Source organism: Hydra vulgaris, chromosome 13 (genome assembly GCF_038396675.1).
Source record: "Hydra vulgaris chromosome 13, alternate assembly HydraT2T_AEP".
Lineage (NCBI taxonomy): Eukaryota > Metazoa > Cnidaria > Hydrozoa > Anthoathecata > Hydridae > Hydra > Hydra vulgaris.
In genome coordinates, this window is record NC_088932.1 from 38,291,888 (window position 1) to 38,363,976 (window position 72,089).

At 28.5% G+C, this 72,089-nt stretch overlaps 2 protein-coding genes across 8 annotated transcripts in view; both read right to left on the reverse strand.

Annotated features, from left to right (window-relative positions):
• Positions 1–10,561: 10,561 nt before the first annotated feature.
• Positions 10,562–50,328, reverse strand: LOC100199421 (ATP-dependent Clp protease ATP-binding subunit clpX-like, mitochondrial). 6 transcript variants are annotated; one of them, XM_065816298.1, is made up of 12 exons: positions 50,095–50,328; positions 39,893–40,073; positions 39,588–39,806; positions 39,212–39,381; positions 37,758–37,935; positions 25,330–25,467; positions 18,134–18,298; positions 16,805–16,893; positions 12,365–12,529; positions 11,977–12,258; positions 11,747–11,839; positions 10,562–10,874 (listed from the first exon to the last, which is right to left on the reverse strand). In XM_065816298.1, the coding sequence occupies exons 2-12, from the start codon at positions 40,008–40,010 to the stop codon at positions 10,692–10,694; spliced, it is 1,800 nt and encodes a 599-aa protein (XP_065672370.1). In that variant the 5' UTR covers positions 40,011–40,073; positions 50,095–50,328; the 3' UTR covers positions 10,562–10,691. The 6 variants fall into 6 exon arrangements, with proteins under 6 accessions (XP_065672370.1, XP_065672366.1, XP_065672365.1 ...); XM_065816294.1 differs by having other exon boundaries at positions 25,330–25,512; positions 50,095–50,290; XM_065816293.1 differs by having other exon boundaries at positions 25,330–25,512; positions 50,013–50,194.
• Positions 50,329–66,343: 16,015 nt separating this feature from the next.
• The window catches only part of LOC100210144 (G kinase-anchoring protein 1), a 54,858-nt gene continuing 49,112 nt past the window's right edge, over positions 66,344–72,089 (reverse strand). For both annotated transcript variants that reach the window (XM_065815056.1, XM_065815055.1), the window contains 3 exons: positions 70,662–70,732; positions 67,414–67,491; positions 66,344–66,439 (listed from right to left, as the gene is read on the reverse strand). In XM_065815056.1, the coding sequence (XP_065671128.1) occupies positions 66,398–66,439; positions 67,414–67,491; positions 70,662–70,732 (191 nt within the window). In that variant the 3' untranslated portion in view covers positions 66,344–66,397. The remainder of the gene's footprint in view (positions 66,440–67,413; positions 67,492–70,661; positions 70,733–72,089) is intronic.

Consider the following 72,089-nt stretch of genomic DNA (forward strand, 5'->3'; position numbering starts at 1 on the left):
ATATCAACTGCTCTACTAAATGCTTCCATTTAATGAGCTTAAAATAAATTAAAATTGTCTTAACCGCTAGTAAAAGTTGAAATATTTAAAGAAAAAAAATTATATAAAAAGCATAATATCGAAATCCCAGAACAACCTAAAACCCTACAAATATATTAACAAATAACTAAAAGTTAAAGACATAATTCGTTCTCTTAAAGATACTTCAGGCAGAGTTATTGAAGCTCTTCCTGATCTTCTGAACACTCAATCTAAACATATGTTTACACTTAAATGCTCTGAATATTTTCTATTGCTAAGCGAAAGTGATATTAAATCTAAATGCATTTATAAAGAAAATTTAGATTTCTCTATTTCAGACATTATTCAGGAACATACCAATCTAAACCCTTGTAAATCTTTTGGATCTGACTGCTTAAGATATGTGCCAAAAGCTTCGCAATTCCATTAACAAAAATCTTTCATAAACTCTTTAATTCTGGAGTAGTGTCCATTTTGTGGAAATTTTCGAATATTACTCCGGTCTATAAAAAGAAGATAAATTACCTGCAGAAAACTACAGACCAATTTCACTAATATTTGTTTCCTGTAAAATCTTCAAAAAACTTATAAAGAAAAAATTTTAAAGCTCATTAACGATCAAAATCATGCATAACTAATCTAATAGAGACTTTTGATATAATTTCGTTCTCGATAGCATCTCAAAAGTTTATTGATGTAATCTATCTTGATTTCGCCAAAGCATTTGATTCTGTACATCACAATAAACTTATGTTAAAATTAAGATCTTTCGAAAGATCTTCATTTTAACATGTTTATTGTTAAAAAGTTATTATTATTATTGTTGTTATTATTAATTATTATTACTATTATTGTTATTGTTATTATTGTTATTGTTATTATTATTATTATTATTATTATTATTATTATTATTATTATTATTAAAAAGCATTTAATTTTTTATCATTTATTCCGAATTCGGAATAAACGACAAACTCGTTACAATTAAATATAAAGCAACACGTTACAATTAAAAATACCAGCTCTGTATGTATTGATGTTTTCACTGTTGTTCCTCAAGGTTCTGCTCTTGGTCCGCTCTTCTTCATTCTCTACGCAAATGATTTTGCAAAACTCACTGAAACCATTGAGATATTGGCCGATGATACTAAGCTTTCTTCTAAAATCTTTTTGCTGGTTAATCTCGTTGATCTGTAGGATCGTCAACGTTTGGTATAGGAGTGGTCAAACACTTGGTTACTTAAATCTCAAAATGCTGTGTTATTCGTTACGGTTAAAACAACCCTCATTATAATTTTTTTTCTGTAAAATAACCAAAGAATAAATCAATGTCTAAGAAGCTCTACTAAAGAGCGTAATCTGGAAGTCATTTTTACATCTAACCTCAAGTGGAGCACACATATTTAAACAGTTGTCTCTAAATTCTTACAAATTCTTGGTAAGCTGAAAAAGACATTCACTTTCATTTATGAAAATATGGCTCTCAAATTATATAAAGTGTTTATAAGACCGCAACTTAGATATGGAGTGTCTATTTGGGCTGCTTATATAAAAACTTGAATCTATTTAACTCAAAGCAACACAATGGGTTTCAAGCTTGAGACATCTTCAATATGCAAAAGGCTAAAAAGATTAAATCTCCCATCACTTGGTTTTTGGGTTTTTCAATGCGATTTAATTCAAATCTTTAAACTAATACATCGTTTTGATACTCTTTTTTTTTTTTTTTTGTTCTTTATTAAAATGTTTAAGAAACAAATACAAATATACAAGTGAAAAATTACAAATGAAGATATCGTAAAAATAAATAAATAAAAAATAAATAAATAAAGAACGCAGATACCCAAATTAGACCATTAGATCTTGTCATAGAGAACTGCTGATAAAGAACTTAAAATTTATACAAAGTATAAAAGTCTTTATAAAAGTAAATTAAATCGTTAAGATTAAAAAATATTTTTGCGACTAGAAAATATAAATAAACAAAAAATATACAAGTATTTGATTTAATAAATAATAAGAAAGCGGACGCTAGCAGAAGACTTCATCGAGAACCGCTTGTAAATTTAAATATCTCATAAAAATCAAATACATACATACATGGTCAAGTGTATAAAGCACGAGAAAAATTTAAGTGCATTTATATATATATATATACATATATATATATATATATATATATATATATATATATATATATATATATATATATATATATATATATATATATATATATATATATATATATATATATATATATGTATATATATTCAGTTGCATCACTGCATAAAAAATAAAAAAAGTAAATTATTCAATGTTTAAAAATACAAAAATATATCATCAATATAATTATGATAAAGTTAATGATATATATATATATATATATATATATATATATATATATATATATATATATATATATATATATATATATATATATATATATATATACCAAAATTTATTAACTTGCTGTCACCATCCCAAAATAAGGCGTGAGTATGTTCCAAACTGTCTTCCAAGACACAATCCTTTGTATAAAAGATCAGCATAAAACTGGAGCGAACTACCTAAGCAAATAACTTTCTACTCCAGTGTCCTTTTTTCAAAAGTAGGCTAGATTTCTGGTTTTGGAAAAAATTTGGAATATACAGTGGCGGGCAAAATAATAGGTGTGAATAATAAATTTCACTTAAATTGATATTTTACAGTATATTTTATAAAGTGACATCTAGGAACTGATTGCTACACAAACTATGCTTTTTTTATTATAACAGAGAGCAGTATATTTCCAATTTCTTACAAATTTATGAGGGGAATGCCCTATTTATATATTTAACCTACAAACTTGGTGGAGCAAAATAATAGGTGTGTGTTTATTTTAACCTGTTTGCTGTAGGATTAAAAATATTTTATTATTTTTATTTGTTGTTGATACAAAGGTAAGGTCAATATTTATGCAACTTATATAAAATAATAACATATCATATTTGTATTGAATTAGAATTAGATATAAAATGGGACGAGGAAAACATTGCACAGCGATAGAAAGAAAACTTATTAGAAATTTAAGAAAACAATGAAAAACTTACAAGGAAATTTCAGTTACGATGGGATGTTCTCAAAATAAAGTTACAAATGCCTTAAAACCAGAAAAATCACGTGAGAATAGAGGAAGACCACGCAAAACGTGTCAGCGTTTTTCAAAAAAAGACCCATTCAAGCCAGGAACAAAAATTTTAAATGAAATTAATGAAAGTATTAGTGTTTGGACAGTTAGAAGAAGGCTTTTATAAAGTAAGTTGCCAGCTCGAACTCCGAGCAAAGTACCATTACTTGGTAGAAAGAACATTATGAAAAGAAAATTTTTTGCAAAAAATCATATTGCTTGACGGGGACCAGATATGACCAAAAAATGGCGTAATATTTTGTGGAGTGATGAAACTAAGATTAATTTATTTAAATCTGATGGAAAACAGTATGTAAGAAGACCATCAAAGCAAGAACTTTCACCTCGCTTCACTGCGAAAACAGTGAAACACGGCGGAGGAAATATAATGGTGTGGGGTTGCTTTTCCTGGTACGGTGTGGGGCCACTTTTTTGGATCAAAGATATTATGACCCAATATACTTACGTAGACATACTAAATAATGTCATGTTGCCATTTGCCGAAGAAAATATGCCGATAATTTGGCATTTCCAACAGGACTGCGACCCAAAACATACATCCAAAGCTGCGAAAGAGTGGTTTACGACCAATAATGTAAAAGTTTTAGAATGGCCACCTCAGTCACCGGATCTAAATCCTATTGAAAATTTATTGAGGCAGTTAAAACTTTAAATTTCTGGACAAAATCCAAAAAATAGAAATGAACTGTGGATGATGCTCCAGGAGGCTTGGTACAGCATTCCTGTAGAACTTTGCAGAAAACTAGTGGATTCAATGCCGTCAAGATGCACGGAAGTATTAAAAAATAAAGGGTATGCAACAAAATATTAATAATTTGCAACCCTATTGACTTCCATCTTCATTTTTTATTTTACACCTATTATTTTGCTCGGTGTGGAATTTATTTTTTTCTAAATTAAAATATATATTTATATATAATTACATATATTTATACATAATTATATATATTTAATAACTTAATTTTTATTAATTTCTGTTTATTTATGTAATAAAATAAAAGTTCTAATAAAAATTCAAATTTTTATTTTATTTGTTTCAAAGATATTCTCGTATTTGGTAATTTTTCGGTTCGCACCTATTATTTTGCTCGCCACTGTATATTTATAAGTCTAACTTTTTATAGTGGGGTGTTTTTCCTGCTCGCTGTATGTAAATTTACACCTACAACAATAATAAATAATTTTTGAGTTAATTCTTATACAAAATTGTGAATAAGAGGTAAATAAATTTTTTAAAAATTTTCGGATGCTTTTTAAAAATTATAAAAGCATTTGTGAAGGTTCTTGGAAAAAAATTATGAATTAGATTTATTTTATTATTATTTGTAGTTTTACTTAAAAGTGGAATTGTAAAATGAGTTCAATTTATTTATAATATACAATATTAAGATACAAGATAACTCAAAGGCAAAGAACAGTTGTTGAGAAATAGAAGAGGAGAGTGCTAAATTCCGTTGATGTTTGATTACTGACTGCAAGAGAACGAGACAGCCATAATTGCAATATCTACTAGACACTAGATAATCGGTCTCGAGTCTCGATTTCTCGTCTGGTATCGGTGCGATACCATACAGTATCGGTATCGAAATCACGCGATACTGGTATCGAAAGTATCGTTAATGTTGGTACTGTTTGGTATCGTTTGGTCTCGATGCGATACTTTACAGTATCGACTTCGAGATCATGCATACCGGTATCGAAAGTATCGGTTATGTTGGTATCGTTTGGTATCGCTGCGATACCATACAGTATCGATATCGAGATCACGCGATACTGGTATCGAAAGTATCGGTTATGTTGGTATCGCTTGGTCTCGGTGCGATACCTTACGGTATCGATATCGATACTAATATCAAAAGTTATCGGTTATGTTGGTATTGTTTGGTACCGATAGTATCATTTGGCATTGCAACTCGGGTCATCATGAGAACTTCCATGTTATTTTTATAAACGATTTGTAATTTGAAATAGTAAATTCGTATAATTAATGAAATATATATATGGCTCATTTATTATAAAAAAAAATTCTCTAAGCTGGTTGTATGACATCATGTTTATCATTTAATTTCTCATCTGGTATCTTTGTTTTAATTTTACTAATTGTGTGGTACCACTTCTGTATTTTAATTTCTTATCTGTTATCCTTATTACAACTTTTTCTACCGTGATTAAAAGGAAAGAAAAGATTTTTTCAACATTTATTTTTATATGAAATTTTTACAAATTATTAAATTATGTTAAACAGTGTGTAAAGGCGGACAAAAAGGTAAGGGAGGGGGGGGGGTGGTATTCGGGGTAACTACCCCCTTCCCTTACTTAAGAAAAGCCAAACTTCAAAATATTATTGATAAAATTAAAAAAATAAGAAAAAATTAAAAAAAATTTATATAACCATTCAATATATTTATTATTACTAACTATCTTATAACCTTTCTAAAATCATTCTAAATATCAAATGAAACTGTTGTTTTATTTTGAAAAAACGCAAACCTTATTTTTTATATTTTTTTTGGTCCGACTACCCCCTTAGAACAATGACCTGGATCAGCCCCTGCAATGTGTAATTTTCCATGTCGTTATTCCAACTCTATCGAATTTTTATTCCATTCAAGCGAAAATTTTCTGTGCGGATATAATCTCCAAGGGAATAGTTTTGCAATCATTAAAGAATGTTTTTCATATAATTCTTGAAAGAAAATTGCTTGTGATGCAATGGTTAATGATTATTCTAAACGAGTATTAGAAATGGTTGTTCAAAGGGAATTAGTTTTGTAACTATCATTAATTAGAGTTTTTCATATAATTCTCCAAAGGGAATTGCTTGTGATGCAATCGTTAATAATTATTCTAAACGCTTATTAGAAATGATTGTTCAAAGGGAATTGATTTCGTAACAGTCACTACAGTTATTTTAATTTAATTAATTGTGTAATATCGCATTCATATTTTAAATTCTCTTCTGGTATAGTTACTTTAATTAAATCTCTCGTGGTATTGTAGTTCTCGCTTTGTTCTGTGTTCAACATTCAACAACTAAACTTTAGTTATAAACAATTAAACATAAGTATAATTTTAGTTTTAAACAATTAAACATAAGTATACTTTAGTTATTAAAGAAAACTAATCTTCACTCGTTATGCCTTTTACAACATCTTTAATCTGGGATTATTTCAAGAAAAATATAGGTAAGCACTACTTACTAAGTATTTTTTATACTTTATCTCAAAAGGTAATTGCCGACAATTTCGGGAAATAATTCTAAAATTAATTACTGGCAGAACTATTGCTACATATAATAACTTAACTGTTATTTTCGTACGTTTGCGTGGCCAAGCGGATAAAGTTATGGCATGTACGCGCGGAGTTCTGGGTTCAAGTCTTTCATGAGAATTTAAGATTTTTTAATTTTTTTTTAACTAAAAATGCAGGTTTTTTTTTACATTTTTACGTTATAACTATTATTGTTTATTAACTATTAAGATTTGAAAAAAAATTAATTTAATTGGTGGAGCAATAATTCATAAATCGCAAAGCACAGTGTGCTAAATTGATGGCCAGGTTGTAACAAAAACAAATTCAGAGTGGGCAGGCCACTCTGAATTTGTTTTTGTTTCATATAAAGATACCTAGTAACTAATTGTAAAAAAAATAAATTAAGTTCACACCTATTAAAGGGTCTTTTTTTGGTAATAATATTTTTGAAATTATTTAACTCTTTTGACATTTTTTAGAGGTAAAATTTACAGTAAATACCCCCAAAACTTAATTTTGCCTCAGGCCACAAGTGAGTTCGAAGCTCTGTTGTTTTTAATAAAAATAAAATAAAATAATAATAAAAAAGTAAAATCATTTTGTTTGTTATTAAACTGTATTTTACATTTTCAGGAGAATCTGCTGTGTAAAACTTGTGGAAATAAGCTTGCAACAAAGCAAGCAAATACTACTGGCTTGCGAAAGCATATTCAAACACAACATGGGAAGTTATTCATCGAACTTCAAAAAAAAGAAGACGAGAGGAGATCACAAGTAGATGAAGAACTAAACGTAATCGAGGCAGGTGCTTCTGGATCCGCAAAAGATGTAGCCTTCAAAACTCTCACTCTCCCGAAAAAAGCGATTACAAAAAAGTGGCCACTTCAAGATCGGCGTCAATTAGTAGTTGATCATGACATCATTACTTTGATTGCTACTGAGTGCTTGCCGTTCAGTTTTGCTGGTTCTGAAAATTTTAAGAGGTTTATGAACAAAATATTACCAAATGCCACAATAAAACATTCAACGACTTTCTCAAAAAATAAACTCCCTCAGCTTTACCATACACTGAAGGTAGCAATGCATGAAGTTATGGAAAAAGAGCTCATAGATCTTAATCAGGTTGCTATAACCACCGACCACTGGACATCAAGGGCAAATGATTCATACATGTCCGTGACATTACATTATATCTCGCCAGACTTTGCCCTAAAAAAATTTACATTAGAAGTGTGCCTATTTAAAGAGCGACACACTGGTATCAACATTGCAAAAGCACTTGATAACACAATCTCATACCCTGAATCATTAAAAAAAGTACCTAATAAACTGTGTGTTATTGATCAGGCATCAAATATGGCATGTGCTCTAAACAATAGTGTGTCTTTAATAACTAAAGAAGAAGGTTCTGTTACATGCAGTGATCACAAACTCAACACTGCACTTCAAAGAACAGTTGAGGGTACCCCGGAACTGAAAGATGCTTTTCTTAAAGCCAGCTCACTTACTACCAGGCTTCACAAATCTACAGCCTTCAGTGCTTCGTTGAAAGATGCTTGTTCTAGGTTAGATGTGAGTTATCTCAAAATACCCTCCACAGTAACCACGAGATGGAACAGCCATTACGATATGCTGCACGTCATGCTTCGACTGAAGGTTCCACTCATATACTTACGCGATACAGAAGGTGATGATTGGAAGAAAACCGTACCTACAGATGAACAGTTCTTACTCTTTGAAGCTATTGTTCCAGTGCTTAAATCTGTCAAAGAATTATCAGTTTTTTTATCTTCTGACACAGAGATCCGAATTGACATATCACTGTGGAAAGTAACTGCACTCATCAACTTCATCGAGAAAGAAAAAAATAATTATGTTACTCATGGAAACAACAAATTAGTAGAAAATTTTTTGGAGGATTTATTATCAGAACTAAATAAGAGATTCCCAGACAAAGGCCGTAAATTACCCGCATTTGCACTAGGACATTACCTTCATCCATTTTTTCGTGGACATCTTCTTGATGTTGACGATAAAAATATTCAAAAACTGGTTGAAAACCATCCCACAACCAAAGAATACTTTGAGAATTCTTCATTGTCTGTCTCAAGCTCCAGTAGTAACAACGGTAGTAACGATTCCGTTCCTGATAATGCACAAGGTTGGGAGGAAAATGAGTACAATATTATTTTATCAAAGTATAAGGAAGATACTAATTCACATCATATACACGAAAACCCTCCTATTAAACTTGAAATGGAAAAATACCAAAAAACAATAAGATCCAAAAATGCAGGAAAAACTGACACCTTAGCATGGTGGAAGCAGCATGCAGCGGAACTTCCTATCCTTTCGGGTGTTGCAAGATCTTGGTTGGCAACTCCACCAACCTCTGCATCATCTGAAAGAGCATTTTCTGCTTCAGGCCTTGTCATCACTGATCGTAGATACAATCTCGATAGTGACAAGGCAGATAAGCTCGTATTTATAATGCAGAACTATTCCGCTCTTGAAAGTTACATTAAAAAATGGCAATCGAACAAGAAAATGAAAGTGATATAGGACATGAATCAGACTTATCTTTGCCAATATTAATAGAAGAAAATCCTAAAATACCAACGAAAGTACGGCAAAGAAAAAAACAACGAATGGACAATAGCCAAAGTATTGTAGATTATTAAAAAACAATAACTAAATCTCTAAAAATTGTACTTGTATTTTGTTAATAAAAAATTCAATAAGTTACATTTTAATTTTTTGTTTTATTGAGAGTCTCGATTCGAGACCATGCGATACTTTACGATTCTTTTCATTATCGGTATCGTTTGGTATCGAAAGCGATACTGATAGTATCGGCATTGGAACATAAGCGATACCACACGATACGAGACCTTCCTTCTCGGTATCGAACCGATACTGATTGTATCGACATTAGTATATAAGCGATACCACGCGATACGAGACCATTCTTCTCGGTATCGACTTATACGATACCGATTATCTAGTGTCTAATATCTACAATATATTACCCAAGGGAAACTTTAACATTTCATCCAACAAGAACCTGATACGTTATAAGTATTGTTATACTTTTTTGTTATAATTTTTTTTATGTTTTTCTACCCGCCTCCTCCTTATTGGACTTTTATTGTTATAGAATATTATTTGATTAGCGCAACATTACTTTTAAAACCTTAAAATTCGGCTCTGATCTCTCTGTTCAATTATTAGACCAGAAAAATAAGATCTTTCGAAAATTTTTTGTTGAAAAGTTGTGATAATTATTTATAGCTCTATTTTAATAAGTATTTTTGTAAGTTGAGCAATTACTCCAAAAACGTTTAGTAAAAGCAGCTGCTTTTTTTTAATCGCCTTACGTCTCGAATGATCAGAGAATTAAAATGTCTAACAGTAACTTATACGCAAAATAAAAATAAAATTGGCAAAATAAAGTATGAAATAGCATTCTCGATGATGTATTTTGTATTAATAAAAAAATTAGCATTTTCGAAGTTCTTAACAATATTGAATATTTGATGGTGTACCACCTCAAGTTTTATTTTCTTAAAATAAACTCGCTTCCTCTATGAAGGAGGTGGTTAAACCCACAAAATCTCCCTGTATATAAATATATCGATGCATATTGTGAGAGGTAACACTCACCAAGTTTCTTGGTATAAGTGTACGTATACACTTTATTGCACGACCAAAACTAATAATTGCCTTGTTTAAAAAACCTTTAGTAAATCTTTTCCTTTAAAACTGACCTCGCAAATTTCCTAGCATGAGGAACCTTTTGAATACCCCTGCATGAGTATGACAGTAATGATGTCAAAATTCTTAAGAAATCAATCATTTGCATAACTTATATTACGAGACTTTTAGAAACCATATTTCCAGACATGTCTCAGAAAGAATTGCCTTTTAAAAATTTTCTTTATAGTTTTCAAATTTTACATTGTATTTTTAATTGTTTTTATAAAGCATATACAAAGTATTTTTAAATACTTTTACACAACCCGTTATATATGAAATATTTACAGTGCTAAAATACCAAATGATATACAATGGTTTTTTTACAAAAAGAAATAAGGAATAATATAAGAATCTATCAAAATGATTTTATCAACATAATGACAAACCTAATAAACATATTTGTATTCTATACCGGTTATAATAAACTCAATATACAAACACAAACATATAAAAATATTTGGATATATTGGATCAATTACAAAAAAGAAGAAGCTTTTATGACGACATCTTCTTCAGCGTTCTGATCCTGGACGTTTTCTTTTATGACTCGTGTTTCATAACCAGGTTTTTTTTTTCCTGTAACTGTATCTTCATCAATATAAACAGCAGAAATTTCTGATCCAGGTGCATCAAACATCGGATCCAACAAAATTTTTTCCTACAAATGAAAGTTGTATTTTCTAAAACAGTATGTATACACAGGTGTAATGCAAAGTGTTACTTATAAATTAATCATTTATATCTTATTTATAATATAAATAATAAAATATTTATAATAATTTATTATTTAACTTAATTATATTTAAAAAAAGATGTTACTTTTTTATGTTTTAATTAGTTTATACAAAGTTATTTATAAATTAATCTTTTATATCTTATTTATAATATAAATAAAATATTTACAATAATTTATTATTTAACTTAATTATATTTAAAAAAAGATGTTTTTTTTTAAGTTTTAATTAGTTTATACAAAGTTATTTTGTTCCCTTGGATTTTTTACAAAAAAAAAAAAAAAAACAATGAAAAAATTAAAAATAATGCGGCTTCTCTGACTAGTGATCACCTACACGGAAAATATTATGTTAAATAACATAGAGTATCTAATGTTATCAAGTTCTGACTTAATTTGAAAACCTTTTATGGAAAATAAGAACAAAATCCGTCTGTAGAAATGTATTTTGTATTTGTAGAAATGTATGTAGTAAAAGTATTTTTAATAAACCAATTCAACTAATGAAATGCTTCTTAAGAGAGAAACTGACCAGCTTTTGCTACTATATTTCGTTAGCATAAATCTCAATATTAAACCATAATTATCTTAGTATAAAATAATAGTTTAAACAGATTACTCTAGTACGCTCAGGGTTGGCACTCAACAACAAAATACCCAAAACCAATATATGAAACTATACTACCATAAAACTAATGAGTAAGCAGCGCAGTGTACAACTTTACACTATTAATATTATTTGTAAAAACAAAGTTATCGTTACTTGAGATTTACAATTAAAAAAAAAAAACTCATACTAAAATAGATTTTAAACCCCTCGCACCAGTCTTCCGTTCTTGAGCTAAGAGTGCTATCTTGCGTAGAGCATCCTTTGTAAAATGAAGATCAACCTAATATTAAAAAACTGTTAAATAAACGAACTTGAAAAAATAATTACCAATCAGTAAGAAATTAAAACTGTTATTTGCAAAACTCAATAAAAAAATTTCGCTCGATAAAATTTATAAAAGACATAAATCATAGCAACCTTGTCCATTTTAAAAAGATGTTGATACTGGGGTATAAGTGCATTCTTGGGTTCTGTTAAGATTGTAACTAAGGCATTTACATCAAGAGAGTTTATTGAAACTAATATAGGTAATCTGCCAACAAATTCAGGTATCATTCCATATCCTATCAAATCACGAGCTTCAACTTGAGCAAGAAGAGCATCACGATCACTTCTTTCGCTTGGTTCTAATTTAGATATTGTTTGCAAGTCCATTGTTTCATTTGACTTTTTTTTTGTAGATGAACCAAAACCAAGTGACTAACAAAGAAAAAAAATTCAGAAATGTAAACTTTTAAGTTATTAAAAAAAAATTAACTGTGATATTTTTTGTCTAAAACTTAAAAAAATCAAAATATATATTAACTTTATCCTGCTGTCTGCGCCGTACTATATCTTCTAAACCATTAAATGCACCAGATGCTACAAACATAATATTGGTAGTGTCAACAGGGACATTTTCACCCCTCATTTTTCGTGAAGTTCGCTCTGGAACGTTTACAACTGTACCTTCTAACATCTTTAATAGACCCTACAAAAATGTAAAACGTTAAAATTAATCAAATTAAAAGAAAGATTGAATGTTAACGCGATGGTCTTTGGACTTATTTAGTTAACAAATTTGCTATAAAAACATAAAACCTGTTTATGATTATATTCGTGAATGATAAAGGAAACTTAACTGATAAATTTACAAACAAACAGAATATATAGAGCTAATTTCAAATTAGAATTAACTACTAATTATAAATTAAATTAAAAAAAAATCTTTTTTTTATTAATATTTTTCGCTTATTTTGAACCCCTCTCACTTAAAACTTTATTTAAATTTTTAAAAACGTCTAGCATTTTATGTTAAATCAAATCACTATGAATATATATAGTAACAGTTTTTAACGGCAACACCCCTTTTTTATACACTTTCATTTTTATGTAGTTGAACTGAAGCTCAGTCTACAAATCTATTTATTAATTTTGTTTTGTTTATCTTGTTGATTTTTGAAATCATGCTGGCTTGTTCAACGAAACTTTAATTAACTCTCAATTAAGTCTCAATTAAGCCTGTTTTCTCAAAAAAAAAACAATACAAATTTATTGACATAAAAAAAACACAACAATCATAATAGAAACTAAAGAAAATATTAAATTAATTTTTTATTTATTTGCAAGAAAATTTTTTATTAATCTTAAAACTTGGATGACATACTAATATTAAAACAATTCTATATAAAAATTTAGCACAACAAAAATTTAACATCCGCGAAAAGTGTATCCCTTCATGCTTTCCCTGAAATGTGCATCCCCTCATGTTATATGTAGCTTATTACGAATCTCCTGAGATAAGTAGCTTATTTTTTTACATATGTGTGTGTGTGTGTGTGTATATATATATATATATATATGTATTGTATATGTATATATATATTTGTATATATATGTGTATATATATATATATATATATATATATATATATATATATATATATATATATATATATATACTTATATATATATAAAAATTTTATATATATATATATATACATATATATATATATAAAAAATGAGTGGTCTTTAATTTTTGGCGGTGGCCAAAAATTTAAGACCACTCATTTTTTAGTTGGTTTCTTAATCTTTAAATTAAAATTAAGAAGATTCTAATTGACATATTAAATTTTTTTTTTTTAATATCTTGTTAATTAAAACATACGGATTAAAGTGGTATAACTTTTTAAATCTAATTCTAATTAAATAGCATTTAACTTATTAAAAAACTGATGAGTACTTATAAATCTTCTTTAAATAAATTGGACAAAATTTAACAACCACTTTCAAATCTTTAATTTGCACTTATTAAAAATAATAATCCATTATTTTTTTTAACTGTCTTGATTGCTTATTACATTGGCTATAAAATAAAATGTCGAAACCTGAGTTTCGATATCAAATAAACATTTATTTATTGAATTGCAATAAGGATATAAAAATATTTCAAAAATGTGTGCAAAGATCGAAGAAAAAGACAGATATGCGGCTCTTGTATTAAAAGAAGAAGACTATAGCATCAGACAAATAGCAGAAAAGCTTGGAAGGTCTCACTCTTGCATTATTAACATAATTCAACGATACAAAGAGACCTGGTCAATTAATAATTGTCATAGGACTGGACGCAATAAAATTTCAAATGACCGTGATGTTCGCTCATTAGTGAGATTAATGAAAGAAAACAGACAAGCATCATCTACAGACTTGTCTACGAAATGGACACTGTCAAATGGTCTGAAGGCAAGCCCTAGAACTGTGCGAAGGGTCCTCCTCAATTTAAATTATTTATGGCATGCTGCTGCAAAAAAACCACACTTAAATAAAAAACAAAAATTTTCCAGGAAAAAGTGGTGCAAACTACATAAAAATTGGTCAACAGATCAGTGAAGCCGTGTGGTCTTTAGTGATGAAATGAACGTTAAGGTAGACAACAGAAAAGGTCGCGTAATGTTGCGTAGACTTCCAAGCGAACGGTTTGATGAATCATGCATTTTGAAACAAACAAAACAAGGCAGTGGTTCAATAGGCATTTGGGCCTGTATGAGTGCCTGTGGAGTAGGCGTTTTTCATTTATTCGATGGTAGACTCAACAAAGAAAGGTACATCAAAATTTTGGAAAACTCGCTTATTCCTAGCATTGATTTATGGCAGTTGCAAGATGGATTTTTTTTCCAGCAAGATAATGCGCCGTGTCATAAAGCGCATGTTGTTAGCGATTGGTTCAATTTAATAAAATTCAAGTGCTTCCATGGCCTGCCAATAGTCCAGACTTGAATCCAACAACTTTACAATTTGGAAGATTTGAAATCTTCTATCTCTCATCATTTGAAAAATGTGCCTGATGAAGTAATCAAAACTTTATTGAAATCAATGCCAGAACGAGTACAAGAGTGCTTGAAAACAAATGGAGGAACAACACGTTTTTAAATTATTTTTTTTATTGCTTTTTGAAATATTTTTGAAACCAATTTTTTTTCCCATTTATATTTTTTACTAGTCAGTTTTTTAATTTTTTAACATTATTTTGTAAAAAAATTATAAATTCTTTTATAATAAATATAAAATACAATAAAAATTCTTTCTAAAAATGTTTTTCTTTTTATATTTTTTTTGTTATTCACCTCCTCAAGGCCGAGAAGGCCACTACAGATAAGGAGGCTACTTAATAGTGGTTATAACTTTCTCTCAATTCTATAACTCCGAAACACGAACCTTGACGAACAAGGCTGCTGCGCGGAGAAACAAGTTGAGCACGGTACTACCAGGGATGTGGTGGGGATCGAACTTGAAATCTCTTGCTCATGAAGCGAGCGCTTTGCCACTACACTACTACCACATATATATATATACTCTTGCATGGTCGTCTTTATGTTCTTACCATAGATGTCATAGATGTCATAGATGTTTTTTAATTATTTGATAGACTGCCTGACCAAACCAAACCCTCAGTCAATGAAGCAGCACTCCATTGCAAGTCAGGCTATTTGTCAGTTGATGTAGCAGCACTCCGTTGCAAGTCAGGCTATAAGATAGTCGATGTAGCAACAATCTGAGCATGTTTTACAGTTAAAAAATAAAAACATTTAGATTGTTAAAACAGACTTTTAAAACATTATATACATATATGTATGTATGTATATGAATATGTATATATATATATATATATATATATATATATATATATATATATATATATATATATATATATATATATATATAAATATATAAGTGACCCGGTCACTTACTTACTTGCCGTGTTTGATAAAATATAGCTGAGGCCAGGTTTGTGACCGGGGCTGCATAAACATTTATAGATCCTAAAGTATAATATTTTTATAGCTGGAAAAAAGCAGTATCCCTAAATAAACTCTGGGTTCGTCAATGTGAGGTAATGAAGAGTTACAAGTTAGTGATTGAAAAAATAAATCTCTCATTGAAATTGTTTAAATGCAAACATTTTTTCTGAATTGTAAAAAGTTTGTATAAAACAATTTAAATATTTTTTCTAGCACATCAAAAAAAACTTTATATCTTCATGTTTTTAAACTACAACTTTTCAAGGCTTCAGTTAACCATTTCCCAAAAAAAATTAGGCAACTATCGCCCAATTGTGAGGGGAATTGGTTTTTCAAAAAAAAAATTCTAATATCTTAAACTAGGTGGAAACATCTTCAAGGTTCCCGAATTTTATTAAAAAATAATATTTTGTTTAGAAACTATACCTAATTAAAATTTATAGATAAATAAAATTAAAAAATAGAGAGGAGGAGGAGGGACTAAACTAATTGGTTTTTTTAAACTCGAATACCTATTCTAAGTGGACATTTACAAAAGTATTCTTACTTATTCTCTATTTCAAAGAAAATCATAACTTAATAGTGGTTGCTTGCTTGGAAGTAAATTAGTGTTTGAAAATATATAAATATATGCCAGCAATTAATAAATAGTAAATGTAAGCATAGAATTATAATACATAAAGTATTATAAATTTTTTTTCTAGCCCTAGCTATCAACCCCTGCAAAATCTTAGTTTAGCCGGGGCAGGGGCTGGGTTTGAAAAAAGTCTCATTTTCAGCTGGGGCCCCGGTCACTCACTAATATAAATATGTATGTGTATATATATATATATATATATATATATATATATATATATATATATATATATATATATATATATATATATAATATATATATATATATTAGCTTACAATTGTATTACAAATGCAAAAAACCAAGTTTTGATTTAATATTATGAAAAAACTAACCTGTTGCACACCTTCTCCACCAACATCTCTCACTTGATGAAAACCCGAAACACAGCTGATTTTATCAACCTCGTCCAAAAATATAATTCCTAAAAATAAAACTTTATATATAAACTTTCTAATAGTTATATGGAAAAAAATGGAGGCAAAAAGTTAAGTGCAGTACTGCAAAGGACATGATGGGGATCAATCTCTAAACTTCTTCCTTACAAAGCAAGAGCTCCACCGCAATACCACAATAGCATTAAAAAGATCTCATACTTACAACATCCAAGTTGGGTTGGGTAGAGAAACAATTTATTTAAGGACTCACTAAAGTATTTATATTACTTAATCTATGTTTTATATTACTTTATAAAGTAGGTGGATATTGCCATGTTAAATATATTTGGCGCATTACTTATATAGTTTCACAACAGTAGCTACAAACTTCCACAGCTAAACAAAATGAATTCTTATTTGACTAGAAGCAAAACCTTTAGCACTAGTGACACATCTACACAAACAAATTAAAAATAGTTTTTTTGTAAACTTAATTTCTAATAAAATTATTTTTCATTTTATTTTGAAATAGTTTTCTTAATAACTTAATTGTTAATAAAATTCATTGAGTTTTCTTTTACCCGATTATAAGATGAAAATTTTTTTTAATGAAAATAGATTTATTTAAAAATTTTCAATTTAAAATATTATAAAGTGTAAAAAATTATCTATAAAAAAAATTAACTAAAAATATTTTTTCTTCATATCAATAATTAAACTTAAGGCTAAACTGTTCACACTTACTCCCATTTACTTTATGAATTATGCAAGATTGTTGTCAAGCAAGATTGTTGTCAAACATCAAACCATTTCAGTCAATTAATGTCTAATCAAATGATCATCTAAAATCTGAATTAAAGGTGTTGCCATACAAACTATCAAAAATTGCAAAATAACTACTTAAATAGTAAATATCCAACAAAATAAGATTTTTAAGAAAGGGTTAAGTAAGTGGGTTGCACTGATATAATGATCAACCACATGACTGACATTTTTTTTAAATTTTATTAAATTTACCTCCACAAGATACCAGGGGAGGGGGGCGAGTACAATTGGATGCTTCTCATTTTTTTTTTTTTTTCTATTTTAATTTTACATTTGTCATAACATATCATACCACTTAGTAGTTATTACTTACATAAGTATTATTTTTTAAGTTAGACAAGTAGTGTGTTATTCTAAATCAGACGAGTAGTGTGCTATTTTACAACTGGTAAATTTATGCAAACTTGTTTTAAAACTTTTCTTCTATAATAAACTACAATCTAGTATAAAAACACATCATACCTTGTTGAGCTAGTTCAACATTGTAATTAGCTTCTTGAAGAAGTTTAGTGATTACAGACTCAATATCTTCGCCAACATAACCAGCTTGCGTAAGTGAAGTACAATCACACATGGCAAATGGGACATCAAGGCACTTAGCTATAGTTTGCGCTAACAAAGTTTTACCTGAAAGAAACAAAAAATGAGGCACCCATTAAAATTAATAAAAAAGTAAATTTAAACTACAACAATAAAAAAGATTCTTCAGCTACATTAAACCTAAATTGATAAATACTTTTATAAAATCTTCTACTCCACTGCTTTTCAGACTTACTATTGACTATACACAGATTATTCACTATTGACTCAGAAATGGATTATTCACTATTGACTCAGACACAGATCATTTCCTATTGACTCAGACACAAGTCATTCACTATTGACTCAGACACATATCATTCACTATTGACTCACACTCAGATCATTCACTATTCAATATTATGATTTTTGTATAAAACTTCTTATGATTGTAAAGAGAAACTATACTTTTGGATTTTGTTTTCTCATACTTTACGATACTTCTATTAAATTACACCCTTTGAAAATCACAAGCAACCTTATTTGAAAAAACTAAAAAGTCATTTTTTTAAAAAAATTGCACTGTTTAATGGGGATTAAGTAGGCAAATATATTCAGGTATTTTTGTAAAAATGGCTGCAAAAATTTATCTAAACATGTAAAATAATTTAGGATTTGGTTTTAATGCAGTAATTTTAAAATTATATAATTATATAGATTGACCTTAATTGTAAATTTATAAAAAATTGTTATCAAATAGTGAAAGTTGCAGAAAAATTTGGAAAATCACTTTTTATTTAACTTTTTAACCAATTTCATTTAAATAACTGATTATTTTGATTAATATCAAATGTGAATCTAAAACATTCAAAAAAACAGTTTTGTTGCAAAAATATGCTCAACTTTAAAATTAAGAAACATTCATCAATTACTAAGCAAAATAAAGCAAAAAGTCACGATAACTGCATAAGATCTGTAAATCTGACAGATATTTAAATGACTTCATTAATGCGAGATTTCAAAAATTGGTAAAAAGTAACATAAATCACGCAAATAATCTAGTCCCAAGTGTTAAGTGAGTCCCAAGTACAACTCAAGTTGAACTCTTTTATAAAAAAAAAAAAGAAAGATTTTATGTGCTCATTGCTGCCTTTTTACAATTTCTCTATATAAATATAATGCCTTTGACATGAACGCCTAGTATATGTGACTGTCTTATCTACCAAATTAAAAAACTTAATGAAAAACAACCTAAGGACTAGGGTTTGTAATCCCGTGCTATATTTAAAATCCCGGGATTTCGGGATTACATTTACCTATTCCCGGGATCCCGGGATTCTGAAATACCTGTTTTTGAAAGATTTTAACATATTATTTTAGACAAATTTTAAGGAAATTAATAAGACATTTAAAGTATGTTTAGAAAAACTTACAAATTTCAAGGAAGTTCTTTGGTTTGTTAATATTATACATACTTAATTATTAAATTATAAAGACGTTGTTTTTGTAGATATAATATACGTATGCAATTATTTTTGATTATTCCTAAAATAAGTTTTGAGGAAGCAGAGCACATCCAAAGTTTCATCCCCCAGACGACTTCTTATTTTTATTGCAAAAAGTCCGGCCGCAGAAAAAGCACGTTCTGACTCCACACTGGTAGGTTTTTTAATAGTCATTAAAAAATCATACGCTCTTTGCAAAAAATCACCACGTGTTCCTCCATTTTCAAACAACACCATTTCCTTTTGAATTTTCATCGATAACGTCTCACATCGAGTTGGTATGCTGGGCAAATGTGCTTTTTTTATAGCTTTATTAAGTTCGTCTGTGATTCTTTTGCTGTTTTTAAGAGCAAAAGAAATAGATTCAGATGAAGAGTCAGAAGAATCAGAAACAATTTCGAGTAGTGCCTCATTTGAAACAGAAAGTTCAACTTCTGATTCAGACTCATTAGCTGTTAATGATGTAGCTGGATTTGTAGCGTCTAGTCTTTCAAGTAACTCAACTATTAATTTGCGACATTTTATTGAAGTCGGAACTGTTACTAGCTCTATTTCAGATTCGGACTGAATGTTGGTTCTACCATTGTGCAGCTACTGAAGGATCCCACTTGCATCGGTACGCCTTTGTTGCATTCAAAGAACGAGAGATGAATGCAACTTTTGATTTATAACGTTGTTAGCATCTTTAAGTTTTTTTAACATAAAAGTTATGGCATCATCGGCTGTAAACAAATTAGCATCCCGACGGCAAAGAGCCTCAACTGTTGCTTTTACTGGAAGTAGCGCATTAATGATAGCAGATACAGTTTTAAGCTCAATATTAGATAAAGCCAAAGATTCACCTTCCGGTAGACTTATGTCTATTAATGCCTTTTGTATACAATTTTTTAATAAATAGACGCGTTGAAGCATTGACAAAAGACTATTCCATCTTGTCTTGCAGTCTTTAATTAGAGCTATTTGTTTCCCAAATTCAGCCGCAACATACTTCTGCAAGATATCATTTTTTTTTGGTGTTAGTCTGAACATTACTATTACTTTTCGTACCTTTTTGATCACTGGACCACAATTTACCTCAGTAACATCAAATTCGTTTCCTCGATGCCAATTATGACTAGCATCAAAATCAACCAGTTTATCGTTGTCAGAAAAATCATCATCCTCGCAAGAGTTACTCTCTGAAAAATCGTCTTCTATATCTGATTGTTCGTCTTCGTCGAATTGCTGATCTATTTCTCTTTCTATATCCTGCTTTTGATATAGTACTTCAATAACGGCCAGTTGCACACCATGGGCAAAACATAACTGTTGATTTACAGGTAATATTCTCCCAACTTTTTTCATCACACTTGCTCCGTCAGTCATAATACCAACAATATCTTTTCTCAAATCAAGTCCATGTTGTGCAAGCTTTTGTTCTAATAGCTCAATACACTTATCTGCAGACATTGATCCCGTTATACGAATTAAGCCTAAGCTCCAGAACTGACAATTTCGTGCATGTAAATTAATATTCATGTAGCAACGGTTACGCAATGATGTCCATTCATCAAAAGATAAAGAAAATCTTTCTCCTACACCGAATTCAGGTTTTTTTTTGCTAGCTATTTCAGTAATAAAAAACTCCTTATTTTTTTGCTGTAATCTACAACCATTTTACGCACAGTGTTGACTGTTGTGGGTAAATTTTTGAATCCTGTAGCTATAAGACCTGCACGTATATCACTAGAACAGCATATCACGTTGAACGAAATCCCATCAATGGCTGTTAATCGTGCAAGTGTAGCAGGAAGTGATTTTTCTTCTCGCTCCAATATCGGAAAATAATTGGTTAACGTTTTGTTTTTTTTTATTGGTGGTTCATCTCGTGTGTTTACTGAAATAGTAGTTGGTGTGAGGTTAATTTTATGGAAGAAAAGTAAGTGTGTATGGAGACCTTTCGTTGAACCACCTCCAATTTTTAAAATTTTTTTGCAGTCAGTAGACTTACACATTGCTGTTTGCCCTTTTTCTTTTCTTAAAAAATGCTTCCAAACAGCAGAATTACTTTTTTTGTCATATTCCATGTACGAAGCCATTATAATTTTAGAAAATTTACTGTTCAAAAAACCAGCAATTTTATTTTTTATTAAAACTTGTACTTTAAAATAGTCACAAACAGATAATGTCTATTCGAGATAAAAATTGTCAGAAACTTGAATAAATGCGACTAAGCACCAAAAATTTTTAAGAATGTAATTGCAAACCAATTTCAATTGTTATAACAACTTTAATCCAATTATTCAAAAACATAACTGCAAGAATTTCGAAATTGTTAAGTTCAAATTTTAATGCAATTGAACGAAAAAAATAATTTAATTTAAAAATTTTCAACTGAAAACAATTTCAAAAAAAATCCCGCGATTAAATGCTTAATCCCAGGATTTCGGGATTGTTAAAAACCGGGGAATCCCGGAATTTCGGGATCCCGGTATTCCTAACCCTACTAAGGACAAAAGGGCACACAAGATAATTCTTATAAATGGCATATCTTCCAAGCCTGAAATTTTTTAAAATCCTTTTATAATTTTAAAAAAAATTTAAAGTATAATCAACGATATTAGGAAATTTATGTTTACATTTTATAATTATATTATTATACATTATTATAACAGCTTGAAAAACAATTCTAATCAGCTTACACAACATCAATCAACACTAAAATCAATAAATCATATAATTATGCAGTGCAAATATTTTTAAATGTACGACACTGAATAATCCAACACAGGAATGAAAAAATTCACAGCAGAAATTTGGAAGATTTAACTAATAAGGTGCTGTTGAACAGAGACTACAGTTTAAACCATTTTTTCGAATTTGGAATTGATGGCAGATGATCATTTTCAAAAATAAACTTGTCAGTTATCAAGGTAACAAAAGTGACAAAATAAGTAGTTAGTAGTAAATGCCAGATGCAGACAGGTTTATAAGCTCTAGAAACAGGTGTTAAAAATTGACTCATTGCTGCCATTGTTAAAAATATACCTGAAACATAAAAGAATATTTGAGTGATGAATACTATTCAAGTGAATGGTATTTTATATTTCAGGTGTGGCATTTTACACTTCATGTGATTTAAAAATATTATTTGCGCAACTCATTCATCCAAATTAACCAATATCATTTGTGGAATTTAGTCCCATTCAAGAACTACCTTTGCTGCAGATGTGTTGTTAATTCTGATAATCTATTAGAATGTCGAACTCTTTAAAGCACATTAACAGAAAAATTTGCACTGCTAATAGATAAGCAATATGCTAATAGCCTAGATTTAAACTTTGCAAAAGATTTTGCAAAAGTAATCTATTAACCTTTGATCAAATATGGACAACTCAGTGCTCATTTCGGATGTTATTCCATAAATGGAACTCCATTTTTATCTTGGAATTGTTAACAATTTTTAAAAACCTTTTAGACTTGTGATCTGGCACCAAAGTTTGGCAAGTTGACTTACACATTCAACTCCAGCCATAACATGGTGGACACTTCAAAAGCAATGATTGCTAAAAAAGCTTGTACCTATGAAGTCTTTGAGTTTATTGAGACATAGCAAAGAAGTGGTTTCATCATGTTTTGAAACAAGACTAAAGGAAAGCTTTTAGACTGAAATTCAAAAGATCTTTCATATTTTTGCCAGTATTGGTCACACCACAGGTCTATGCTATTTTCTACCATATTAAAGAATTTGAGTCAAAACATTAAAGTTCTTTACAACAGCACACTGAAACATTATACTCAAAATTCATTATTTGTTGTTCATCAAAGTTGCAATGGTGGTCATCTTGCTAAACCTTTATAAAACGACATGAAATATTTTATGAAAAAAGTTTAAATTAGTTTTTGATTATTATATAAATTGGGGCGAGTATTTGCATTTTTGCATCTTTCAATTTATTAGATTTTTCTTTATTATCTAAGTGAACATTGATTAGGTGTCTGCGTGTTACTATTCATTTTAGAATTAAGTTCTATGTAAGAAATCTTTTGTTATCTGGAATTTTATGGATGAAAAAATCCTGAAAAAGCAATTGTGTATTTTCTTGTATAAATTTAATACAAAAATTAATTTAGCCCATAGTAACTAAATAATAAAAGTAAATAAGAATTCTTCAGTTAAGTTGTAGAGATTTCTTGAGAAAAAAAAAAAAAAACCATACATTTCACATAACGAAGACTCTTATAGCAAATAAATGAGCAAGTATTATGTTTTAAGTTAAAAGCTTTTTACTTTAAAATGGAAAACAATTGCTTAACATTTGCATGAGATATGGACAACGACAAAGTGAAGCAGGTCTTGTAAAACTGTAGGAAAACAATCATTTGCTTTTATTAGAACACATTTTAAAAATGCGAGAAAGTAATTTGCTGTGTTGAAAAAAATTTTAATATAAATTGCAGGTCTTGTTTTAAATAAAATTGGCTTGGCACATTAGCTTGTCATAATTTTGACGCAATACAAATTATTATTTATTTACGGACATTAACTTTTTTAAACTTTTGCAATAAAATAAATACCACTAAATTACTAAAAAACAATTTAAATTTATTAATTAAGAAAAACAAATTCAGAAGTGTTATTTTGTAAATGTACATATTATGAAATGTCTATTTTGTTTAACTTTTTTTTAAAATATTAAACAATTAAATATTACATTACATTTTTAATTACCATTTAACATAAAATAAATTCTTTCTTTCCTCAATATTTGTATAAATGAATTGAAATATACTATTATTATTATTATTACTATCATTTTTTCATTATTACTTAAAATTGCAGCTGTGCAAATAATAATGATTTTTTACTTTTAAAAATAGTAATGTAATTAACTTGATTTAAAAAAAAAAAATCAAGTTAACTACTTTACCAGTGCTTTTTTTTGTGACAAAGATTTAAGTTTCCAAGTACCATTTATTAAAAAATTTATATTGTTTTCACTTGTCTTTTGACAAAAAAGTTAAACGTATGCTTTATAAAGATAAAAAATTATCGCTTATCAAACATAATTGTCATTCAAACTTTTTAAAAGGGATCCCAAACCTCCGAGACATGTTGTGTTCATATTAGAGAGATTGATAAAAAAAAAATGTTTGGGTTGAATTTTTTGATTAAAACAATTCAGCCCAAAAAGTTAATACATACTAAGAAAAACTAACTTTTAGTCAAAGCTTGGCTTCTTTGTTTTGTTGTAGGCCTAAAAGTCACAAAATATATACGCCGCAATCTACAGACTTGATATTTTATTCAAAATATATTGGTGCTTTGCACTATTGCTTTTCATTGGTACCACAGACACTGTTTCAACAAATTTTGTATGTTAAAATGTATAATATAGTTTTTTGTTTGTTTTTTGTTTTGTTTTTGTATAAAAATTTTAAAAGATCAATATTAAAAAACATTTTAAAACTTTTGAAACAGCTTGAAAATACTTTTATTGGAAAGATGTCTAAAAAATAACCAAGTATTATGTAACATTGGTTCTAAAATTTTAAAAAGCTGATTTAATGTTTTTTAAGATTCTTTTGTCATTTCATGCCAACTAATAATATACTTTAACAACTTAAAAAATTTCAATTATAAATATAACATACCTGATCCTGTTGGTCCCAACAACAAGATGTTACTTTTATCAATTTTTATTGAATCTTCGTTAAATTTATCCAGAATTGAAGTTGTTGATGGAGGGGGTTGCAACGGCTCCTTTAAACTATCAGAAGTATAAACAGCTCCTAATGGAGAAGATTCATTCTTACCAGAAGCAATCTGAAGAAAGTCTATTGTAAGATAAATACTATCCTAACTATACATTATTATTTTAGATTTAGACCAGCACACATGCCAGTTTACTATATTTAGACCAGCACACATTCTTGTTTCCAGTATTTATAGTTCACTTTACCTTGTATTTTTACTTATAGAAAACATTTCAACAAACTAATTTAAAACTTAAGTTAACTAAACTTATAATTTGCATTTTTTCATTTAAACAAATAATTTTGGGTCTTTATTAAATAAATTTCGATCTTATGGTATTTATTTGTTGTGTATTTACACAATGAATAATGCCTCAATATCGAAACCTTAAATTAAAACTTAAAATTGAAAAAAATTTAAAAGAATTTATTTTATAAATAACTTATAAATGTATTACTTTTAATATAATCTGACCAACTTGCAGTGTACATTAGAGTGTGTCAATTTTAACATTTTAATTTTTTTTTTGAAATGAGAACAATTGATTAGTTATCCAAATCAATTGTTTGTTTGTTTTTTAATCATTTCATGTTTTAATGGTGGTACTGTTCTTTCATTTACAGGTGAAAGAACTTCAGAAAGGTGTTTTTTAAAATCCTTGTTAAAACTAAATATTGTGGCAGCTACTTAGTTTTCACTTTTAAGAGTTGACAAGAGTTTAATTTTTAAGAGTTTTAAGAGTTTAGTTAGTTTAAAGAGACAAAATACTGTTAAAATGCCAAAAGGTTACAAAAATTTATGATATCATTTTTACACGTCTTTACATACTTAGGGTAAACTTTTTTCAATAGAGACCTCATAATGTCAGGTTAAATAACAGGTTGTACTGCTTCCAATTTTGGTTGGAAAATCATAATTTTCTGCATAAAATTATTTTTCCTGCTGAGTATATTTTTAAATGTTTGATTTACTTACCCTTTTCTAGTTTTTATATTCCACTACAAAATGATAAGGTAAGGAGCCTCAGAATGCTAGGTGAATAAAACTTAGTTAAATAAAGATTTAAAGTTATTTTTATTCTGTTTCTTCTTGACATTATTAAATGAATATTTTGCCTACAGTATACTTCTGTAAAGTTCTACTATCAAACCTCCTTTAAAGCACTTTAAAAAGTTTTCCTTGTTTGTTTTGAAAATTAAAAAGTGTTTACTAAAGTAAAGTGTGAGTACAAAAGTGTGTTTTGATATTCCTTTGGAGTTGTGAATTACATCACAAAAAAGAGACAGGGAACTGTATCTATAAATTCTGCTCTTAACTGAACAAATGAAATAGCGTGTAACCATCTTAATGAGTTAGCTAAAGAACTTATAAAAAGTAATATTTTAATTGATGCAAATCAAGTAGAAACGTGTGTATGGCAGGGAGATATTGATACCACTAGACTTTACAATCATGATGAAACCTCCTAGTTTGTAAACTATGAAGTTTATAGTATTCCAAATAGTTTAGTTTATACTAGGAGAGGGGAAAGTTTTTAAAAGATGATAAGTGAAAATAGGGAATGCCTAACTATACATCCTTTTGTTTTCTTTGGAGGAGATATATCAATGTGTCACATCATATTTAAGGGAAAGGGGATTAGTGCTCTCATGGCTCCAAAAGAAGACGTTAATCGAATTCCAAACCTTCTAATCTCTAAAAATGACAGTGGCAGCCAACCACAATACACTTTTAAGTGCATGTCAAATGTTTGACCATTATTTAGAAAAAAAATATTTAACACGACACATTTTTGTACCATTTGATGGTTATTCTTCAAAACTTGACTGTGATGGTGATGGTGTCAATTTGACTGTGGTGGTGATGGTGGTGGTGATGGTGATGATCTGATGGTCATTCAAGATTTGACATTTAGTGTATTGACATTTTTAAGAAACAAAAATATTTGTCTTTTTACCACTCTACCGACACAACTGGCATTACCCAGCTTGTTGATAAAATCAGAAATTGCACTCTGAGTACAGAAGTGCAAAGTTTGCACTTTATTCTTCATTAATGATGATCAACAGCGAAGGTTTCATGAAAAAAACTTGCAGAGTTGTGGCCAGAGTGGGCATCAAAACAAACAATGATTAATGCAGGTAAAAAAGTTGGGATTTCACATGGAGGACTCGGTGTTCAATAGATGCAGGATAAAAAGTTCTTACAAGCCGAGCTGTGTATTAATAAAAATACTGAAAATAATCATCAACAGCACTAACAATTTCATCTCCAAATAATGTTCATTATGACTCAGCAAGCTATTGGAAAAATTAATACGAAAATACCATGGAAGCTTATCAAACAATATCTGATAAACCAATATCACTTGGAGAAATACCTAATTTGTTGCCTGTAACCAAAGAAACAAAGAAAATGTTAGATTTACGCAGGTTCACGACTCAATGGAGGGGGAAAAAATATTAGAAACGATTTTATCAATCAAGGAAGACAAATCCAAAAAGGACCAAACTAATAAAGAAAGGAAATCCAAGCAACAATAACAATTAAGACATTCTATAAATGTAAGAAAGAATGTACATGAGTCCTGCATGTTTGTGCTTGTGTTGCCATAACGTTTTAAAATCTACATACATTAAAGAAAAACACTATTTAATTATTTATTTTTTTATAACTAAACATTACATCTTTTGTTCAGATTATCCATGACTTTCAGTATTTAATAGAAAAATTTGGGCTTTATGTTGCTTAAATTAAAATCTAACCATTCCGAGGCCTGAGATCCTTTTACCTTTAAGCTATTCTTTTTACTCCAAAAGTTACATTATTGTGCAAATTAATTGCAATCAAAATAAAAAACAATAAAAATCCAGGAATCCATCTGTAAGTTTCTTTCTCCAATATCATAAAAACTTATGCCATAATATTTTGAGTATCCTCTTAGTGCTGCTATGAGTTTCTGCACATGATTTGGAATAGTATCTACTAAATTTTTACAAATTTTTACAAATGTTTTGGATTTCAGGGTCTTCAAACCATGTCATGTTTTCTCAGTCTTTTTTTACAATTGGCCAGAGATTCTCAATTGAATTGAGATCTGGGATATTGTCAGGCCATTAAAGTGTTTTAATATTATTTTCTACAATGAGTTTCTTGAATTTTTTGGATGTATGACATGTGGCTCTATTCTGCTGCAATACTCTTATTCTGTTTGGGAACACTTTTAACATCTCTGGAATTAAATGTGTTTGCAGAACCTTAATGTAAATGTCAGAGTTCATAATGCCAGTAACTGAGTAGAGTGCTCCTGGTCCAACAGCAGAGAAACAACCCTAAAAATCTTCCTTTCTGGATACTTGGCATATTTTTCAATGATCTGGATACTTGACAATATTGATTAAAACGCTTCTTCTTCATGACATCTGTAAGTAATGATATTTTATAAGAATTTCTGGCAAACAGCTATCAATCTCCTCCACAAAATACTCAAGCAGACATGGATGTCATGCAAAGCTAAATTCATTAGTTGGTCACTTGTCTTCATTGGATTTTTGATATTCTCCAGCATTAGATATCAGTCATCTCTTAATGAGGTCATACATTTTTGACCACATTTTCCTTGTTTTAATGGCAATAAGCTGCCTGTTGCTATGTAATGCTTCTTGACCTGGCTAACTGTAGAATGGTTTACTGAACATAATATGGCTATTTCTTGTTGAGATTTATCAGAATACTGAAGTAAAGTTATTATTTGATTTTTGTTTCTTGGTGTAGTGTCCGACTTTGTTTATTTACTTTAAACTTACTAATCTTTCTAATCACAGTTAAATTAGAAAAAATGTAGAATAAAACAACAAATAACAAACAACAAATATTTGATGCAATTAATTTGTACTATACTCTACTTTTTTGGACTTTTTTAAAGAGTTTTTATTCTTGAAACTGAAGTTTACTGTAATCTTCGAGGAAGATTAATGTTATTAACCAAACCATCTAATAACCCAAAATTTAAATTTTTATGCAAAATTGTTCATTACAAAATTTAGTTCAACAGACAACACTTAAGCAAAATTTGTTTTTTAAATTTTTTCTCTAATTTTTGCAAACTTTTTTTTTTTTTGGATTAAGGCAGAAATTATTTATTCAAATTATTTATTATCAACTGTGTATTTTACAAGGTGAAAAATCTACAATTTATAATGCTGTGTTATTGAATTAAATACTTTACCAAAATATATATATATGCCAAAGCTCTATGTGTAAGCCTAGTTATTTAGAGCAAAGAATTAAATTAGTAAAGTAAAAGACTTGTTTTTATTGATTGTTAAACTTAGTAATGGCAATGTAGCCATATATATGCAGTCATACATAAATGTAGCTATACATATATGTAGTCGAAAAAACAAATCAGTCCACAGTGGGCTAGAATTTTTTTTCCGCGGCCAAAAGTCCCTGAAAAGTCAAATCTTCTAAACTTTTTAATTATTTTATTATTGAAACATAGATGCTATACTCTATTCCAAAATGTATCCGTTTGATTACTAGAGATGAAGGCAAGCTTGCTAGAACCATTCATAATGGCTTTAAAATTGTCAAAATTTTGCAAATTTTTCTTTCAAAAATACTTATCCTCAAAATCTACATAACTTTTTCAATTAATAAAGCTTTGGACTATTTTTATTTTAAATAAATTTATTAACTTAGTGCTTATAAAAAGTATATGTTTTAGTTATATATTTGTATTTAATTTATTCATAATTTGTCTTAGAACTGTTGGTACTTTAAAGGTGTTTTTCTAAATTTCCTCACCTCCTTTTTTTTAAATGCCACTCGAAGGATGTTTGAATTTCTGATTTTCGCATTTACTAAACGGCAGTTATTGTTCACAAAAAAACACAGCTGCGACCATGTATTCTTTATAATATATTTTTTAGTTCAAAATTGACGACTTTTTTTGCTTTTGTAAAAACACTGATTTAAAGTTAACATATTTGTTTAAGTAATTTAATTTTTTTTTGTTTTTTTAATTTCATTTAACGCATCGAACCGTTATTGTTTAAATTAAACTTTTTTTTATTATTTTAATGTTTTCAAAAAAGGAAATAAAAAGAAAATCATTTCAGTATAAATACATAAAAATTAAATACTTAAATATTCAATTCCAACCAAATGCCACTCTCTTGAACTTGGAATTAATGATATTTAGGAAGTATAAAGGTTGTTTAATACTATTACATAAAATCAGCTGCGACTAGCGATAATTTAGACTTAAAATCGATTTTGAAATTTCAAGGTTTTAGACAAATTTAATTCTTACCTTACAATGCATTGTGACATGAAAAAATTTATTTGTTTGGAAATTTGAAGTTTATATGATATTGAAGACTAATTAGTTGATAATTGCAGCGATTTGATTAAAAAATTGTAATGTTAAAACGTTAATTTTTTATGCCTTAAGCATATAAAATTAACGTAGACACTATAAGAAAATTGAAGTTAGACACTCTGTAAATGTTAAAAAATAATTAAACTATTAGTCACTGACATCCTGCATATAGACTTTCAGTGAACTACACTAACTATATTTTATATCTTTAATATTAAATAAATATTTAAAACTGAGAATTTATTTTTTATAGCTCAAGGTTAAAAGTTTATTCCTATTTTACAAAATAGTGCACATAATAATTTCATTTAAATCAAAAGGTAAAAATAATATAAACAAAATTTTAGTCAGTAAATTCAAAGTCAGCATAGTAATAAAATGACAAACCAGTGTTTTCATTTTCAGATGGTTTGATAATGTCATTGTGCTCATTTAAATTTTTTATTTCACTTATGTTTAGTTTTAGTTCCTCTTTTCTATCAAAATCATCATCATCATCCAACTCATTATATTCTTCATCCACATATATATCATCATTGTATTTTCCTTTTCAGTTTCTTGAAAAAGAAGATCAACTGCATCTCCTTCTAGATTCATTTTTTTATGTTTACATTTTGATCATGCATAGTTAAGAGATAAAAGAATTGGGTAACTCGAAAGGATTAAATAATTGAATTGGTCCGTCATTGTAGCTTTTTGATCAAATTTACAAGTGTGTTGTTAGTAAATACTTTTATTATCTTTATTCCGAGCTTCAATTGCTTCTTCAGAGTACATTCCAATTGGTAGCATAAATCTAGATATCGTCAGACTGCTATGAATGAGTAGTTTGTGTACTGAGGCCAAATATATATATAAGACATATATATAAATAAGTATTTTCACGGCACAATGCATTGTAAAGTAAGAAATAAATTAGTCTAAAATCTTGAAATTTCAAAATTGATTTTAAGTCTAAATTATCTCTAGTCGCAGCTGATTTTAATTAATAGTATTAAACAACCTATATACTTTCTAAATATCATTAATTCCAAGTTCAAGAGAATGACATTTGGTCGGAATCGAATATTTAAATATTTAATTTTTAAAGAATACATGGTCGCAGCTTTTTTTTTTTTGAACAATAACTGCCGTTTAGTAAATGCAAAAATCAGAAAATCAAACAACCTTCAAGTGGCATTTAAAAAAAGGAAGATGAGGAAATTTAGAAAAACACCTTTAAAATACCAACAGTTCTAAGACATATTATGAATAAATTAAATACAAATATATAACTAAAACATATACTTTTTATAAGCACTAAATTAATAAGTTTATCTAAAATAAAAATAGTCCAAAGCTTTTTTAATTGAAAAAAGTTATGTAGATTTTGAGGATAAGTATTTTTGAAAAAAAAAATTTGCAAAATTTTGACAATTTTAAAGCCATTATGAATGGTTCTAGCAAGCTTGCCTTCATCTCTAGTAATCAAACAGATACATTTTTGAGTAGAGTAAAGCATCTATGTTTCAATAATGAAATAATTAAAAAGTTTAGAAGATTTGACTTTTTAGGGACTTTTGGCCACGGAAAAAAAATTCTGGCCCACTGCGCAGTGGTATACATGATTTTAATGATGATACTATCACCTTAGGTCACAAGATAAGTAACATTTTAAACTTAAATTATAAAACTATTTTTGTTAAGGAATATCTTGTTTCTCTAATACCGAAATATACAGAATACCGCAATTTAGGAACCAAACTACAAGTATAGTTTCAGATGCTCAAATTTATTTAGAATAAGTATTTGCAACTCACAGCAAACTGAACCAATACAAAATTTCAGATGTAGATGCTACGCATCCATGGGTTCTTAAAGAATGCACTAGTACAATAGCAGTCCCTCTAAAAAAACTATTTTATAGCTCACTTCAGGAAGGTTCTGTCCCTAATGTCTTGAAAATTGCTAACATCACGCCTTTGCACAAAACTGGAAGTTGATTAAATCCAGTCAACTATTGCCTAGTTTCACTCATATTTGCTTTGTGCAAAATTTTGGAACAAATTATCCAGAACACAACTTTAAACTATACTTACAATAATGAGCCAGGATGCCTTTTTGCAGAACAACAACATGATTTTGTTAGGAATAAATCTTGCATCAACAACCTTTTGGAGTTCATGGATATTATTTCTTTATCTTTGCCATATAAGCAATGCGCCGATATAACCTTTTTTGACTTAGATAAGGCTTTTGACATTTGCCACATCAACATCGTTTGCATAAACTAGACGCATTGAGAATTACTGGAAAACTGCTTTGCTGGATAAGTGACTTTCTAACTAATCGAAAGCATAGAGTTAAGTTTTGCAAGAGTCCAACTGGGCAGACATAACTAGTGGTCTGTCACAGGGTAGTGTTTTAATTATTTTTTTAAACAATTTGCCATCAGTTATCAATTACTTCAATTGTATGCTGATGACTGCAAAACCACAGCTCATATTAAAGTGGCATCAAATTCAGACAAGCTACATCTAGATTTAAATGCTATTTAAATTGCTAGAAAATGGTCCGAAATGAAAAATAAATGATATATGAAACTGAACTACAAAAAATGCAAAGTGATGCATGAGTAACAACAACCTCCTAAAAACTTATGTTTGATGCTGCATCTTCTGCATTACCATCATGTCAAATTGTAAGAGGAATCACACGGTTCTGAAATTGCATCTAAAGCTAATATCATTTTAAGATGAATGATTTCATCCTAAATGATATTTTAGGAGAAAAATTCAATCGTCAGTAGAGACACCAAAAAGTGGTTAACAATGCTATAAATGTAATAGCTGTCATCTTATTTTTGTGGTAGTGGTGTAGTGGTAAAGCGCTCACTTTATAACGCCCCTGGTAGTACTGCGCTAGACTTGTTCGCCAATGTTCGTGTTTTAGAGTCATAGAGTTGAGAGAGGGTTGTAACCACAACTAAAGTAACATCCTCGCCTTCATAACCTTGAGGAGGTGAATTGAAATAAAAAAAAACTGATGCAGTTAAATAATTTACTCTAATAACACTCTAATAAAACTTGTTTTAAAATAAAAAATGCTTAACGCATTAGCCTTAATGTGAATTTGACGTCATAAAATTGTCTTTATTTTTTTATTTCATCAAGACATAAACTTTTTTAAACGACTACAATAATATTAATTACCGAAAAACGAGTTAAACATTATTTAACTCGTATTTTATTATTATTATTAGGAAATGTTTATTTTCTTTCATTTTTGTTTAATATTAAATAATTAAATTTAATATTACATTTTAAAATTTTTTTAATATAAACAAATTGTTTTTCTCAACATTTGTATAAATGAATTAAAATATGTTAAATTTTTTTAAATGCTTTTTTCTTAAATAATCATTTTTAAAAATAACAAATAAAATTACGTTAATTTATCTACTTTATTTGTTAAAAGTTTATTATTTTATTAGCAATTTTGTTGTGAAGCAAAGATTATTTTTCTAAACACCATTTGTTAAAATTATATCGTTGTATGTATCATTTATTAAAAAATAATTGCTGCACTCTACTTGCATTATAAAAAAGTTTAACTTACGTTTTGTGCAAATTTTTTGAACATTAAAAATGCCTCGGAACATGTTTAACTAAAATTTAATTTTGAGTTTAAAAAAATGTTTTTATATTTAAAACCGAAAAAACAGTTAAAATAAAATGATGTAATTTTTTTAAAAAAAGCATAAAAATGAGTTAATTTTTTTAAAAATAAATAAAATTTAAATATTGAACAATATTTAGTAATATTTTCAAATAAGTTTGACAGTTAAGTTAAACCCAAGCCTCAACTTTAATTTTAATAAACTTAAATATATATTTTTTTAATCAAAATTAACATATGTGTGTATATATATATATATATATATATATATATATATATATTTTAAATCAAAATTAAATCATATATTTTTTTATCGGAATAAAATTATATTTTTATTAAATTGGCTTTAAATTAAATCATAAATTTCTTTATCATAAATATATAATAATGATCTTTGCTTCAAGCTTAAAGTATTAGCGCTTTTCAAGCAAAAAAATCGATCATTACAGTAAAAAAAATAAATTAATTATATATTATTATAAAATAATATATAGAAATTAAAATAATTTTTTTTTTTTGCAATCAAAAGTTGCATAAATATTTTTGTGCTCGCAAGATGATAAATAAAAGTTTTTATTATATATATTTTTTTTATGGTTTTTTTTTTAATTAACCTTCCGTTTTGTAAAAAAAACTTAGCTTAATAGAGATTCCATAGTTTTTAACTTTATTTGAGTTTTTTTCATTAGTAAATATTCAAATATAATTCAAACGCAAATTTCCAGAAGTGTTATAAAAGCACAGATGATCCGTCTAAAATTTATCTATAATTTACCAAATTGCAAGAACGAATATTAGAGATATCTCTGGGACCAACGCTTGGCAACAATACACATGGTCACTGTTGTATAATATGGGAATATAAGACTCAAAATTATCGATTTTATCATTGTTTCTCTAACCACCGTCACAATTACACTAAAGATGATTACGAGAATCTAAGACTATATACAAATAGCATGAATTGGTCACAACTACTCAAACCCTGCGATTGTATTCAACTATGTTACAAATCAATTTTATCGATATACAAAGAAGCATGTGGATTATGCATTCCTATTAAAACACTAAACAAGCAAAAAATAAATGCACCAAAATGGTTTGACTTATATACAAAAAAACTTTTTCAGGACAAACATTGTGCATGGTACAAATTTCATATAGTATCTAAGATGTAGAACGCAACAATAAACAGCATAATTGAAAAAAAACAACGGAATATCAAAAAATATGCAAAAAATTATCTAACCATATAAAGAATAAGAAATTGCAATTGCCATTAATTAATAAGATAAAAAACAAACCTAAAAATTTGAAAAACTAAAATTAAACTCGAGTGTCAATACAATACAAGACACTAGCTGATATATTCAACGAACACTTTCAATCAGTTTAATATAAATCACAAATAATATAAACAATGAGCTTCCTGAATTTGAAAACCATTCCTAAAGTCAAGCAAACAATAATGCAAATCTTCTTTTTTGTGAAACCACAATATTACAGAAACTAGAAAAGTTAAATATTCACAAATCAATCGTAATTGTTGGCAACGAGTTGTACTTGGCAAAAACTAGTCTCACTGGAATCCAGTCAGAAGAGGTGCAATACAAGGATCAGTACTTGGACTGCTTTTATTCACAATAAGGTCATTTATAAATGACCTTCCTTGTCAACTTTTTCATGTAATAAAAATATACGCTGACGGTAGTAAAACTCTTGCTGAGCTAGACGAAATTGAAATACTAAGAAATGAATTACAAAATGATATACATAAAATAGCTAAATGGCTATCTTTGACTACGATCTTAACATAAGAATTCAAATTGAAGGCTTAGATTCAGAAAAAGATCTAGGCGTTATGACATCTACTGATGGAAAATACAGCCAACATACAGAAGAAATCCCATTTGATTCAAAAATAAATTAATGAAAGAATGTTGTCCATTAAGAGAGAATTTCATTCTTAATAGAATAGTCACTGTATAGAATCCCCTTCTTCCGCCTATCGTGCTATCTACATCAGTAAAAACATTCAAAAAGCGATTACACGAATATATCGAAAAAGAATATTAAGTCACCAGATGATATAGAGTGTGCTTATTACACACTCTTGTTTAACGTTATAAACATTTAAACTATTTTAATTTTTACTTTGTAAAATTTCAGCAATAAAAAGTTATTATTATTATTAAATAGCACTTATATCTAACATAATCGTCATTCAAACTTTTGTAACAAACTTTTTTACATAATGGTCAATGGTTTTTCATAAAGTTAATTTCCTCTTATATCTTACCGCTTGTATAATAATTCAAAAGTTAAAAATGAGAAAAAGTTGCTTAATGGAAATCGCTCTAGGCGTACCGAACACGTTTGTAAATTGCAGGCAGCTTATTGCTTTGAAACAAGGCTGGTAAAGTAAAGTAATAGTGGCCCTTTTATACACAATCTGTTGAAAGATGTGTAAAAATGACATCTGAAAGTGCTTGTCATGTCTTTGGTCAGGCCAAATTTTGTTTCCCTGCCCATACAGATTTTGCTACAATTTAAAATTCAATCAATAATGATTGCAAAAATATATACATATATATAAAAAAGATAAAAAGAAAGAGAGATGGCATATTCTATTTTTCGTCAAACTTTTTTTGAAAGCAAACAGTTGACAGACAGCTGGCTGTTCAATGATTCTAATAAAAAATAAGGTTGCTAAGTATATTGTTATGACCTATTTGAGATGTAAACTAGGGTGTTTCAATTTTAACTTTTTTTTTCATGGCTAGTCTATTTTTGAAATGTTGTCATGGTTAGTTTATATTAAAAAGTTTAGAATTTATTGTAAAAAGGAAAATAAATTTTCAACACTTTTATGTATATAACTAATTCAAAAAAAAAGAAAAAATAAGAAATAAAATTAATAAAAAGCTAATATTTTAGGCTTGAAGCAAAGATCATTATAATATAATTTAATTCTGATAAAAAATATATGATTTAATATAAAACTAGTTTAATAAAAATATATAATTTCATGTTCTTATGTTGTTTTTTTTTGAAGTAGTTATATGCATAAAAGTGTTAAAAACTTATTTTGCCTTTTACAATAAATTCTAAACTTTTTAAAATAAACTAGCCATGACAACATTTCAAAAATAGACTAACCATGACAAAAAAAGTTAAAATTGAAACACCCCAGTTTACATCTCAAATAGTTCATAATCATTAAGTCTTTTTATATGCTTTAACTAGATTTAAAAACCAGACACCAGCAAAAATAGAAACTACCTCCTTTAGCTTGAGATCTTGCTCTTTCGTCTTGAAAACTAACACTGTCTGAAGAATTAGATTCAAACTGGCCAGATAAGTTTACAGATAATCTTTTATAATGATTGTACACAGCAACTGAAAGTACTTTTTTAGCTACTTCTTGTCCCACTACATATTTAGATAAGTATTCATAAATCTAAAAGTTTAAATCAACAATATAAAATGTTAACTTCTTTAAAGTCTAAAGCTAGAATATAATGTACAGGGTTCCCGGAACTTAAGATAATTGTATGCCTTTGCACACTACTTTTTACTAAAACCGCACAATATTGCATACTATTTCTTAATAATGTTGCATGCTTTTAAATGCTTTCACTTTTGTATTAACAAAATACTAGTACTTTTGTATAACATATGGATTTATAAATTCATAATAGTATATTAGATGTTTTTTACATCATATTCAATATTAAGAGAAACTAAAAACTGATGCTTATAGAATTCATATATTTATATGAATGATAAACTAGACAAGAAACAATACAAGACCAATGATAGAACCTTGTCGTCTATTAAAATCAATTATAATATTTGGTTGGAAATTAATGATTCAATAATTTAATTGTTTTGTTTTTTTCCTATTTTACTGAATGAAGAAATATGGAGAAAACCAGCATGCCCAACTTTATTGAAAATTTTTGAAATCTCATGAGCATTAGCTCTTACCTCTCCCTTTTTATCTAATGTACAATAAAATCTGTTTGTTATAATGATTAACATTATTATTTTAAAATATTTATACAGGATCATTATTTTTAGTAATTATATAAATATAGTCAAATGTTATCATTTAGGGTCCTGTAGATTTAATAAGGTAGATGAAAACAAAAACAAAATGTAAGATCAAGAAAAAGAGTATAAATTTTTATATATTTTTATTTATTATTTTTTAGTTACTTTTAGGTGCTCTAAGAAATCCTTATATTTTTATCACAGAGCGTTGCAGAACAGCATTAAACCAGAAACTTCACACCTTATTCCTAATCAATGCATATATAAACCAGCATCAAACCATGGACCTCCAGTTCTGATAGTACATTACTACTTTAATCAACTAAAAAAGCTTATACAAGTAAATGAATTTAAAAACAATTTTTTAAATTCATTTCTTGTTACTACTGGTGAAAAAAAACTTGACAAAAAGTCAATTGTTAACAGGCTCGGATTGATATTAGAATATTTTAAGTTTGTTAATTAAAAGCTCAAAAAGGTTGCATATAATAGTAAGAAGACAGATAGGGCAACAGTTGGAGGGGCAAAAGCAATCTCTAAATTTTTAAAAATTAAAACCACAGATGCCATTTTGCATCATGAAGGAAAATAAGATTTATTTAGACACATTACATTATCTGCTATGTGTTACATTACCTGTTATTCATTTTTTTTATTATAATTTTAAAAAACATAAATACCTTTTTTGGAGGTGGAGGCTCTTTCACCCTTTTATTCTGGTTGTTAGGATTAGATGTTTCCTGTTGTGCTTGTTGGTATTTTTCGTTATGAATTGATCGTTTTGATTCTAATTCAGACAAAACCACAAAAAAATTTTGACATTTTTCACATTTAACAAATCGAGTAGCAGCTGAAAAAAAAACTCAAAACATCATTCCTTGTACCTTAATGTTCTAAAAATATAATACAAGAAGCTTCACTGATTATATAACCAAGAGTAACTATTGGGAGTCGATTTTTTGATTAAAAATATACATAATTTTACAAATAATATATAAACTCAAAAAAAAATTAAACTACTTATAAAATTGAGGAAAAAATCAAATGCGAACATACAAACAAATGTTTCAACTTGGGTACATGGTTCTCCACACTTTGGGCAACAAAGTTGATTTCCTTTTCCATTACCACTTGTTCCTTTTCCACTATTTGAGCCACCACCATTTATAGGTGGATTACCAATGCCATCAGTCTTTTTTAAAGCTCTAGAAGATGTACTGAATGAGGCGCAGCAGTGATAAACATAATTTTGTTTTCCTGCCCATACAGATTTTGCTACAATTTAAAATTCAATCAATAATGATTTCAAAAATATATACACATATATAAAAAATATAAAAAGAAAGAGAGAAAGCATATACCATTTTTGGTCAAATTTTTTTGAAAGCAAACATTTGACAGACAGCTGGTTGATGACGTAAATGTGGAGAATGTTTGTAATGAACGTTGAAGTGAATACAAAACTGTTGGTTTTTGCATCTTACAATGTTAACTTTTTTGTCCATAAAGCATTATTTCTTCAATTTATTTCTTCCCTTGCTTCTGATAAATAAAAACACTGATATAAAAATGGTAAAAAAACATAAGTGAAATAAAAACACTGATATAAAAACATGTCTATATATATATATATATATATATATATATATATATATATATATATATATATATATATATATATATATATATATATATATATATATATATATATATATATATATATATATATATATATAAATATAAATATATATATAACCCCTAACTGGTTGTCAGAAAGTTTTGCTGACAAAAAGTAAAAATTAAAATGCAAGACCGGAATTTTTTTTTTATTACTCGATAAACTGCCTGCCCTAACCAAACCCTCAGTCGATGTAGCAGCACTCCCTTGCAAGTCAGGCTATAAGATAGTCAATGTAGCAACACTCAGTCAGGCTATTTGTCAGTTGATGTAGCAGCATTTTGTTGCAAGTCAGGCTATAAGATAGTCGATATAGCAACACTCCATGCATGATTTACAGTAACAAAAATAAAAATAAAAACATTTTATTAAAAAAATAAAAATAAAAACATTGTTTATATTATTAAAAACATTCAGAATGTTTTTAAAAACATTCTGGTCAATTAAATTTACATTTTTGCGCAAATTTAATTGACCAGACCAGGGTTAAGTTTACAAATAGAATTATATCTTTTATGTAAATACTTTCATGTAAATGTAAATGCACTTATTTAAATAATAAAGATGTTAAAATCATAAAGATGTTTCTTAAAATTATTTTCTTATTTATATCAAATATACAGTACGTTATTTATTTGGTTTATTTGTTTTTAAAATGTGGCAAAAGATATATATATTTATATAGAATTTAATATGTATATAGATATAGGCTAGAAGTGTATATATATACATATATTATATATATAACAGTGCCATAACTAAATTTTATTTGGGAATACCATATTTTTTTGACAAAGTGGGAGGGGCAGGGGAGAAAGTAAGTTCTTTTGGTAGCCTCCCTCTCCCCACCCAGTTAAAACCAGTGCCATCGCAATGATTTTTAAATATCACTTTGTTTGTGTTTACCTTTAGTTTTATTAGAAGATAATGGGTTGTTTTAAAATAGTGTCTTGTTTTAAAAGGCATTTCTTTGAATACATGGATTTTGCAGTAGACGCAAACATGCTTTTTTAGTTATGCAAAGAAAAACTATTTTATTTAAGATTTTAATAAATGTTCAAATTGCAAATACTTTCTTGTTTATAAATATTTATTAAAAATGATTAAAATTATTTTAAACATTAAGTAACTATATTTAAGTAATTTTAATTTTAAGTAGTTATTAAATGTTCATAATAGAAACAATTTTTGGTCAATATTTACAAATAGGCTAGTATTTGCAAAATTAAAATCATAGTAATTACACCTATTAAATGCTTACATTTTCTATTCGAATAGCTATTGTCTATATATAATATCTATGTATAATATAATAAAATATCTATATCTATATATAATATAATATATAATGTATATATTCAAATAGCTATTGCTTAAATATAAGATAATATATTATGTATATATTCAAATAGTTATTTTCTATATATAATACAATATATCATCTAAACAATAACTATTGGAACCAAATATAAGCATTTAGTATGCATATTTGCTATTTAATTTTAATTTTGATTTAAATATTAGCTATTATAGGGCTTGTTTTAAATAAAAATAGTTTAGCACAGTAGCTAAGCTATTTTATTTAAAACAAGGTGAGGCCATAAAATTATCTTTATTTTTTTATTTTATTTATGGACATTAACTTTTTTAAACTACCACAATAAAATAAATTAACGAAAAACAAGTTTAATTTACTAATTAAGAAAAACAAATCTAGAAGTTTTATTTTGTGTATGTACATATTGTAAAATGTTTATATTGTTTCAATTTTTTTGTTTTTTAATATTAAATAATAAAATTTATTATTACATTTTTTACATATAAATTTGGATGCACAGTAAAAAGCTTTATGACAGGCAATGCAGCTAATATGAAATCAATGCAAGTATTGTTATCTGAAGGAGATATAATAATAACTTATAGGTGTGATGCTCATATGCTAAATTTTTTAGTGAATAATCTTAACATTGTAAATGTGAGCAAGCGTATTACACAGATGATAAAATATATAGGAAATAATTATCAAGCTGGAGCAAATTATAGAGAAGGTGGAGGAACAAATTTACTACTTCCTACTGAAACATGCAGGAATTATGTATGTGATCACTTGAAAAATATATCAATAACTGGAGCATCATTTTGACAATGTTTGAAAAAATAGAGACTTGAATCCCATGATCAATAGAAAAGTAAGTGAAATATAGATAAAGCGAAATGCTGAATATTTGTTAAAAATATTAAAACTAATTGGAGTTGCTCTAGATAAGTTGCAAAGAGATCAAACAAAAATAAGTGGTACTGTTGAAATTTTCAAAAAGCTGATAAACATGTTATCATTTTTATCAACTGAAAAAAAAATAACAATAACGGAAACTATATGTCTTTAGACTGTCAGTGATGTTCATTTCCTTGCAAACATGCTAGATCCTATATATTTTAGATCTAATCTTTATGAAAAGGAAAATGAAGCTGCAATGACCTTTGCAGATAAAGAACTAAAAAACTTATTACCAATAATATTCAAGTTAAAAGCCAAATCTGCTCCATTTGATAAAAGCTATCTGTATGAATTTGTTTTAAAAAATGTATCACCAATAGAACAGTGGAAATCTCTAAAATCTTTGGACTTTGATAATGTTGCATTATCATGGATAGTGAAGGTTTGTTAAATGCACAAAATTCTAGTGTTGGAATGGAAAGAATTTTCAGGCTTTTAGGCTTTTTCATTCCAAGTTAAGAATTAAGATTGGAGTAGAAAAATCAGCAAAGTTTGTTTTTATATACAGTACACTAAATAATGATGTATTGGTTGATGAATTACACTAGTTTAGTGTTGAGAAGGTAAAATTTACCAGAAAATTTTCCGGAAAATTTTGAAATTTTTTTTTTTACTTATTTTTATTATTCTTTAAAAAAAAATTTTTTTAAGGAAAATTTACCCTCTTCCATTTAAAATTTACCAGTATCACTACACCAGTTATATTGATAGAAAATTAATTTACTTAATAATTTAATATTAAGTAAAATGACTAATGCTTTTTTTCAATTGAAAAAGTTGACTAAACATAGCTTTTTTTAAAAAAAAAAAAAAAAAAAAAAGCAGTTTAAATTTTTAAAAAAACCCATGGTTTTTGGTTTTTTCCAAAAACATGGTTTTTTTGCAACCGTGGAACCTCCCCCGCCTGCACTCCCTAACCTGGTCAAGTGGCGCCCCCTAAAATATATGTTACTCATTACAAAATTCTGCGTTTATTTAAACAGAAATAGAAAACTAGGTAAAAACAAACCATGGTAATCAGAGACATTTTGTTTGAAAAAAATTTTACTTTTAATCACAATGTACACAGTCAATAGATTTTTAACATAGTTTGGCGTATCAAAACTATTGTAGAGTGACAGATATTCATAAAACTACAATGATTTTGCAAATAGCAAACAACTTTTTTTTTTAAAAGCAAAAAAAAAAAAATTATAAATTAACTGATCTTAACATTGTTGAGCAATTTAGACTTGCTTTCGTTAGAAATGTTTTTGGCAAAAACCCTTCTCAATTAAAACTTACTTGCGCCAGCCTTACTTTCAAAGATGCAACCCTTGTAGTTAAGAAAAATGAGGTCAGCAATTAATTGCCAACCTCAAACTGTCAGACTTCAGCATCAGGTTGGCAAAAGTATTTTGACACAAAGGGGTAATCGTAAAATATAGAAATGAGGTTGACAAATTTTTGCCGACCTCAAACACTTGAAGGTCGGCAGTTAGGTCAGCATTGCTGAATGCCGACCCTAATTTCGAGGGCTGAAGATGTGTATGCATCAATATCTCCAGAAATGATAACTTAACTATAAATGAAAGATGTACATCCATTTTTTTTAGAGAAATAGATGATATCATGTTTTTCTAACTTGTCTATACTCTACAAAATTGACTTTTCCTTTTACATCTGCAAATGATGAGAGAAGTTTCAGTAGACTAAAGATTAAAAATTATCTGATACCAACGATGACAAAACAATGTCTTTTTGGATTGACATTAATTTTAATTGAATGTGAACTTGCTGAGAACATTGACTTAAAATTATCAATAAATCAATTTGCTTCAACTCGTCAGGCACAAACGCCTAAACAACGCCCTGTATACATCACAAGTCCATATGATGCTCTTAAGACATACAACAAACATTAGAACTTGCTGGAAATGTTATCTTGCAGAAAATATAAACTATAAAAACATTAGTGAAAATAAACAGTTTAAAGTTATTTATTCTATTAATAAATAACTTTAAAACAATAAGATTAAGATAATCTTATTGTTATAGTTTGTTATTTATTTCAATTAAGTTTTATTTTTATTTTTTTTAATTTAGTTTTAGTTAAGTTATTTTCATTTTATTTTTTGTTATTTTTCAATGATTTATTTGCTTCTTCTACAATAAGTTTTTAAGCTTCTTTAGAGTTAAGAAAGCGTTTTTAAAATGTATACAAACTTTCAAAACATATTAACAGCCGTGGTCAAGTTTTATTTTATTTTTGGTCATATTATGAAGTGAAATCGCATGCGTTCCTGGCCAAGCCTGTGTATGTATGTGTGTATGTATGTATGCATGAATGTATGTATGTATGTATGTATGTATGTATGTATGTATGTATGTATGTATGTATGTATGTATGTATGTATGTATATATGTATGTATGTATGGATGTATATATATATACATATACATATATGTATATATATATATATATATATATATATATATATATATATATATATATATATATATATATATATATAAGTAAAAACTAAAATTAAAGATAAAAATAAACTAAATATAAACTGCAAAAAGAAATAAAAGGTAAAAAAAAAAACTAGAAAAAATAAAAGCATGAAACTAATGTCTTTATTTTAATTTAAAAGTTTCACTTCATAGAACTTAGAAAAAACCAAAGCTTCAAAGTTATTTAATCGAAGCTTCATTACTTTGGAACTTAATTATTTAAAAATTTGAAACTTTGATATTATCTAATGTCTACAAAACAAATAAAATATCAAAAAACTGTTCATTAGAAGAATTCAAACCCTCGTCCAATACTGATCAACCTATTCACTACATCAACGTAGTGATATAGGAAAAATTATTACCTTTAAACTATTATTTGAAACGCTTTCAAATTAAAAAATATATTAGTTTTATGCTTTTATTATCTCTGGTTTATTCTTTATTTATTTTATTATTCATTAAATTAATTTCTCTTTTCAGTTTATGATTTGTTTATTTTTAATTTTCTCTTTAAAATAGTTTAGTTTTTTGAGCACATTTTTTAATGGCACAAGTTATCATAATATAAAAAAAACCTGGTCAAGTTAAATACATATTTGTATTTAGTAATAATAGGTTAAATGCATATATTTGTATTTGAATTTGTATTTGGAAATCTGTAATTAACTTATTTGTATTTGTATTTGATCAAATGTTAATAACCCCAACCCTTTTGACAATTAGTAAAACCCGGCTAAAAATGAGACTTTTTTTAAACCCAGCCCTGGCTAAACTATAAGATTTAGCAGGGGTTGAAAGCCGGGGCTAGAAAAAAACTTTTAATACTTTATATACTATAATTTTATGCTTACATTTACAACTTATTAAATACTGGCATATATTTATACATTTTCAAACTCTAATTTACTTCTAACAAGATTGCAAACAACCACTACTAAGTTATGAGTTACTTTAAAAAAGAGAATAAGTAAAAATACTAGGAAATGGTAAACTGAAGACTTGAAAAATTGTAGGTTGTATATAAAAAAAACACATGAAGATGGCTAATAGTTATAAGATTTTTTTAATGTGCAAGGAAAAACATTAGATTAATAAAAGTTTTTATAGCATGAAGGGATGTAGAAAAAAGAAAGAAATGCAACCTTACAATAATGGCAGAGTGGCTCAAGCTTGGCAGATGAAGCATGTCTAATTTATATATATATATATATATATATATATATATATATATATATATATATATATATATATATATATATATATATATGTTAATTCACCTCCCCAAGGCTAAAAATGCCACTGCAGACAAGGAGGCTATGTAATAGTGGTTATAATCCTCTCTCAACTATACAACTCCTAAATACGAACCTTGACAACCAAGGCCGCTGTGCAAAGAAACACGTTGAGTACGGTACTACCAGGGACATGGCGGGGATCGAACTTGGTACCTCTTGCTTATGATGCAAGTGCTCTACCACTACACCATGACCGCATTACATTTACAATGTGCTTTTAGACTTTGTCTGAGAGTAAGAAAGTTGTTATTCGTCGATATAGGTATACCAACATTATTGCAATACTTTATTGCAGTAAATAAACAAGTTTTGTTGTTTAACAAAAACTGCAGAATTTAAATCCATAAGCCACATCAAGCCTTAGGTTGCTACAGAAGAGAGATTAGATTAAAAATGAGCTGCTTGTTCTAAGCAATCAAAAAATGAAGATTTATTGTCAAGACATAATCGTAGGATAGTTTGAGAGGTCAAAGTGTTTTCTAGAGTTTTGAAAAATTTGAACCACTTATTTAGCACTTTTTTTTTAAATTAAATTTTATTAAATATTATATAATTAATAATATTAAATGTTAGACTTACTTTAGTTAATGACATCGTTGAAGACTAACCAAAAGTCTCTAGAACTTAACATCTGATATAAGATACAAGATTTAGTAAACTGAGAATAACAGAGCTTAACATCAGACGGGACCTTTTTACATTGGCTTCTTAGAATAATAAAAGGACATTTATTCTTAAGAGAGATGTTCTTGTAAAAAAGATGAAATAAATGATTAAAACTACTCAAGATGGTGGAAAATATGGAGTAGAATGAGGTTTGACTTAAAATTTAAGAGTAGGAATAAAAGCTTCCAAACTTTTAGTCCAGAAGGAATAAAAGCTTCTGAGATGCGCTTTATGCATACATATTATGGATATGAACATATATGTATGCTATTTATTTAGATGTTGGCATACAATATCCTTTCATATTTATATAGACTTGAGATTTATATGGTGTAGTATTTGCCGAAAGAGAAGATGACGACAATGATGATGATGATGATGATGATGATGATGTTGATGATGATGAAGATGGTAATGATGATTATGATGATCATGTTGATCTTAATGATGTTTATATATGCATATATATACAAAATATAACATGAATTTTGAATAAAAAAATATACTTTAGGATGTATAAATATTTATGCAGCCCTGGTCACAAACCTGACTCTGGTCCTGGCTATATTTTATCAAACCCAGCCCCGGTCAAATATCAACCCCGGTTATTTACTATTGACAATATAACAAAAACTGGTAAGGGTAATAAAATAAAGTACACATCTTTTTAGATTAATTATATTATTAATAACTAATCCATTCATTGTGTTGATATTTTTTGTAAGGATCAAGAAAATATAACCTATTCAAAGTTAGAGACCAAGATCAGTATTCCATGTTTCAAAACATTGACAACAAACTTCAAGATCAAGACCAAGACAGTTGAATGAGTCTTGAAACGCCTTGAGACCAAGACTTAAGTCTTGAGATCTACATCTCTGATATCAGGTTGGCAAAAAATAATTTAGAAATAGGCAAACTAGAAGTTAGAACTGCAATCAAAACCAATCATGTTTCTTTTTAACCTTTGAAATACTTAATATTTAAAAGATGTTTTTAAATATCAACTATTAACAATAAGTTTGCTACAGGAAAGTAGATGCAGAGATTTATAGTGATACTCATTATACTTATACAAATCTTTAGTGGAAAACTAAGTTTTTATTATGATGTTGCTAGGTGTTTTTTATGGTATCAGTCCTCTTGTACAATCTCAAAAGTCATCATAAGAAAACATTTGTTTGAGTGACATTCCTAAATACACAGAAAAAGAGAGATAAAGTATAATATAAGTATTATTGCCTCTACCTGCATCTATTTATCTTATTTGCAAATAGATAAATAGATGCAGGTAGTAAATTATTTGATTTATAATATTACTATACCACTATGAAGAACTTCAAAAAAGTAATCAGTTTGGTCAGGCAATCCAAAAAAAAAAGAAATGTGGATTCGGAATAAAAAAAGCCTACTTTTAGGTCTTTAAATTTTATATATTTTTTATCTGAAAGAAATAAGCAACACATTAAATATTTATCTTTCCACTGAACAACAACAATAATAAAAACAAAACAAAACAAAAAAAAGTTTTCATTGTGCTGAAAACTGGACTAATTTAAAAATAAGTATGTCAATGATTATTTAACTTCAAGTTCAATTTTGCTTAAGTGAGTTTATGACTAAATTTTGTTCAATAATAAAATTAAATTTTTATTCACAAAATAATGCTCACTTAAATCTACAAGACTTTTATTCCTCCTTTTTTATCTCATTTGAAATAAAAATCCTTGTAAACATTTTCTTTCACTGCATCAAAATTTTTTACAAAATGTACAATAAACTTGCTTTAATAATGTTCATTTAAGTATATAACTAACAATTTAAGAAAAAAAAAAATCTAGCAATTTTTTAATAAATTCTTTATACAGGTCATTTGAACATCCTATCATAAAATTACACCAGTATAGCAGAAATTTAGCATCATAATTGCTATGGTGTTGTAAATAAAATGTGATTAATATTTCAACACCAACAAATTGTTAATAATTAAAAAAAAACCAAGTGACAAAAAATATTCTTCATATTAAAAATCTGACTTGAAACCTCTACATAAGTGTCACAATTCTGTAGATAAAAGAGGGGTATGACAGATATCTGTTAAAATAAAATACTCATATTTTAGGAACTTCTAGGAGTTAGAGGCTATAAATTTCATGGAATTCTTATTTAAATTTTTTCAATAGTATAAAAAACTGAGACACACATAGCATTTTTAAATTTTTTTCACAATAGCATTTTAAAACTTTTTTGGATCATTTAACATGGAATCACTATTTAATGAATTTGCACTAGTAGATTGTCATAAGTTGTATTAATAACTTGGTAGGAAGAAATATAAATAGTTGATTTAATTTGTTTAACAAAGTTAAAGTATAGAAAAAATATGAAATATTTTAATATTTGTAAACAAGAATATTACTAATATTACATTTTTAATATACCTATAACCATTGATTTACTTGTAGATATTAAAATTCACAAAATAAATATCTATTTTTTAAAAAACATCTGATTTTAGCTATTTAATATCTTATTTGTTTATCTACCACTTACCTTTAAAAAAAATATTCTTAATTTTTAAGCTATTGTTTTTAAAATACCATTACATATACTTGTATATATACTGAAAACAGATTATCTACCACAAAACTTACCAAAAAAGATTTACTAAATAATATAGTAAAATGTTATAGTGAGTTTTGTGGTAGATTTCTTTTTCTGAAAAATGAAAAACTTTTGAAAACTTCAATAACTTTATGCAAATATTTAAGGATAAAGTTAAGAAAGTAATAATAATCATGTTGTAAAATTCAATTAAATCATTATTCTGAATAAATTTGAATTTTTTAATACTGGTATATAAATATAACTAATAAATGCCATATCTATAGTGATTCGATTTAAATTTAGAAAAAAACTTGGGGACTAAAGTAATTGTTTATAAGTTTCACTTTTATACTAAATTATTTAGATTGTTGTATTTTAATGAAATTTTCAGAAAAATAATATACAGCTAATTATGCAAATAATTCAAGAAAGGAAAAAACATATTCGAAGAGTGTTACCTAAATATACCAAAGTGATTAGTATTTACCAAAAAAATTTTGTTTAAAAAAAAAAAATTTTGTTTAAAATGTCGTCAATTACCAGCTTTATATTAAATTACAATAAATAATTCGGATTTGTGTCGTTGAAGTGACGAAAGGAAAACATTGGTGCCGTTGCTGTTCAGGTTGGCACGTCAAGCAAGTTTTTTAGTAAGAATTTGAAAAAATACTCCAAGTTTAAATATTATTTTCGGATCCTGCGTTTGCTTTTGCATTCCACTCGGATCAAAGAAGCTAAGATTTTTGACCCCCTCCCCTCATTACAAGACGTCACAAAAGTTTAGATTCCACTAGAATATAACGTCATAAATTGTTGACCCCCCTCCCTCCTCTCTCTCATAAATTCGCATTATTCCGATAGTTAACTAAATATAAAATATTTTTCAAAATTATTGTCATGTATGTATGTTTAATGGGAAAATTACAATGGGCAGCTATAATAAAGGAAATTCCTATTATCTTTATTATTATCAAATTAATATCAATTATTCACTTGTGATTTATAAATTTGAATTTTATAATCATGAAGATATATTTCCAAAATGTTCAATTGTAGTTTATTATAATTAATTATAGTAGCTATTGAAACTTTTTTATATTACTCCTATAAAGGAACGCAGCTATTCCGCATTCTAAATAATTGAATAAAATGAACGTTAAAATGGTTTTAACAATTAAATATAAGCTTATATATTTAATGTAGTTGAATCTTATTTGAACCAGTATAACAAGTAAAATATAAAGCATTGCTGAAATTAAGAAATTAGCAAAAATTATTTTCTCATGGTGAATAAAAATGTTCCTTCATGGAATAAACTGGGAGGGCGTTGACACCAGTATCCTAAGGAAAAGTTATTCCATTTAGATCAAGATACGTTTCATTAATCCAATCGACACTTTCACCGTTTTCCAAATTAGCGATTAGAACCATGACTGCGCACCACGATTATTAATGCGAAGTACTGGTGACATTTCTTGCAGGTTCTATCACTAATCACGGATTGCGTCGATAGACAGTACAAGTCATATGGAACAGACCGATACGGATTTGAAGGATGTCGTTAACTTTTAAACTGTGTGCTGCAAACAGAGATGGAAATTGATGGTATGCTGGGTCCGTTGTTCGTTCTGGAATTTTAAGACCTTTGCTTGTTTAAACAACTGGCAACGGAGAAGAAAAAAATTTGTCTATTATTGCACTTCAGATCTGTCTATTAATGGACATCAAATAGGAAGTTCTTGGTTTCAAATAGTACTTATTGTCATTACATCTTACAATCTGCGTAAGATATTGGCTCGTTCGTATGTGATCATACCACTTCTGATCCCTTGACAAGAGGAGTTGTTCTTGTAACTCAGACTCATTGGGCTCAATGTACTCTGCCACTGTTAGAAAACTATCAACACTCAAGCCTGGCCAAATTTCAACAAGAGTGTTCCCTGCAAACTTAAAGTTTGTCTTCTCTAAATTTACCTCGAGTGTAACACCTATTTCGTTTAGATAGCTACCATAGTGGTCATGTGGTAGTTTCAATTCAGAAAGTTTCTTACTAAATGGTGCCATTTTTCTTTCAACTCTGATAAAGGGACTTCTTCCAGGAGCGTTAGCAAGAAATAAAACATCAAAATTATGCTGGATAAAGTGGTGTACTGCAATGTTTATTACTTTTTGGTGTGTTGGGTTCTCATCAGGGCCACCATCAATTGTCAAAACTAAAATTGTTTAACCAATCAATCAATACCACTTCTGGTAATGATGTCAAACTTTTTGAGTGTAAGCAATCTTTGAAAATCAAATCCATGGTTGAATGCTGTTGATTTTGAGTGTTTCTCTAATCTGATTGCAATACAGGTCGGTAAGGAATATCCTACTGTTTCTTGGTTTCCAAAACCATTGGGCTGAATTAAGATTCCAGAATACACCGATGGAATTAATTTTTGCCCTGCAGCCACCACCCAATCATGGTCAGGTAAGCTGACTCTGTACTCGACGTGCATCAGCAATGGACTTTGCTTTTTTGCAGCAGCCAACCCAATTGGAACACGAGCTTTATCATATTAACTCAAAAAACACTTTATTCATTCCTCAACATGGACGCCAACTCTTCATTATTCATTCCTAACATGGACGCCAACTCTTCCAAGTACCTTTTAGTAGCAGAACAAAATAAACCGTCAATATTTTTAGCGTGCTGATCAATCTGATTTTGCTCAGTTATTGGCCTTCCAGGCTTGTCTCAGACTTTCAAAGTTATGCGTAGTTCTGGATTGTTTTTTCTGCGGTTCTCTTGCTTTTTTTACTCTTTTCTGGTCAGCTTTCTTTTTATTCAACTGCTGTTCTAATTTTAGCTTTTTCTTTTTCTTTTCTTTCAATTCAGGATCTTATTCATATAAAAGCACTCCACGTTTTTGTCGCTTGTACAAACTACGACTACACTCAGAATTTCAATCTGTGTCTGCAATTGCAGTTGGGCTTGGCGATTCTTGATATTTCTGAGCAGGCAATACTAGGTCCAGGTTTTAATTCATTAGTAACAATATCGGTACTATCTTTATTAAACTAGAAGTTCGAAGTTAGAAGATTTTTGTTATGCACATTAATAGTTGAGGGTTTATTAGTAGATAAGGTTTGTTTAGCCCAAAATTTAGGATTTTTCCTTTTATGCTTGTGGAAAGAGCATTTAGTTCTTGCTACCAATGATCCAATTTGATTTGTAAATTTTTATAAACTTTTATTTCATTCCACTTCTGAAACAGTTCTTCTTGACAAGCCTTTCTGCTCTTGGTAGGATATGCTGAAACGCACGCATGACTCCCACATTCTAAAACAGGGCCGTCTGGGGGCCTTTTTTTTTGTGGGAAAAATATTTTTTCCCGCAAAATATTTTTTCAAAAATGTTTTTGCAAAAAAAAATATTTTTCTTTTACAGATAAAATAAGGAAATTATTAATTAACTCCTGTAATTAAAACAATTAAAATGACCTGATTACTTTCAACCAAACAAAAAAGTTTCCTAATTGGTATTAAATTTGTATTTGTTAAAAAAAGTTTTTAATCCACAGATCGTTTAAAAATGTTATTTTAAAAAAGGAATTATATTGACAACGTAACATAAGCGATTTTTAATCCATGGGTAATATAAAAATTACAAATATTGTCTTAACTGACATTTTCGGGTTTTTTTCAAAGTAAACTTTTCAATGACATCACTGAAATGAACTCGTTTTGCTAAATTATTTTCAATATATAATATGGCAAGATGATTTAAGCAATCTTGATAGGTTGTGCTTCTTTCCATAATTTCAATTTATTTGTCAGTTTGCTAAATGATCTTTCTGCTGATAATACAGTTACTGGAATTGTACAAAACAGTTTAATTGCCAGACAGATGTTGGTTAAAATGCCTTGAAGATGTAAGTCATAAATTGAATTCAGAGGACGAAGGGAAGAACTTTCAATACCAAAAACTATTTTGTAAATACTTTTCAGATGAAGTTTTTAACTAAGTCTTCTGACAGATCTTTCTTGTATGCATTTACAAGTTGGGCTGCTTTAAAATTTAGGTATACACTCTCGCGGAAAGTGAGGAGTTTTTCACACTTTCCGCGAGAGTCCACACTTTTCTCCACATCAGTGTGTAGGCTTCACTCCTACACACTATGTACTTATTTTGCAAAATTGTGGACTTTTTTTAGTATCGCAATAGTGGAGAATAAATTTTATTTGCTAACAGAACGGCTATTATTATGCGGGTTTGCTTAACATTTTTTTATTTTACGAGGGTTTGCTTAACATTTTTTTATTTTACGCGTTATTGATTATTATGATTTTTGCTCATTGTGAAGCAGTTCGTTTGAAGAGCAGCAATTGATTCCTGCAAGTTTCTTCAGGTTTATTTTTACGCGTTATTGTGAATAATTTGCATTTCATTCAAAGAACGCCAGAAGATTACTGGAAGTTTCTTTAAATGTTTTGAAGACTTTTAATTCCAAAACCCTTAACAAAAGTTTATATAGTAAATTATAGATTTTATTTTTTAAATTATCAAATTTAATCGCAAACTTTATGGGTTAACATTTTAAAGTCATAAGATTTAGTTACTGTCAATTGAATTGAAACAATTAATACATGCATATGAAAACCTAGTCTTTAGGGAGGTAAATACCATTTTCAAAAACAATTAGTCTTTTGAACAACTTTAAAATTTTGGAGAATCTTTTTTTCTGCAAAATTTTTATATTTGTTATAAAGAAAATATTGTAGATTAAACTTTAACCTCCACATTATTAAAAATACTAAATAATAAAATAATTAAAGATACTAAATAATAAAATAATAAAAACACTAATTAATAAAATAATTAAAAAAAACCGTGCCATTGATCTATATAAAGCAACTAAAATTTATACTTTTTACACAAGGTATTAAAAATTAAAAAACATGATAGGGCAATCGAACAAAGTTCTTCTTTTCAATAGTTGCAAGCAAACTATGACAACAAAGTGGATGATAATCAACAAAACTAGAAAGCTGGAAAATCTGATACTCTGATTGACAAAGAAATATAACTTCATAAGAATGAAAGTGATAAGGAATATTTTTTGTCTTCACAGTTTCTAAGATAAAATTCCACTGCTCTCTTTTGTTCATACTAATTTGATTATTATTTGAACTTGAAATAAAAAATAAAATTTTTTCAAAGTTTGGCAACTCAGTCTCTATATCTATATTAATTGCAATGAAATGTCCTTGTTTGTATTCAACACTTCCTGAATGCAATGCCTTTCCAATAGCAGTTTTTTCACATGACTTAGAACACAATATATTTTGCATAGCGTTATAAAAGGAAGTGAATAAGTAGATTCAAGACTATATTTTACTACAGTGATAATTTTGGGAATGTGTTTGTTAGAGAGTTGTGACTCCAAAGCCTGCTGCTGATGTCTATGTGCTAGAGTGTGACAAATATTGGTAAAATTGCATACAATAGGCACAACTTTGAAAAAAATAAATTTTTCAGTTCGTATGGCATACAACTCATGCCAACTAGTGGACCAGACTTAGTTATAATATTGGGCAAATGCACAAGAAAATGATACTTTGGACGTAACCTTACTTTATTGCTGCATTATAACTTGCTAAATATAGATAAATGATCACTAATAACATGCTTCATATAAACAACCATTTCATATGTAAAACATGGTGCAAAAATCAAACCAATTAAATGAGACAAATGAAGAAGAAATTTCCAGTTTTTATTCTTTAGAGGGACTATTTTTCCTACATCCATTGGTAAATACTAGAGCAGAGCCCACCATTGTACTGCTTTCATAGAGGGTGTAAGTACATGCCCTGGTTCTTGTGTTTTGAAAATTTTTGCAGGTTTATGAGTTTTTTCTACAGCTATTTTTCCCCATAATAAAGAAATAGCTTTATTTATATCTGATAAAGTTAGACACTTATCTAATATGCACAAACCATGAAGAATACACCCTAACTCTACAACCACAACTCCTTCCAAGAGAATGTGCATAATATCTAAACACCAATTATCTGTAACATGATAACCTTTTATTTTATTGAGTGGGCATTCAGTCTTTACACCTTTGTAGTGATTTTTCAATTTATTTGAATTGTTCATATTCCTTGCCCTAGTTGCTACAAAATTGATTAGATCTGTTTTGTAGCTATGCACAGTACACATCTCAAATTGAATTTGGATGAAATTTTTTGTTGTGCAGAATATTGTACAAAAATGACTGCCAGAGAAAAAATCAACTAATCCAAGCAAGCTATTGAGAGCCAAGTTACAAGGAGTATTTCCAACTGAAAATACTCCTTGTTATCCAATAGTGCTTAACTCCTGTATCTCATCAACAAATTTGCTTAAAATTGGCCTACGACCATAATTACAATATTATGAGTGTAACCTATGGCTAACAAGTGCACATTGCCAAAACAAGAGTTGAATGCGTTTAGAAGATTTTTTATAGTGTAATAAGAACACCAATGTTATGAACAGAGCCTTGACTTCTCAACGGGTTGGTTATACCTAAACCATCATAAAACAATTGGATCATTAAGGAAATTTTGGAGACATTACTAAAGAGGTAATGGTCTTTGAAACGACTTCCATCTGAAAAGTTGATTAATACACCAGATTTACACTTTTTCTCCAGAAATGCTTTTACATAAGCCTCATTCTGTAACAAATTTAATAAAGTTTTTATTACAGAAAAATATTTGAACTGATTATACACAAGTTTGCTATGCCCACAATGTGACTCTAATCGTGGCATATAACAAATACCTTCAGGTTGAACAATAAGAGGATGTTCTGCAAAATAAGAGTCAATGCGACAAAAATAAAGAGGATTGTTGCATAATTCTAATTTGAATTGCATTTCTTTTAAAATTTGGTCAATAATTACACGATCAATACCAGCTAATAATAAACTTTTATTAAATACTTCTTTAAAGTAACATGATAATAATCCAGAAAATTGTAGGTATGATACCATAAAGTATACTGCTATTTGAACTTGTGTTACAAGTGACGCTTCTTTTGCTTTAACATCCTGCAAAAAATCTAAACTATTTACAAACGAAACCACATCGAGATTAAGAGATAAATCTTGTAAATGGTTATTACAAGGAACATAATTGTCACATACAAACAAATTATCTGGGGTTTCTTCTATAAATGCTGCTTCACTGAATCTCTCTGTATTTATTTGGTGATAAGTATTTAAATGTCTAATAAAATTAAACAAAACTGAGAACGAACTTTTGCACTTATCCTGACAACAACATATTGGTATAGACAATTGTTGGTTGTCTTTATGTCATTGCAAATGAACCCTTAACTCAGAAATATTATTATAACCTTTATTGCAAAGTTAACATAAAAACATTTTTAAAGTATGCAAACAATTATAACTTTTGTAACTATAAATGCTCGAAATGACAACTTAAATTACGCGTTTCTTGCGCATTATTTTACTCCACGCTAATGTGCAATCGTTTAATTTTTATAGAATTTTCGCTTAGCTCACTTTTTCTGAAAAATAAGTCCACAAAATTGTGCAAATTACGGCCTCTACATTTAGAGTGGAATTTCAAGTCCACACTTTCCGCGAGAGCATACACCCCCATATTTCTGCAAATTTAAAATGGATGAGAATAAATCATATATTGCATTGGCTTCTTCAAATCGTGTGCTCAAATCATTAAATATAAAATCCAACACTGAGTAAGCTACATAAGTTTTGAAATCTTGATCCGGTTTAGTAAACAACTTTTGCCTCTTGAACAATACTTTCCCATGAGTCACGTATGTGAGTTATCTCCTTCACTAAATCTTGGATAAAGGCTGTTTAACTGGTGGCTACACAGCGAGTACGTCAGGAATGGCGATTAGTTGAATGGCTTGAATTCTTTCACTCCACCTTGTTTCTGAAAGGCTTTAAAAAGATAATGATATGTATTTTTTCAACACATCCTATTGAGCAGGATTCTGAGAAACAAGCAGTAGAAGCTTTCTATGCTTCCAAAAAAGGTTATTACATCAGGATTTAATTTTGCTGCGTTGACTCCTACACGGTTTGATGAATGGGCTCCACATGGAGTAAATAAGGCAGATTGGTTTATTTTTAAGATGCGGGCCTTAACACCATTTGCTTTACCACACATACTTGAACCATTGTAATTACCTAGTGAACGACAGTCGTAAAGTGGTATGTTGTGTCTTTCTAGAATGGCAAGTATTTCTTCTGTTATTTTTTCTTCTGTCTTCTAGTTAAAGTTCAAAAACTCTATGAAACGCTTGTTTACTTCAAATATCTTAAAATAAGAACATTTTGTTCGATGTGTGAAATATCCGGAGTTGCATCCACTATCAACCCATAAAAGTTTGCATCTTTTCTTTGATCTAAAATACTTTGTCTGAATATACCTTGATAAAATCATTTTGAGAGTACCAAGACAAATAATGTGGTTTTCCCTTCATACTTTTCGATTCTAACTGACTTTATTGATGTTATTGTGTCACTTCATCATAAATTCCAACCAATTCTAAGAAATTGCCATTATGAACATCTCCAATTGTTGTGTTCTCTCCTTGAAATGCTAAACCTCTAAATGGTAAAATAATGTGACATATATAATCCGTTTTAGGATTGCTTTACACTTATTTCTCTCACGTTGTATTTGGAGTCGTACTTATTTGTCTACTTCATTTCCCTTTATTGATTCCAAAAAGACTTTCCAACCCAAGTATTGTTCTCAATGTTCAGCACTAATTTGATGATTGGGCAAAGTATTATACAACTTTTTCCATGGTGTCTTTTTAGGGGAAAATCCTTCACGGGCTAAACTGCTCAAATTTTTGTTATTTTTTTTTACAAAAAATATAGCATGGTAGGTAATAAATTTTTTTTTTTGTTAAACACCATGCTAACCATTGTCTTGGAAAATGACCTTTTGTTCGTCCATCTTTCATTTTTGTAAACAACAAAGATTTATAAAACTTTCTTCCTTTTAGATCTTTTGGTAATTTTTTTAATCTGCCTAACTTCTCCAAAGCTGTAAAATATTACTATAAATTGGCGCTGCCCATCTGAAATCAATTTGGGCTATGTACCAGGGTCATCAAGAATTATCGAAGTGTTTTTGATTATATTAGAATCAGAAGTATCATCTGCATCTAATTCTTTTTCTGCCACACTATCATTAAACTTATCTCTTGTGTCTTGTCCATAAGAAGCAGTGGATCTATGCGCATTTCCTTTGTCTGATTTTTCACCTATTGAATCTATTTCAAAATGATCTTCAGCTCTGACATCAATGCTACAGTTATGCTATCTGCAATCCTCAATTTTACTATCAGAAGAATCTTTCCATATCGGAAAAGTTTGGTCATTGATTGATAACCAAGACATTCTTTTGATCTTATCTCATTTTTAAGTTTTCTCTTTTGAGCTCCAGATTTATGTTTATAATTTGAGTTTGACACGGTGTTTTACCAACTTGACAATCTAAAAAAATAACTTTCCTTTTGAGACATCATTTAAATCCTGAAAAACAAATGTATATCTGTTAATCTTTTAAGGAAGTAAAAGTTTAGTTTTGGAACATTAGAATCACAATATTTTCAAATAATATATATATATATATATATATATATATATATATATATATATATATATATATATATATATATATATATGTCTGAACTCAAATAATTTCAAAATAAATTATTATCCTTTTTAGCTTATTTATTTGATGACAAAGTTCAACTAATGTAAAATGATTAACATGAAAGATTATGGACCAAATTATTCTAACCAATCCATTAATGACTTAAAACTATTATATGAGAAAAATGCGGGAATTAGTTTAACAACGATCCGCATAATAGTTTTAAGACCATAGCACTCTTAAGTGCAAATATAAACGTTAACGACTAATAACTTATATTTCATAACGAAGATGAGTTTAGCTTCTGGAATCGCTCAAAGAAATCGACGTAATAAAACGGCAATACATATGAAATAAGTAAAAAAACAAGGTTACCTAAATTGCTGAAATGTCTATTTATTTTCTACTTTTTAATTTTAGACGATGTTTTTGGTTCAAAAGTTTTTCTTTTCTTCTCACATTTATCTTTAATTCAAAACAATAATATTTTACTTGGATTTACTGTATTGTAGTACCTATTTACCTTCAAACCCCAGTGCTACAGTACCGTCATCCTCTCCCTTGTGGGGGTCATACCCATAGGTGTGCATATACATCATCTTTTTCATCAGCTATTAACATTAGACACTAGATAATCGGTATCGTATAAGTCGATACCGAGAAGAATGGTCTCGTATCGCGTGGTATCGCTTATATACTAATGTCGATACAATCAGTATCGGTTCGATACCGAGAAGGAAGGTCTCGTATCGTGTGGTATCGCTTATGTTCCAATGCCGATACTATCAGTATCGCTTTCGATACCAAACGATACCGATAATGAAAAGAATCGTAAAGTATCGCATGGTCTCGAATCGAGACTCTCAATAAAACAAAAAATTAAAATGTAACTTATTGAATTTTTTATTAACAAAATACAAGTACAATTTTTAGAGATTTAGTTATTGTTTTTTAATAATCTACAATACTTTGGCTATTGTCCATTCGTTGTTTTTTTCTTTGCCGTACTTTCGTTGGTATTTTAGGATTTTCTTCTATTAATATTGGCAAAGATAAGTCTGATTCATGTCCTATATCACTTTCATTTTCTTGTTCGATTGCCATTTTTTAATGTAACTTTCAAGAGCGGAATAGTTCTGCATTATAAATACGAGCTTATCTGCCTTGTCACTATCGAGATTGTATCTACGATCAGTGATGACAAGGCCTGAAGCAGAAAATGCTCTTTCAGATGATGCAGAGGTTGGTGGAGTTGCCAACCAAGATCTTGCAACACCCGAAAGGATAGGAAGTTCCGCTGCATGCTGCTTCCACCATGCTAAGGTGTCAGTTTTTCCTGCATTTTTGGATCTTATTGTTTTTTGGTATTTTTCCATTTCAAGTTTAATAGGAGGGTTTTCGTGTATATGATGTGAATTAGTATCTTCCTTATACTTTGATAAAATAATATTGTACTCATTTTCCTCCCAACCTTGTGCATTATCAGGAACGGAATCGTTACTACCGTTGTTACTACTGGAGCTTGAGACAGACAATGAAGAATTCTCAAAGTATTCTTTGGTTGTGGGATGGTTTTCAACCAGTTTTTGAATATTTTTATCGTCAACATCAAGAAGATGTCCACGAAAAAATGGATGAAGGTAATGTCCTAGTGCAAATGCGGGTAATTTACGGCCTTTGTCTGGGAATCTCTTATTTAGTTCTGATAATAAATCCTCCAAAAAATTTTCTACTAATTTGTTGTTTCCATGAGTAACATAATTATTTTTTTCTTTCTCGATGAAGTTGATGAGTGCAGTTACTTTCCACAGTGATATGTCAATTCGGATCTCTGTGTCAGAAGATAAAAAAACTGATAATTCTTTGACAGATTTAAGCACTGGAACAATAGCTTCAAAGAGTAAGAACTGTTCATCTGTAGGTACGGTTTTCTTCCAATCATCACCTTCTGTATCGCGTAAGTATATGAGTGGAACCTTCAGTCGAAGCATGACGTGCAGCATATCGTAATGGCTGTTCCATCTCGTGGTTACTGTGGAGGGTATTTTGAGATAACTCACATCTAACCTAGAACAAGCATCTTTCAACGAAGCACTGAAGGCTGTAGATTTGTGAAGCCTGGTAGTAAGTGAGCTGGCTTTAAGAAAAGCATCTTTCAGTTCCGGGGTACCCTCAACTGTTCTTTGAAGTGCAGTGTTGAGTTTGTGATCACTGCATGTAACAGAACCTTCTTCTTTAGTTATTAAAGACACACTATTGTTTAGAGCACATGCCATATTTGATGCCTGATCAATAACACACAGTTTATTAGGTACTTTTTTTAATGATTCAGGGTATGAGATTGTGTTATCAAGTGCTTTTGCAATGTTGATACCAGTGTGTCGCTCTTTAAATAGGCACACTTCTAATGTAAATTTTTTTAGGGCAAAGTCTGGCGAGATATAATGTAATGTCACGGACATGTATGAATCATTTGCCCTTGATGTCCAGTGGTCGGTGGTTATAGCAACCTGATTAAGATCTATGAGCTCTTTTTCCATAACTTCATGCATTGCTACCTTCAGTGTATGGTAAAGCTGAGGGAGTTTATTTTTTGAGAAAGTCGTTGAATGTTTTATTGTGGCATTTGGTAATATTTTGTTCATAAACCTCTTAAAATTTTCAGAACCAGCAAAACTGAACGGCAAGCACTCAGTAGCAATCAAAGTAATGATGTCATGATCAACTACTAATTGACGCCGATCTTGAAGTGGCCACTTTTTTGTAATCGCTTTTTTCGGGAGAGTGAGAGTTTTGAAGGCTACATCTTTTGCGGATCCAGAAGCACCTGCCTCGATTACGTTTAGTTCTTCATCTACTTGTGATCTCCTCTCGTCTTCTTTTTTTTGAAGTTCGATGAATAACTTCCCATGTTGTGTTTGAATATGCTTTCGCAAGCCAGTAGTATTTGCTTGCTTTGTTGCAAGCTTATTTCCACAAGTTTTACACAGCAGATTCTCCTGAAAATGTAAAATACAGTTTAATAACAAACAAAATGATTTTACTTTTTTATTATTATTTTATTTTATTTTTATTAAAAACAACAGAGCTTCGAACTCACTTGTGGCCTGAGGCAAAATTAAGTTTTGGGGGTATTTACTGTAAATTTTACCTCTAAAAAATGTCAAAAGAGTTAAATAATTTCAAAAATATTATTACCAAAAAAAGACCCTTTAATAGGTGTGAACTTAATTTATTTTTTTTACAATTAGTTACTAGGTATCTTTATATGAAACAAAAACAAATTCAGAGTGGCCTGCCCACTCTGAATTTGTTTTTGTTACAACCTGGCCATCAATTTAGCACACTGTGCTTTGCGATTTATGAATTATTGCTCCACCAATTAAATTAATTTTTTTTCAAATCTTAATAGTTAATAAACAATAATAGTTATAACGTAAAAATGTAAAAAAAAACCTGCATTTTTAGTTAAAAAAAAATTAAAAAATCTTAAATTCTCATGAAAGACTTGAACCCAGAACTCCGCGCGTACATGCCATAACTTTATCCGCTTGGCCACGCAAACGTACGAAAATAACAGTTAAGTTATTATATGTAGCAATAGTTCTGCCAGTAATTAATTTTAGAATTATTTCCCGAAATTGTCGGCAATTACCTTTTGAGATAAAGTATAAAAAATACTTAGTAAGTAGTGCTTACCTATATTTTTCTTGAAATAATCCCAGATTAAAGATGTTGTAAAAGGCATAACGAGTGAAGATTAGTTTTCTTTAATAACTAAAGTATACTTATGTTTAATTGTTTAAAACTAAAATTATACTTATGTTTAATTGTTTATAACTAAAGTTTAGTTGTTGAATGTTGAACACAGAACAAAGCGAGAACTACAATACCACGAGAGATTTAATTAAAGTAACTATACCAGAAGAGAATTTAAAATATGAATGCGATATTACACAATTAATTAAATTAAAATAACTGTAGTGACTGTTACGAAATCAATTCCCTTTGAACAATCATTTCTAATAAGCGTTTAGAATAATTATTAACGATTGCATCACAAGCAATTCCCTTTGGAGAATTATATGAAAAACTCTAATTAATGATAGTTACAAAACTAATTCCCTTTGAACAACCATTTCTAATACTCGTTTAGAATAATCATTAACCATTGCATCACAAGCAATTTTCTTTCAAGAATTATATGAAAAACATTCTTTAATGATTGCAAAACTATTCCCTTGGAGATTATATCCGCACAGAAAATTTTCGCTTGAATGGAATAAAAATTCGATAGAGTTGGAATAACGACATGGAAAATTACACATTGCAGGGGCTGATCCAGGTCATTGTTCTAAGGGGGTAGTCGGACCAAAAAAAATATAAAAAATAAGGTTTGCGTTTTTTCAAAATAAAACAACAGTTTCATTTGATATTTAGAATGATTTTAGAAAGGTTATAAGATAGTTAGTAATAATAAATATATTGAATGGTTATATAAATTTTTTTTAATTTTTTCTTATTTTTTTAATTTTATCAATAATATTTTGAAGTTTGGCTTTTCTTAAGTAAGGGAAGGGGGTAGTTACCCCGAATACCACCCCCCCCCCTCCCTTACCTTTTTGTCCGCCTTTACACACTGTTTAACATAATTTAATAATTTGTAAAAATTTCATATAAAAATAAATGTTGAAAAAATCTTTTCTTTCCTTTTAATCACGGTAGAAAAAGTTGTAATAAGGATAACAGATAAGAAATTAAAATACAGAAGTGGTACCACACAATTAGTAAAATTAAAACAAAGATACCAGATGAGAAATTAAATGATAAACATGATGTCATACAACCAGCTTAGAGAATTTTTTTTTATAATAAATGAGCCATATATATATTTCATTAATTATACGAATTTACTATTTCAAATTACAAATCGTTTATAAAAATAACATGGAAGTTCTCATGATGACCCGAGTTGCAATGCCAAATGATACTATCGGTACCAAACAATACCAACATAACCGATAACTTTTGATATTAGTATCGATATCGATACCGTAAGGTATCGCACCGAGACCAAGCGATACCAACATAACCGATACTTTCGATACCAGTATCGCGTGATCTCGATATCGATACTGTATGGTATCGCAGCGATACCAAACGATACCAACATAACCGATACTTTCGATACCGGTATGCATGATCTCGAAGTCGATACTGTAAAGTATCGCATCGAGACCAAACGATACCAAACAGTACCAACATTAACGATACTTTCGATACCAGTATCGCGTGATTTCGATACCGATACTGTATGGTATCGCACCGATACCAGACGAGAAATCGAGACTCGAGACCGATTATCTAGTGTCTAATTAACATATGAAGGGGAAAGTGAAATTCACGACTTCAAATACGACTAGCATAGTTCCATAGTGACATTGTAGCTGTAGTCATTATTTTTTCTTTTGACTTTTCATCAGAAAACTCCCTATCCAGAAAACTCACCTTTTCACCAGAAAACTCCTTTATCTTTCTTTGTTTTAACTTTCAAATTTAGATCAGCAATCATTGTGATTAATGCCGTCACTGTGCGTGAAACACCTCCTTTTATAAAATGAACATCCCCAATATTGAGAATCTTAACAAATGTTTCAATAACTTTATCAGAAATATTTGATGTTTTCAATAAAACATTATGCTCTCCGTAAGATATTATACTACTTTCATTACTGCGTTCAGTGAAAGAATTATTTTGTATTTTACACAACATGGTATACTTTCTCCTTGACATATAATTCAAATATTTTGTTAGAACTGCTTTTCGTAAACAAGTGTCTTTTTAATTGAACATTTTTTAACTGAACATTTTAATTGAACATATTTTACCTACAAAATTTTCAAGAATTTTTCCTCTTTTATATGAAAGTATTATTACCGGTGATTCAAGCATAAACGAGGTTGAAAAATGTGAAATATTCAACCTCATACAACAGCAGAAATTAGAGTACAAAAATGTTTGGATGAAGTAAATGCCAACATATCATTTTTTGTAATAGAACAGAAAAGTTTAGGTGATTTCGAATCTGTAGGAAAGGAGTAGAAGAACTTGAAGTCTAACAAAAAGAAACATACTGTTTAAACTTTTAAATGTTCTCCTGCATGAAAATCTCGCCTGAAAAAAAAGTTATCTTCAGTTGCAGGTGAAACATTTCTTGTAAAACCTGAGCGTCCTAGAAAGGTGTAGAGCAATTTCTTTTGCCATGTAGTCTATTTCCGGTTCCAGAGATATTCGCGTGATCCTCCTAGAACCGTTTTGATCAATAAAAATTGCTTCGCCTCTCTCATCAGTAAAGTCAGCAGAGCTCTAACAGTATACCACAATTACTATATAAATACTGTATTTGCTAATAATTGTTATTAAGTATGGTTGAGTATCAATGATTTTTTTTTAGGTGCCCTAAAAACTCCTAACGGTCATGTCACAGAGCACAGCGGAAATGCATTTAACCAGGAAGTTCACGCCTCCTTCCTTACCGTGACGCGAGAATATGTCCAAAGCTCGTTTCGACTAACCACTGCGCCACGGCCGCACATTTGATTTAAAGTTAAGGTTTTCTTAGAAGCACTCACTCTATTTCGAGAACAATATTAAAATGACATCATGCTAGGTGGGTGGTTCTAGGAAAATGCGACCTAGCGTGACAAGGGGGGTGTATCAAGAATGGCTAATTTTGGTGTGACGTGACTAAGCAATGACCCCAATTTAATCTAAGCATAACAAATAAGTAGCAATTTGAATTATACATAGCAATTTTTCATATTTTAAAATTTCTTCTTTTACAATTTAGACTGAAATTGCTCCATATTTCCGATTTTTCAGAAAATAATATCCGGGTAATAATGTTTTTTTTAAATAATATACATTTGAGTATTATTTTAGAATATTATCAAAATTTATGTCAAAAAAATATAGCAGCAGTACTCCGCGGTATACAAATTCGCACTCTCATTTTTTTATTTCATGTCAGTAAAAAAGCTTGGAAATTTTCGAAAAATTTTTTTTAAAAAAAAGAACAAGACAAAATTTAACTTTTCATCGCGTTATTAAAAATAATAATATTAAAATATATATAGAAATCTACTTTTCTTCGCATATTGATTTTGTTTTGGTACGAGAAGTCTAAAATAAAAATTTATAGAAAATAAATATAATCAAATAAAAAAATATCTATAAAGGAGAGTGCCATAATACATGGGGCATCATGAAACATTGCAATTGTAGAGGCTTCTTAGGAGTTGACAACCACTTTTAATGGTGAAAGTTACTATTAGAGTTATGTTTTACAAAAAAATTAGAGCTATTTTTTACAAGAGCTTTTTATTAGAGCTATGTTTTGCAAAAAAAATTATAACATAAAATATTATTGGGTCGAATTATGTGTTTTTTTTTATGACAAAAAACCGGGTGAATAAAAAAAAAGCAATTGCTTTTACTCAGCGTTTTTGGAGTTATCGTTCAGCTTTGCGTGAATAAATTTTTTAAGCAATCTCGCTCAAACTTTTATTAAGCAGTTTGCGTGAACAAAAATTTGAGCAAAATCGCTGAAGCTATTATTCACGACCAATTAATGAGTAAAAGCAAATGCTTTTTTTTATTCACCCGTCTAAAGTAGTTTTTAAAGTTGCTAAGTTTCAAGGTATGTTATTCAATGTGTCTATAGGTAAGTATCATTGTTTACAAAACAATCCATAAACTCTTTATTTCATTAAAAAAAACTATTGAAAAAAAAATTTGATACTAAAAATAAAGCGATGGTTTTCTATTAACAAGTATGGGGTAACTTGATACAGCATTTGTAGGGGGCCCTAAAACTGTATTATAGTACCTCATAGCTTGTACCAAAGTACCCTATGGGTGGGGTAACTTGATACAAATTTCTAATTTTACTTTAAATAGTCTAACAAGTTTAACCTGTTATATTTGGGTTATTAATGAATTTAGTTTTGTAGATATAAGTTAAATTTACAAAATGCACCTATCGCCTGAAAAAAAAACTCTGTAAAAAAAAAAAGTTACAAAGCAAAAATCTAGTGTATGTTGGCCCACTTATATGTTAAGAAAAAAACAAAACAAAAACAAAAAACTTAAAAAACCTGATATTTATTGACTTCTGATTTTAACGCAGATACTTTAGAACGCTCTTGCTCCAAAGCTACATGCATTTCCGCTAACTGTAAATAAATATTACTATAGTCAGTAAACATAGCTAAATGGATTTCCATTAACTGTAAATATTATTAGTTAGTAACCAAAGCTATATACGATGCTGCTAACATTAATAAATATCATTGGTCAACAAAAAAAAAATGTTTTTTCTTCTGTAGTTTTTTTGCTGATATAGACAAAGCTTGTTGAACAGATTACAAATCAGAAAATAGAATTATTCTTTAGCAGTTTTTCTCATAAGATTGCTTGTTAATATGTAATGCTGTGATTTTCTTTTCAGATTACTTATAAAGCAAAAAAAAAAAAAATTTCTTTTTAACTTATCGCAATGAAAAGAACGAGTTGAGCTTGTTTTAAACATCCGGACAATTTTTGTTACGTTTGTGGAAAGTTCACAATCAAAAATCAAGAAAGAAAGTCAAGTGCTGCATATAAAAGTTGCTTTGCCATCAAACTTGATGACCAGGATAAAAGTTGGGCTCCTTTTAGGCCTAAAGTGGTTTACGGGAGGAATTTACAGCTTTCGCAAAAGTATAATTTTTTCATAAATACAAATCACTTACTTTTTTCTCTATTTTTAGATATTGGTTAGAAAAATAAAAATTCTTGTGCAATGGAATAAAAAAGACTAAGTTTGAGCTTCATATTGACTTTTTTTGCTTACAAAAGAAAAGTTGAAAAGGAAAAGGTTGAAATAAAAGATTGAAATTTATGGACGACCTCTTATTGCAGGAAAAAAGACAAGAAAAAAAAAAGAAGCACTAATTGAAATGCAAATGTTTTCAATTAGATAGGACTAACTGATTGGTTTCTTAAAAAAAAATTAATTTCTTATGAAAATGCCATTATGAAAAAATAAATTGACAATAGCCATAAATTTTTTTCTTAGTCAATTCTATGTCTTCCTATTAAAGCTATCATTTAAAATTCAGTTAATGATATTAAACATTTTTAAAATTATATTCGAAAAAAACAACATTTTTTTAAATGTTATAACTGATTCTTTTTATCTTGCTCAAATTCATATATATATATATATATATATATATATATATATATATATATATATATATATATATATATATATATATATATATATATATATATATATATACATAATATAAAATTATTACACATTAAATTATTGTATAACAATTTTTATATTATGTAATGAATTATATACTTTATATATTAATTATAATGAATTATATAAATTTATCTTAATTTGAGCAAAATGAAATAAAAAAAACAATGATTAATTAAATGTTCTGCTAAAAATAATTGTAATATAAACACGTTTATAGTGGAATTGCTGTAAATAACTATTAAACTTCATGCATTCTATTACAGTAAGAAAATATAAAATATTTTTCATTAGCAGTCAAAGCTTATATAGCTATTTTTATCAAATTTTTTATCGAATGAGTAAAGTTGTGAACAAATAAATGGATAGCTAGTGTGAAAATCCGAAGAAAACGCTTATCTTTAACGCCACAACAAATTATGCTTGTTATGTATATATTCTTGTAACATTGACGTTACAAGCATATGCTTGTAACGAGTATAAAATCAAATTTTGTATTTGATAATCAATTTTTTAATGAATAAACAGATAGATTGCATAAAAACCGAATGCTATTGTAAAAAGAGACGTATGAATTCATGTCAGCAATGCTCAAAGTCATAAACTATAGCAAATATGCCTGGAATGGGGCAGTTGTGATAACAAAGCTTACTATGAAATAAAGGAATGACCTCCTCAATATGAGTTTGTTGTAGGCAGGCACAGTTTACATCAAACCCTTGTAGACCTACTAAAGATCTATTTTCTGTCTCTGAATTATTTAAAAGTTGGATTAAGAAGTTTGGAGCAGCTTTGACAAATGTAAAACTTAAAGACATTTCATTGGCCCTCAAATATGCAAAGTAGTGCACGTCAGCAAATTTTGCCTGACTCTTAAGACACTGGAGTTGCAGGCATGGAATATCTTTGTTTCTGTCATTGAAAATATTCTTGGGAATTATCGAACAGATTGATATGTTGATATGGTTGAACAAATGATTGTAACGTTTGAAAGAATAGATTGTAGAATGTTGCTCAAGATGCTTTTAGTTCCTTAGACTTCAATAAGTCAAATGCATAGTAGACATAATGCCTGTATTTGATGCTTTCTTGTGTTTTAATGTATCAGACTAATGATTAAAGAGTATTTAATTATTTTTTATTTTTATGGAATCTTTATAACTTTATAACTTTAATCTTTATAACTTTTATGGAATCTTTATAACTTTATAACTCTCCGTCGTGATGAATATTCTGATTTAAGTATTGGAATCAGAAAGTCAAAATTAATGAAGAAAATATGATTTTATCTTAGGAGGTTTATACTTGTTGACCAGTGTATTGCTGTAAAATAAATAACTATAAATAAATATTACTAGTTAGAAACCAAAGCTACATGCATTTATGCCAACTGTAAACAAATTATTATTGAATAAAACAAAACAAGAATAAAAAACATAAAGAAATCTTAAAATTTTTTTTTTAGAGATACTTTTAAAATAACTATTATAAATGTTTGGTGTTAATGTTGTCTTTTCTGGTTTTTCTGCTGTAAGGTTTCTTTAAAAAATTAAAACTGTAAAGTGAATAAGTTGTAACTAAAGCATTTTTTCAACTTAAAAACATCAACACTATTTTAATTTTTTTTTCAATATAAATCTTGTTTAAACATGCATCAAATATTTGTTAGCATAATGAAAATTTATACACAACATCGATTCAAAAAATAATAAAAATTTAAATTTTTGATTGAATATTATATGTATTATGTTTCAATATATTATTTATTGGAGTTTTTTATATTTAATATAATCATACTAAGAAAATATAACACTTGTTAAGACAAAAATAAAATAAGTAAACAAACAAAACTCTTTTCCATTTTAAGAATACTTTTCATAAAGACTAAATATTATTCTAAATATTACCAGATAGTCAAAGTACAATTTTGTATGCAGTCTATGTGTTTTTTAACATTTGTAAACTCTTTAGTGTGTATGTGTTTATATATATATATATATATATATATATATATATATATATATATATATATATATATATATATATATATATATATATATATATAATTAACCATAAATAGAAGCATTTTACCTGCTCAGAAAGTTCATTTTTTACAACAGTTAGCTGTTCAACTTGTAGCAATATCTCATATTTCTCTTTCACTAAATGTAATGATAGTAAAAACATAACAAATAATTCAAAGAAGATAAATCTGAAAAAAATGAGAGATTATAATTAAATCGGAAAGTTGTCCAAGTTAGCAATTTGCCAGCCAAAAGCCAAGAGGCCGCATGTCCATTTTTTGTGTTTCCAAGAAAATCAAATTTTAAAAATAAATTTGTAAAAATTTTCTGCCAGAATGTCTGACTAATTTTTCTAAACATTTTAAAAGTTGTACCATTCTTGTGATTAGATTTATCGGACACATACTCCATTGATTGTTGAATATTTGTTGATAATAAATAGAAAAAACACAAAATGTGGACATAAGGCATCTTGGTTCTTGGCTAACAAATTGTCATATATACTTTATTATAATTCAGCATTATTTGTCCCAATAATTTTTTTTGGATAAAATAACAAATAGTACGTTAATATATAAACGTACAGTTAGTTTTTTTTATTAAATACATATTTGTGATAATTTGTGATAAATAAATTCAGAGAATATTGTTAATTTTCTCTTTGCATATATTGTTTATCACAAAAATATAACTTTATTGTAAATAGTTGTAATATCACTAGAAATTTTCAATAAAAATGTTATGCATATCACTTCAAGAAGTATGTTTATTATTATAATAAATATTTTACTCACAGTCTGCAAGATGTTAGCCAGAAGTTATAAAAATGGAACTCAAAAAGGAAAAAAGAAGCAGAGAACTGAAAAAGAAGTTAGTAAGTTAACAAAACAAGAAAGTTTCTTAACAAAGATATATAAAGAAACAGAACCCTCTACCACAGTGAGTCAGTCATCTTATTTCTGATACGCAGTTCGGAGCATCTCGTAGAATTTACTTTAAAACATGAAATAACAAATGTTAAATAAGCACAGAAGGCTTAGCATCAAGAATCAAACTGCATGAAATTTAGCTATGGAGTGATTTAAATAACGATGATATACTAGGTAGAAAAAAGATCTTTATATGATGTTTTTTTTTAATCTTCTTAAGATCATCTAAAACTAACTTTGACACTCAATTATACACTAATGAAAGTGCTGTTCACTTTTCCTTTAACTCAAATTAAAAAAAAATAAAATAGCCCAGGATTTTTTTGATCATTTAAAATTTTTATGTTGCAAAAACTTGAGTAACCAATTAAAAAGTTTTATGTTGCAAAAACTCAAGTAACCAATTAAAAAGTTTTTATTCAACAAATTTTATAAGCTACAGAAGAGATTTGTGAAAAAGTTACTGTTTTATGCAATATATCCCACATATTTAGGATATGCATAATATCCTAAATATGCCCACATATTTAGGATATTATGCATATCCTAAATATGTGGGCATAAAT

Bases quoted from the DNA above. Each gene is read 5' to 3' on its own strand.
- LOC100199421 (XM_065816294.1), bottom strand. From the start codon at position 40,010: ATGCAAAAACCAACAGTTTTGTATTCACTTCAACGTTCATTACAAACA. The intron at 25,513-37,757 runs GTAGTTTCTATT...ATCTTACAATAG, and splicing joins AAGATCTCAAGCTAAAGGAG to ACTTTCTTCAGATTGCTTCT. The intron at 10,875-11,746 runs GTATGAGTTTTT...TTTCATTTGTAG, and splicing joins GGGGTTTAAAATCTATTTTA to GAAAAAATTTTGTTGGATCC.